Source organism: Aythya ferina, assembly GCF_964211825.1.
Source record: "Aythya ferina genome assembly, chromosome: 1".
NCBI classification, from domain to species: Eukaryota; Metazoa; Chordata; class Aves; order Anseriformes; family Anatidae; genus Aythya; species Aythya ferina.
The window spans coordinates 157,289,890-157,361,978 of NC_140296.1; the positions used below are offsets into that span (position 1 = coordinate 157,289,890).

The 72,089-nt window shown below is 36.3% G+C and overlaps 1 long non-coding RNA gene across 1 annotated transcript; it reads right to left on the reverse strand.

Moving 5' to 3' along the window:
• Window positions 1-8,909: 8,909 nt before the first annotated feature.
• On the reverse strand, window positions 8,910-22,652 carry LOC311420530. Its single transcript, XR_014684354.1, has 5 exons — window positions 22,332-22,652; window positions 20,741-20,878; window positions 14,956-15,020; window positions 11,071-11,173; window positions 8,910-10,124 (listed from the first exon to the last, which is right to left on the reverse strand). It is a non-coding gene; the product is annotated as an uncharacterized lncRNA (long non-coding RNA).
• Window positions 22,653-72,089: the final 49,437 nt, after the last annotated feature.

Genomic DNA, 72,089 nt, shown 5'->3' on the forward strand with positions numbered 1-72,089 from the left:
ATTTCATTTAGGTGTTGCTACTAGAGGTTAAACAGAAGAACAGATGGATGAAGCCACCCAGACAATGCTGAGAGTCAAAGGCAGATTTGACAGGGCAAACCCTGTCTTTTTCTTTGCTAATGAATACTTTATTTTTTAAACCCCCCAAAATATATATATATATATTTTAATAACCATTACTTAAGCATTTCAATTTGAACTTCTTCTTAGAAACCCTGTTATAATTGGCCTTTGATTTTGAAATGTAATCAATTTAATTTAATTAAACTGATATTTAATTAAATATCAAATGGTTTAATATTTTTATTAAACTGTAGTTAGTTGTTATACTGGTTTATAAATTCGTTATTGGGTCTGACTGAAGATGAAACTAAAGCTCTGTTTCACTCAGAAAAAAAAAAAAAACATAAAATTAACAGCACAGACATTTTTGATTATAATAATATTAGTAGGTAGTAGTAGTACTTATATTTCAACTATAACTGTATTTTTTTATTATTTTTTTTTTCAGGAAGTTGTCTTGAAGTTGCTAGCATGGTCCCATTACTGTCAATGGGAGAGAAAAAATATTTTTAGAGAATAAAGGATAGAGTCTTTGCAGAAATTGAAGATCATATAATGGTTAAAAGAACAAACATGGAGAACATAATGGGAGTACATGGAGAACTGAAATGAAAGTCTAGCTTTCATGTGGAAATTAATCCAAATCATTTGGACAGTATGACTTATATTTTGAAAATACATACAGACATGGCACAGCTATAACACTCATGCACAAAGCAGATTACATATGCAAGTGTATGTATGTGAATATATTTGTTAAGTGTAATAGCATGGCAACATGCAAATTATAAACACCTAAATGAAATACATTTCATTATTTTCAGATGTTAATTAAAATCTTGGCAAGATTTTCTTCTTTGATGTTACATACATAATTGTTTTTTAAAATGGATACTTTTGATAAACTTCCTAGAATTGTGTCTGGCATTTTCAAAGATGCTTTTAGTTTAGTCGGTACCTTGTTCTCTGTTCTAAAAGTTAACATTGCCTTTGTTGTTTAAACACAAAGCATGTTCTGAATACATTGAAAGTGACCATCTTTAGCTTGTATTTTATCCACCTATAAGCAACTCTATTCATATATCATTATTAGTTGCATAGGGATACTCTTAAAATTTAGGAAATAATCAGAAATGAAACTCCCTTGCAATGTTACATCAGTCCCTTTGTGTCCTTTTCAGTTTTAATTATATCTTTAAACCTTTAATCCAAAAATGTGCTTGCAATAATCTTTATAAATATTTACTCACACTTCTCATAATTATTCACTCAGGCATTAAAAGATGGAGCTAAACTGTGTAAGAAGGTGTAACGGAAGGTGTAATTGTCTGGGCTATAGCTTGTCTGGGATATTCAGGTTAATTCACCCACTTATTTTATACTTTAAGCAGGGGAAAATGTATTCCTCTAAAACAATATTCCATTTCTAAAGAGCTTGAGGCTAAACAAGGGCTAATTCAAGAAAGAAATCCTTAGCATATATATAATACCCTTGAATAGAAACTTTTTTCCTAATGAAGCTTAATCCAGTTATATATAAAATATATGTATGTGTGTGTGTATTTATGTGTGCATTTATGTGAACTGCAAAAATAGCCATAGAAACTTCTTAGGAGCAAATGAAGAGAGAATTAGTTTATATGAATCATGGCACTCTATGGCCTAAATTAAACGTTGGCACTGATTTTGCTGTAAGTTGTATGAACTGGCCAACAGATCACAGATGGCTAATTGAAAGGAAAGCCTTATTTTTGACTGTCATATATCTTGAAACACTTACAGAGTTCACAAGCTTTCAGTTAACTCAGGCAGAAGAGACACCACTATACTAACATTTTGAAGGGGTACTACAGCCTGCATACAAGCAAAATGTGAAAAAGATGTTCTTAACAGAAGGATAGTAAAAGAATGTGATAGAATGGCAAACACAATGTGTTAGAATGGGACAGATTTGGCAAACATGATGGGTACTAACCAAGGCTTGCAGGAGACAAAATTATGACTTGCATATGACCAAGTACACACTTTTCCAAGGTAGAACCCTCTATTTGTGAATTAAGGGCATACAGTAGCTGAAGTGACATGTAGGCACGGAATTGTGCCCAAGTCTATAGACACAGTCTTTCTCTGAGAGTCCTCCTTTTCTTTGAATTTGTTACTCTTGACACCTGGCACTGTAGACAAGTTTATGGAAGGAGTACAAAAAGATTTGGAATTAATCTCTAAACAGAAGCAAAAAAAAATTAAAAGTTGTCAAACCACAGAAATCATACTGAATGAATATAAGAGAGATAGCATCTTATCTATTGATAAATTCACAAATTAAAACAAAATAAGCTCAAAGATGAAGGATAGAGATCTTTTCTAAAGAAATCTGATCAAATGTAGAGATTTAGGTATTTTGAACATTAATGAAAATTGAAAGTATAGTTCATCCCAATATATTTATTATTGTACTGAGACACTTGCACTGAAGATGCTTGTTTCTATGTTAGCCAACCTTCACTAAGACAAAATGGAGAATAACAAGCCTGATTCACTTGCCTTGCTTTTATTTTTTGTTAAGATGTGTCTATATGAATCAGTCATATTACTCTTTTTTAGTATGTCAAAATACATCAAGATATATATAATCGGTTTGAACAGATAATTTGATGCATAGAAGAAAGTTTCATGTCTTTAATTAAGATTGGATGAAACTGATCATAAATCACTTGCTTCTGTTGTTTAATGTGGGCTAGAAAACCCTTCACTTTGAGAGATCTTTTTCTTCATCAGTTATGGATGTTTCCTTTTTTTGAATTCATTACACTAGGGTAAGATGCATACTTTACAGACAAAATCTTTAGAAGACGTATAAAAGGTGCAGTTAAGCAATGTAGAAAGTTAATTTTTGCAGTGGTATGTTTTAACCCCAGACAAACAAAAAATATAGACAATATCAGATGAAATAGGACAGTAGTCTACTGCTGAAATTAAGATACTCCAGAGAAAGACTGAAACAATCAGAACAGGTTGAGTAGGATAGCATGCTTACAGCCCCTAGCACCAAATAATCACTGAATCACAGAATAACAGAATGGTTGAAGAAATCACAGAATAACAGAATGGAAGGGACCCCTGGAGATCATCTAGTCCACCCACCCAGTTCAAAGCAGGAACAGCAAGAACAGGTTGTTCCTGGCTGTATCCTACTGGTGTTTGAATATCTCCAAGGATGGAGACTCCACATCCTGGCTGGGCAACCTGTGCCAGTGTTTGACTGCCCTCACAGTGGAAAAATTTCTCCTTCTGTTGAAGTGGAAGTTTCTGTATTTCATTTTGTGTGCTTTGATTGAGGACAAGTGAGAAAAGTACAACTTCATCATCTCCTTCCCCCCACCAGCAGATATTTTTATGCATTGGTAAGATTCCTTGAACCTTCTCATCTCCAAGCTGAACAGGTCCAGATCTCTCAGATTGTCCTCTTATGTCATATGCTCCAGTCCCTTAACCATCTCCATGACCCTACACTGGACTCATTCCAGTAAGTCCATATCTGCCTTACACTTGGGAAGCCAGCATTGGAGCCAGAGTCCCACATGTGGCCTTCAGGGAATCACAGAATCACAGATGGTCAAAGTTGGAAGGAACCTCCAGAGGTCATCTGGTCCAACACCCTTCCCAAGCAGGGACACCTAGAACGGGTTGCCCAGGATCACATTGAGGCAGCTTTTGAAGATCTCCAAACTCCAGTTGTAAGAAGAGGAGAAGGATCACCCTCTTCAATCTGCTGGCAACATTATTCCTATTGCAGCCGAGGAAGCCTTTGACATTCTTTCCTACAAGGGCGCATTGCATCCTTAACTTCTTGTCCATCAGGACTCACACGACCTTCTTTGCAGAGCTGTTTTCCAGTTTTTTGCAGAGCTAGTTGGCCCTCAGCTTGTATCAGTGCCTATGATTATTCCTCCTAAGGTACAAGGTTTGGCATTTGTCTTTGTTGAACTCCATGAGGTTCCTATTGACCTATTTCTCCAGACTTTCCAGTCCCCTCTGGATGGCAGCATAACCCTCCGGTGTACTAGCCACTGCTCCCAGTTTTGTGCCATCTGCAAAACTGCTGAGGACACTCTCTGTCCCATTGTCCAGATCATTACTAAAGATGCTAAACAGAGTTTGTCACAGGGTTGGCCCTTGGGATACGCTATTAGTGACTTGCCTCAAATTGGACTTCATGCTGCTGATCCCAAACCTTTGAGCCTAGCAGTTCAGCTGGTTTTCAGTCCAGCACACTGTAAATTAGCTTAGCCCATACTTCATCTGTTTGTCATTGAACAATATTATGGGAGGGTATGGAAAGCCTTACTGAAGTCAAGTTGAACAACATCCACTGCTCTTCTCTCATTCACCAAGTCTGTCATTTCATTGTGGACAACTATCAGGTAAATAAGGCATAGTTTCCCCTTCATAAATCTGTGCTAAGTATGTCCCCATCATCTTCTTGTCCTTCTTGTGCCTAGAAATATTGTCCAGAAGAAATTTGCTTAATCACACACTTAGGCAGGGATTGAGGCAAGGCTGACTAGCCTGAATCCTCCTTCTTTCCCTTCCTAAAGTGACATTTGATTTCTTCCAATCTTTCAGTTCCCAAACCCCTTTCCATGACATTCCGAAGGTAACCAAGAGTGGCATCACGATGAAATTTACCAGCTCCCTCATCGGGACTCATGTAAATCTATCAGGCCCCATGGACTTACCTATGTACAATTTAAGTGCTCCCTAAACTGTTCTTCCTCTACCTTCTTCAGTACAGCTTTGATCCTGATTTTCTCACTTGTCTCAAGGAGCTGGGTTTGCTAAAGGCTGGACTAACAAGTGCAAAACAAGGTGAAGAACATATTGCATACCTAAGCCTTTTCCAAGTCCTTTGTCACTGGGTCTCCCACCCCTTTTGGGAGCTGGCCTATGTTTTCCTTTTTCTGCTTATCTACCTATAGAACCCATTCCTGTTGCTGTTCATATCCCCGTCACATTCAACTCTTGGTGGACAATTGCCACTATCCCTGCATGGTGGGACTGTGTCTTTATATTCCTTCTATGAGGGAATCTTCACCCTATTTCCCCTTCTTGTATGTTTCCGTTTTATATTTAGGTTTTACCAGGAGCTTGTTGCTTTTCCATGCAGGTCTCCTGCCACTTGATTGATTTCCTGCTCATCAAGATACACCATTCTTGAGCTTGTAGGAGGTGCTCCTTGGAAATTACCTGGCTCTACTAAAACAGTCTTCTCTGCAAGACCATATCCCATAGGAATCTTCCAAGAAAATGCTTGGGCAGGTCATAATGATGTAAAATTCTCCACAGTGATTTTCTTGACAGCCTCCGGATATGAATTCCTATGTTATTTCAGAAGAAAATAATCCTTACCTGCACCCCAGTGAATAGCATACAGAAATGAGCATTGTTTGGTGGAGAGAGGTTGAAGTTTTGTATAAACTCTGCATACCATGCTACTATTTCTATCCCACCACACCCAGCACTATATTAATCCCTAAGAACAGCAATGTTGGGGAAACTTCATCCATAATAGTTACACCAAACTGTGATTAAATTAAGCAAATATGTATAAATGTATTTGCATTTACTGGACAAATTATTCATTTATATTAGATTATTTTCCTTCACTAGATAACATATATCATCATTTTTTTTCCAACACAGTATATTCAGTGTCCTGTTTGACAATGATCCATGGATGTGGGCTTGATTTAGGCAGTTTAATGTGTAATATGAATTTAGATATGTAACTGTTACTCCTTATTACCCATTGACATGGGCTAGTGGAAAAAAATAAAATAAAATACATAATGAAAAAGAATGGAGTCAGACACTGTCTATATTTATCACGATTGCTATGCAATAGCACAGATTAACATGATACCAACTGCTGACATGTTATTCAAGAAGAACTGGGAATTCAAAAACTATAAATGGACAGATAAGACTTTTAAAACCCCACATAAACGTTGCTTCATCTTCCAGAAGAATAACACAGATTATACATATGGTAGGAGTCAACGGTTGCCAGACATTGTGGAGGAGAATTGTTACACATCCATCTCATTTGGACACATAATGGAAAGAAATCATTAACACGTTTTATATGTTCATTTGTTAAGGATAATTAACATTTATTCTTTTTTTTTTTTTTTTTTTTTTTTTTTTTTTTTTCCTGTGGAAGAAACAGATTTAAAATATGTGAGCACTAGGACATGACATTGTCAGAATAAATGACCCCACCAAGGGAGTTTTTCAAGCCCAAATGTATCAAGCCCAATAAGGTATCTCAGAGGCTAATTGAACAATTATAGAAGTACTTAAATCTCTGTATCAAGCCTGTCGAGCAAAGATATGTTATTGGAAATTATCTTCAAACGGCTTAGCTTTGGAGACGAGATGTCTGGGACAGGGTTGCAGACAGGCGTTTTCTTAAGAAGTTGCAATTGTCAGAGAGGGGGTAAATGAAGCAGAACTTTGCCAAATTCAGCTAAGCAAGGCAGCTCCTCCTTCCCATGCAATCAATATTTGAGTTTGATTGCAGGTGTTTTACAGTGTGCCAGCCCTCCCATTCACACAACAGTTGGTCCAAGTGCTGTGTGAGCTTCCCAGAAATGTGTTTTTGTGGATAAATATGTACTTACATATTGTCTTTGCTAAAAGTGAATTCCTGCTATAAAAAATTAATGGCATATGTTGTATTATTCATTAAGAAAATTTATTTTTGCCTGGCAATTGTTTCTTTTTAAGTAGGTGATCCATAATGTAAAGAAAACATCATAAGAATATAATGGCTGCACAGTCTGATCAAACATTGTTTGGTTTCATAGTTGTATGTTGATTTTTGGTCATGTATTGCCTATTACTTGCATTTTGCATGATTACTTGAGGGAAGAGGCCAACATTTATACTGTGTTAGATCTTTATACAATATTATTTTCTCCTTTGGCTTAAATTATATATGTATATCATGCATTATCATGCACAAGCTGGAAACATTTTAAATTCTTGAACATCTCGGACACATCTCTAGAGTTTACACATTAGAAATGACATGCTCCCACAGAAAAATGCTTACATAGTCACCTGAATTTGTCTGTTATTAATATGTAAGAAAAAAACACAAACAAACAAAATAAACATGATCAACCAACCAAAAACACTGTATAGGTGAAAGACTGAAAGACTGTAGTTATGTAATTTTGGAAAGGAGAACAAGGAAGAATGATTTTATAAATGTTTATTGCAACCTGTTTTAGTATGATGCTGTCCTTCTCTCTTCTCTTACACCGAACAAGGAAAATGTTTATTTCCTAGTGTATTCTCATCAGCAAATAATGGAAAAAAAGAAATGTTCATTAACAGAGTTTTATTTAACATATTCATGTTTATATGTTTATATATTTATAAATAAACATGTTTATTTATATATATTATATATATTATATTCATATATATACTTATACATATATAAAATATATATTTATCATATTCATGTATATGACACCCCAGGAAATATTTCTAACTGAATAGTATTTTTCTTTCAATGTATGTCCTCAGGGATCATCTGTCAGATTGACTACTCACTTTGGCCTACTTTTAATGCAGAACTATCTAATTTCATTTCCTGTAATAGTATTTTCTGTTTACATGAACTCTTCTCTTGCTGTTAGAGATCATATAGGTAATTTTTAGATTGGGAATCTGAAATGTGAAAACAATCAAAAGTCCAAAGTAGATACTTTGAAGCAATGGATGCTGAAATTTAGTAAGTAAAACTTGGAGAAATGTTTTTAAGTAGTTAATTGGAAAAAAATTATTCCAAAGATAGAGGACATATTACTTCAGGTAGTTGAAACAATATTTCATTGCTTCTACCTTAAATTTGTATTTTTGGTATTTCCTGTGAATTCATTTGAATTTCTTTGATGTATTTGCAAATCTTGTTTGATAAAACACTCATGTTAAGGTTTGTAAGTGTACATGTTACAATGACAACATTGTTTTCAGTCAACCTAGATGATCTGCACTGTACCTAGGTACCATCTTGTGAAGTTTTAGATCTCTCAGTAGCTTCAGAAAATCTTAGCAATAATGAACTTTTCCAAATTAATTCTAGCATATGAAATGGCTTTACTGCCCTTCTGCCTCCATTAGAGTTGTCTTAAAATAATTAAAATAATTATAAAAAAAATAATTAAAATAATACATCTGAAAGCTACGATCATTTTATGCTTGTGTTTTTCATTTTATTTTATTTTATTTAACTTGAAAGTCTGCAGACTAGCTAGTCCTTCTGCTTGAAATTCTAGTAATTTTTCCTAAATTAAGGAAAATCCATTGCAGAAAGTTTTGATTATTTTAATTGCAAGATTCCCATGTAAGTGCAAAAGGAAAAATTCAATGCACTAGGGACTCTACATAGAAAAAAATAAAACATAAAATTTATGTAAGTGCATATGTCATGCATATTTGTAACTAGATAGTATTCCCACTCCCTCTCCCCCCCAAATATATATATTCAACGTCCATAATGTATGGGATTGTATAAATAAATATATATGCATATACATACATGCATATGCACATACATTATACATGCATTCAATAGATTCTTTTAAAATTGATGAATAGAAAACATGAGATGCAAGCTTGCTTTAATTAAACTTGCTGTTTTCTGCTTTTGGCTAAAAATGAAGATGTTATATTGAAAACAGCTAGGTGTGTGCAGAGCCACAGAAATTCAGTAAGTCGTAGTTCACTTGGGAGGTGTGGAAGGCAGGGAAAATGAAAACCATGGCATCCTTTCCTAGTTCCAACAGCAATGCTGGGTTAAGGAGCTCCTTCTGTCTCAGGACATTTATTTCTTCTCCTGTGTCACAGTTCAGTTCCTATACCACCTACTTTTTACTTAACTGAGGCAAAGCCATTGTCCAAGAAATGAGGCAAATCATGAGTACCACTGTGCAACTTACACCTGACTGGTTTTCTGTAAGCGTCAGGGAGATGTGCTGTCTCCAGAAATTTCAGGATTTCGAATCACCATAAATGTCTGACCAACAAGCAAGAATAAAAACTAAGGAAAATACAGCTATTGACCATGTTTTGGACTCATGGAAAAGTCCATGTATATTCAAAGGAATATCAGTTACAGTCTGCACTTTAATATCTTGCATTTTAGCATATCTCCCCAAATATGAATAATTAGAGCACAGTGGCTTTTGAAGCCTGTGGTACTGTGACTGGCTCTGCTTGGCATCAGAACTTCACCTGTACTCTGCCTTTTTTTTTTTTCTTAATTATATTAAATTATTTATTTTCTGAAAATCTTTCATCCCCTGTCAATATTTGGTGCTTTTATCTTGAGAAAGTGGTAATCTAGGCATGTCCAACTATGCCCAACATACTGAATGCTTCTTTAGTCTAGAGAACACATATAATAGAAAGGAAGGAGAACATATTTAGAGTGTTTTCTCTTAGCTTAGCTAGTAGACTTGAATGCACAGTTGATAAAACAGGTTAACAAACTGTGTTTACTACAGTGTTTACACAACCAATGTGAGCTGTTGGTGTTTAACTACATGGGCATTTAAACTTTGCCTAAAAAAATGGACAACTCACAGACTACATTTACAACAACTGTTTTTGACTGAGAGCTGTTGTAGTTAATATGAAATGACTATAGCAATTCTATTCAGTTCTGGATTCTGAATCAAAAGTAATTCTTATTCTCCATGGTTACTTTACACTAGGAAAAAAATATTTCTCTGTTTGCATAGAAAAAAAAAAAGTTGGAAAAAAGAAAGGAGATGGAAAGCATTCAAAAATAAGTGTTGTAATTTTCCTCCAGTTTGTTGCACCTTTACAGCCTAAGGGGGCAGGCTTGAGGAACTGAGCATCTCAACCCCTTTAGCATGCTTGCGATTTGCACTTCTCAGCTGTCATTCTTCAACTCATGTTAGACCCATACAGACAGTTGCTGTTCTTCTCAGCCACCTGAGAATAACACCTTGATGATAAACCTGCAATTTAAAAGAGATCTCTCTATATTTTTTTTTCATCAGCGTATAAGTCTATGTGTTTGTACTGCATGTTGTCCTTTGGTTTAGTCCACAATTTGCTGGGAGTTGGTCAAATCCATTGATGTGAAACCTCAAAATATACTCACAAGTCCTAACTGCATAACGAGAAACAGTTTTTCTACCAATACTTCCTTCCTGTCTTTGACATAATTCTTTAAGTAGTAATATTCCTGAGATTTTTTTCCTAACATGACAGACATTCAAATTAAAAAGTAGAGCTTGTTCTGGTGGTGGATCAACATATGGACTATATGTCATTGCAACTCCCATTATCTTAAACATCTTCACTATGGAGAGCTGCTAAATTTTTCAGAGCTACTTTTTATTTCACTGTTCTCCTCAAACTAGCATCATATCCTTAAATGATCTTTCCTGGATCATTTGTTCTACTTTTAGAAAAATGCTGCCACAAAGAGAATGCTTTCTAAAAAGGTACTGATGGAAGTTTCCATTTTGTTTTTCCTCAAATATCTTTTCTGGCAAATATGGGAAAAAAAAAAAAAAAAAAAGAGTTCATATTCTATTTTTACGGATATTATTGTGTCTGTTCAATTTACAAAGCACAAAGGGCTGGCATCAAAGGCTACACCCAATACAGAAGAAAAACACTAATCAGAACAGGTTTTGTTTCATTCTCATATAGTTTTCTCTATTTACATATTGGTAAGAGGCCTCTGCTTGAGTGTATCTTTCTGATTTGATCTTAAAATCCGTTTCTCTAAAAATAAAATAAGACTCTTATTTGGTTTACTTTTTAAATTTTTCTCTTATTTACTCTTCTCTAAAATGCTATCAATAGTGTAATAGAGTGATAAAACTGTGTTGTTTTAAATGTATATGCTTACATGACAAGCTTCTTGTGAAATATCCAGTCAATATATCTTACCTTGTTAGACTTCTACACAGCTGATTTCTGCAACTATTACACAGTTCCTTCTTATAGCCAATGGAGTGAAGCAAACTTTTGTGCAATTATAATTGTTCTGTCTCTGTTAGGATGGAATAAATTGACAGAAGAATAAGATCAATTTTACTTCAATATGTATTTTCTCTGATACAGTCTTGCTTCTTACTGCTTTACCTCCTTGATTATTACATTTTCCAGAAAACTTTGATTTTGTTAAAAATGTTACAATGTTTTTCAATCATAGCTCAGGTGCCAATTAAATCTGACACAAAGTAGGTGATTATCATCACCTCTATTGTCCACCAAGAGCCAGTACAGAGGTGCATGTCTTTATGCTAATCATATATTTATGTGAAGAGTATTCCTTGTTTTCGATGTTGAAATAAATAATATGTTTCAATGGATGGGGACATTTTATACTGAATTATAGATGGCTGTAAACTAGAGAGAGAAGTTTTACTTCTGACTCTAGGAACTGTCAATAGGCAAGTACAGTGAAGACACTGGAGTATTCACACAGGTGATATTGTTCCTCATTTAGTGGAAAGACAGGCACCAGCTGACCTCCAGGAAAAAAAAAATGTTTAAGAGTTTAAGTTGATTAGCTTTTGAGAGAATGAATTGAATGCAAATGGGATCACTAGGGGGAAATAAGATTATTCTGAGAAAGCTATCATGGTTTACTAGAGAAAAAAAAAACGTTGCTGGATAGTGTCTGAGAGATGATTCAGTTAAATACATAGCCAGCTGTGTTTAAAAGAAGGAAAATAAACTACAAAATGATGTTTTTATGTGAGCAGGTTGAATATGATGTTACTTCTCGTATTCATATGTGTCTTATATAAACATCTGTAACTGCCATTATTCTTTGTTTATTACCAAAACAAAACAAATTCCCAAAGTTATCTTCTAATGCAAAGGGATAAATAACTAATCTCTCTTTTGAGGCAAAAGCGTGTCTGAGTAGCTAAGAGACTATAGGGCTTGTTCTCACAGTTAAAGACATGTTAATGTTACTGCTTCCTTAACAACGCCAGGTTAAGCTTTAAATACTGTTTTAGATAAGTCATACCATACAACTGTGACAGAACCAGAAAGGAAGAAGTCAGGCCCCCTGGGGACTCCAAAACAATAAACAAAAGTGAGGAACTGGCTCATAAAGTTTAATTATTTTTAAGTGTGTATGTAATTAGTTAGAATAATTGAATTCTAACTAATTGGAGAATTGAATAATCAATTCAATTACAGAATTTTGCTGTTTCATTTCATCAAAGCCCTAAAGTTAGCCAGAATGGTGAAATCCTCATTGGGCAGGTACAACAGCCGTGATCCCACTAAATGTCACAGATGCTGTGCTGGCAATTTGATCAATAAGGCAATTTGATCAATAAGGAGGAACGCACTTGAGGTGTGAGGGTGGGTGGAGCTTTACAGCAGACCATGGAGAGATGTGCTTGAAGCTAAACATTAGTAGCTTTGGAGCCACTAATAGGTGTTAGGGGAGAGGAACTGAGAGACAGAACTCGCAGTTCATCTTCTTGACACTTTGATGCTGTTATCTGAGAAACAAAATTTGCCTTCTGATGATGTGATACATTGCATTCAGGTTCAAGACATAGACATATCAAGCTACATTCCAGTGAGCATAAAAAAGGACTGATTCCAACAGTACACATGGCAACTAATCATTATAGTTTTATGATCTGTTTGATATTAGGCCAAGTCAGGCTTTCAATGAATTTTTGTATTTTTCTCTGTTGTCTATCTAATGAATCAGGCAGGAGATATGAATTTTAAATATAATAATCACAAGCCTACAATATTTGTTAAATGATACAAAATATATGCATGGCAGATGTAAATGTTCAGAATTGCATACAATGACTTGAATGCGTACATTTGTACAAAACTTTAAGAAAGGAAAATTTCAGTGAGGGAATACAATGATAAAATACTGGAAAATAACAAAGGTTTCTAAGAATGCTATTGTTGATGCTTCTGGTAGCCATGCTGCAGAAAATTGATCAAAAGGATAAAGGACAAAGTCTCTGCACTACATAAATTATGCAAAAAATGTGAATGAATAATTTGCTTCATTAGAGACAAATTAAAATCAAGATCCTCATGAAAATATGATCCAATATTACAAGTGATATTACCATAATATTACCAATAATTCATATTTTGAATGTGGATGTTAACAGTCATTTTGTTCTGTCCTTTTACAACTCAGCATAAGCCAATCCAGCTGTGGCCAAACAACCCTCTCTCTGCCCCTGGCTGCATGTTCCCTGTTCTCTCCTTGTGTTGGCTAAGGCTGCTGTAGAGCCACTTGGCTTTCCTCTTTCTTGGTGACTGGCAGTGGGGTTTGCTGGTGTGAAGGTTTTTTAAACTCTGAGTGAACAGAAATGGTATAGCTATTAATAATCCTTGAACCTGGAAAGAAACTGTATGCACAGTGTTATAATCCAAAACTTATTATTGCACTATAAACTAAAGCTAACCTAAGCCAAACCTAGGTAATTGCTATCATAGCAAAAAAAAAAAAAAAAGCTAAAATGAGCTTAGGACATAGGCAAACCCATATAAATCTGGATCTCCTACAATGTCAGGTTAGCACAAAGCCTGTGACCTTCTACTTGTAATAGAAAAATACCATGCTTATTGGACTAAAACAGCTCTACCTCTTTCATTGTTCCTCCCACCAAGTCTGTCCAGCTCAGGAAGCTCCTGTCCAGTCTGAGCTCTGCATGGCATGCAATGCATTTCTGCAGCTCTTTAGCTCCAAGAAAACATTGTTCATGACCTCAGAGAGACTGGAAGATTGGCTACTACTCTGGGGTATACTGCCTGAAGTGCCAATAGGTCCTGGAGCTCAGAGAGTACCTAAAGGAGTTGTGTCAGAACTCAGATGAGCTCGTGAACAAATGTCATGCATACAATTTACTGTCTGTCTGAATTCTGCTGAACTTTATTTCTGCTGGTGCAATTCTACCAGTCAGGGACTTTTGCAATTGGAGATGGCCAAGTCCTGCCAGAGCAATGGATGTTATGGATCCTAATAAGCAGATGTTGGAACACTATATAAAGTTTTTGGTTTATGGGGAAAAGTAGAGCTATGAAATCTACTGTGAATGCAGGAAACAGTTACATTCTAATTCATGATTTTTCTTTGCCAACCTGTTTTGTTTGTTTGTTTGTTTGTTTGTTTGCTTTTTGAAAAAGCTGAAGTATCTCAGGCCTCTTGACCCAGTGGCTTTTTTTTTTTTTTTCCCTGATAAGGTCATATCCAGCAATGCCTTATGTTCATAGCAGTAACCTTCCTTTGATTCTGTGTTTCCTTTTTTGAAAGAACATGTGGTAGGAATTTCTTCTTAAGTTAAGAATAGTCATCTACATTATATTCAAAGACCACAACAAAATACTTGAATGCTTCTATTTTTCCTGTTGTATTTACACAACATAGGAAGAATTACCTTTTTTAATGTGCTTTAAATCTGAGGTTTGGGGCTCACATTTGTAGTTAGGTCTCTTAGGGACTGTAACCCATATAAAAACACATTGATTTCAAGAGATTTACATCTGGCACCTGCAAGTCATAGAGTAAGCCTGTTGTTAATGATTATCTAATGTTATAACTGTTTTCATTTTGGTTTAGGAAGATTAAGAACAGAAGGAAGATATTCTACTGGGTTTTGAGGACACAAAATTCACATAAAGATTAGAACTTGTAACAGCCTCTGCATGTCATTGTGAGCAATTAATTAAATATTCATTTTATGAAGGAAATAAATGACTAATAGAGGAAGCATCACTCTGAGTGAAGTGAAAATTGTTTGTTTACCATGCAGTAATCTGACATACCTTGTTCAAGTGGTAGGTGAAAGGTATTTTGCCAGTAGTTACTCATATGACTGCTTCTCCCTTTGCTGAAAAAAAGAAACAAAAAGTGCAAGTTATAATGAATCTTCTATATTTCCCTTCATGGTGAATCTTAAAAAAAATAAAAATAATAAAAAAAAAATAGTATGATGCATAACTTGTAGACAACTATGACATTTAAAGTAGTGATTTAAATTTGAGAAAGATGGGAAAAAAATTGGCTTTGTTGTCTGTAATGTCATCAGTATCGAGCTCTGCTGGATTTCTGAGAGAAATCAGATGGTGAGATAGTAAAAAACATACTATTGTTTGTACTAGGGTGTTATCCTGGGGACATCCAAGAACAGAGCTCCACTCTGCTAAGCGGTATAAAATGGAGTAACTGACATCATCTGCCCCAACAGGGACACCAGCAGTTCCTCAACAATGGGAATTCAGTGGGGACAGCTAAAGCTGTGCAGGGCAAGGGCACTAGATCAGACCTTAGAGCTTGCTCCAGGCTGGAGAATATGTCCTCCTGATAAAGGGAGGCACTAGGCAAAACTACTAGCTCAAGATCAAGAGCTGCATCTATGGACAACATGGATACCTAGGGGAAAAATCTGAATCTTGATCTATAGCTGTAAATGTTACATCACATTTTTGAAGCAAGATTCAGGGTCAAAACTGATACCAAGTTGTATGGCTGTGACAGCAGAACATGAAGTAGAGATTCTTGGTTTATGAAATAATATTATGATTAAATATTTAAAAGATGATGGAGGAAAAAAAATACTTATAATCCCACTAAAATTATTTTTAATATGGGAATAAGAGAACAAAGTCCGTCCATAACAATATACTTCCCTGGGCTAAGGAGAGAATGCCATTTCCTCAGGAGTGTTTTGAAGAAGCCCAATTTTTATGAATCACAATAACATTGCCTTGCCAAGTTCTGTCCTTGTGCACTTCAGTTATAAGACACAGTTAACAGCCCTTTCAGCTATCTGAAAGTTAGGAACATCTGCTGTAGCACTGTGCCAGTGTTGCCAGGGATTGGCTCTCAAACCGAATTTGTATTTGTCACTACCTTACCAAACCCATTTCACTCAGCAGCATTATGTGGAAAAAGGGAATTGCATTAGGTCTTTCTGTAATAGATAAATCTTCTATTTTTTTTATTTTTTATTTTTTGGGGTGGGGGGAGAGAGAGGAGAAAAAAAATCCCCTAAGTTAATATTATTATAAAAACAGTTATATGCTTTTTTACAAACAGTTCCAATAGTACGTTGTAGTAGGTTGTAAATAGTAAAAAGGTGTGCTGCCTGTTACTTATTCTGTGGTAGAAATGTTTCCTGGTTTCCCGGTTTCATGGTACAAATATTTACAAGCTGAAAAATGACTAATTACAAATTTCCCCCTCCACACACAGCCTATTTTCCCAAATACATTCAAGTTAGGCCAATATATTTTTAATTAATATTTGTAAAATTAAAGAAATTTAAAGGAGCCAAAAAGTGCCCTCAGAACATTTGGCTAAAAATGATAGGGCTGGCATGCTCTTACTAATACTTTCTCAGTAGTTCTTGAGCTTAGTGTCTAATTGCAACCAAATTTACCAAAGGACAGAGGTATCAAAAGGATCCTATAAGCTTTGTAAAAAAAAAAAAAAAAAAAGTTAGGGAGATGAAAGATTTCTTTTTCCTTCCTTTTTAGTAATTTTTTTTAAGGAAACCCAAGGAAGATTTTACTGAGCTTTGCACAGCAGACAGTAGAGATAATTGTAACACACTAGCATTCATAGAGCAACCAGCCTAACTGCATGTGTTTCACCAGTGATAGTATGTGGTAATTCAAAACATAAGGAAACACAGAGAAGGATTTGGGAGTCCTGCAGAAGGGCTCATGTGCAGAGCTGGTTACATATTGTGGTGGTGAGAACAATGATGCATACATATTAAATCAGATAGGAATAAGGCTTTCTAGGCCATTAATTTACCCACTGGAGCAGAGGTCAGTTTATGAATTCTTGTTTCCAACTTCAGTGCCTTATTTCTACAATAATGAGAGAATTTACTACTACTACTATTGCTGCCATGACTACTAAATAAATAGAAATTAAAGGCTCCCAACAAGAAATAAGTGGACCTTACTCTTTTAATTACTTGTATTCTCTATGTTGTCAGTTATTTAAATCTATACTGGAATTAACTATTAATTATTGTCTATAACTGTCAAATACTTATATTTAAAGCAGAAGCCTACATTTCAAAGATATCTTCTTCATGTTTTATATTTAAGACAGTAACTTTTAACAAAGATAACAAGAGAAAAAATTCTACCTCCCCCCCCCCCCCCTCAAGTCCAGGATAAACATTGACCCATAACTTATTTATTTTAAATGGCTTTGTGTTTTTTTTTTGGCTGAATAACACTAAACTCAAAATGTATGATCTCAGTTGTTTGTATCCAAAAGGCTTTATGCAGAAGTTGATTTCCTTTATTTATTTATTTTTATGAGCAAACAGCTTAGAGTAAATTTCCTCTAAGCCTTCTCTTCTAGAATTTCTCATTGCATAGCATATCTGTCTTTCATACTACTTCTATTTGTTCTTCTAACTTGGAATTCTTTTGAGTAAATAGTTCGTATAGAGATGTGTCACTTAGAGGTTTGGATGCATTATTTTCTGTAAATGTTCTGCATATTGTTCCTACATGTCTTTTTCTTGTGCAGTAGAAAAACATTCAGCTTGCGTTTCAGAAATATTTGCTGTAAATTAGATTCAGAGCTTTCTCAGATGATTGTGTTACTGTTTTTTTTTTTGTTTTGTTTTGTTTTTTCACCTGTTTGCTTGTTTTTAAGTACACAGCCTGGCAAAGGCCAAAGAGTTAGAAGCGAAAAAGTAAACACTTTTTTTTTTTTTCTTCAGATAAGTAAGATACAAATACTCTTGAATATCCTGGAAAAGAAACTGAGGGGTCAGAAGTCAGTACTTCAATATTATATTTTTAGGATAAGATAGGAGGAATACTATTCTTTAATATTAAGACCTTCATTCTTAACAATGTTTTCAAAGATCTGTTATTTGAAGGGTGTGTTCTGAAAAATCTCTGCTGGTTTCAGCCACAATAGGATTGCACAGAGAAAAAACAAAACAAAACAAAACAACAATAACAAAAAAAACACTTTATCCCAGACTCTCCTCTCCTCCCTTCCCCTCTTTACATTTTCAGTCACTAGTTTATATCCTTTATTTGTTATGATATGGTAGGTTTTGCATTATTAGTTAGAGTCTGTATTTCTTAACCATAACTTTTTACAAACAGGCTTATACATATCACAGGCAGTTCTTGCTCATAGAGAATCTTCTATTTCTTCAAACTCAAAGTTAACATTTAGATTTAATTGCTATTATATAATGATCTATTGTATCCACCTAGATGATAATGAAGAAGTGATGGCTTTCATAAATGTTGTATTTGAGACAGAACAATTTAATTACGTGGAGTCTCCTTTCATGACATTTGCATAAAATGATGGCATTAAGCTCCCAGTGGTGCTCTTCCCATCATACACGAGATCAAAGAGCTATTATGCTCTGAGCCTGTCTGCAGCTGTTAAATGCTTTCCTTTCAAGGGCTGTTTTTATTCTCTCCATTTTTCAAGAGTATGTGCCATAAGTATCAGAGTTTCCACTGCACTTGAGCTGCAATTTTGCCAAAACAATGTTGTGGTCAGGCAACTGCTATGTTGTTTAATTTCTTAGGATTCAGCAGCTGAGATATAAAACACACAGCATACCATGGTCATGAAAAACATCATATTTTGTTCGCAGGCACTCTTCAGGGAGCTGCTGACTGTGTCCGGCTGACTCACTGGGAGAGTGCCTTTCTCAGCAGGCTACATATAGGAATAACGACCTGGGAAACTGGAACAGGGAGGAAACTAGACACAAAGGAGTGGGTGGGTGTGAATTTAAGGATGACAGCAAGGGTGAGGGAAAGGCATAGGAATGAGACTTAAATTTAAGATTTCTTCAGCCTCAACATTACTTTATCAGAAACTGAACTCTTGATGGAAGATAGTTATGCACTGAAACACTGCATGCACTTAAAGAGTTCTAGAGTATGCATGGTGAGGACTTTGGTGGTTTACAGCAGACCTTGTTGGAAATGTGAGATCCTGGTAGGATATTTTTTCGATATTTGCCATTGCTGATCCTCACATGTCATTTAGCTTTGGAAATCACAGAATTGTTGAAGATTGCTCAGGGCTGTGTCACATTGGGTTTTCACTACATCCAAAGCAGAAAAGTATTAGATTGTGCTCAGGTGGAATTTCAGGTTTCAGTTTGTGCCCAATGATGCTTGTCCCACCAGTGGGCACTACTGAAAAAAAGTCTGTCATCCTCTTCTTTTCCTCCCATCACATGTTTCTCCTCATGGATAAGATTCCCCTGAGCACTTCTCTTCTCTAAGCTGAACAGCCACAGGTCTCTCAGCCTTTCCTCATATGTCAGATGCTGCAGTTCCATAATCATTTTTTTGTTGCCCTGCACTTGACACACTCCGGTAAGTCCATATCTGCCTTGCACTGGGAAGCCCAGGAATGGATCCAGTACTTATCTTAGTACGTATGTCTCACTAACACATTCTAATAAGGTTTTGTGACAGAATTTAAGACTGCAAGCACAATAAGGGCTAAATCCATGGACAAATATGGTCAAGAAGGGATTGGATGCTGACATTACATCTGATAATGTTGCAATAAACAGTATTTTTTATATTTCTTGGTATTTATAATATTGGAATTTGTACAAGGTGTCCCTCTCTCCATTTTCAAAAATCACATCTCATCACATGAAGAAGTATGCCTTTTATTTCCTAGAAGACAAACTATTTTTTTTTTTTTTTTACACCACAAGTACCAAGACAGAAGAAAATGAAAATGTTTTTTTTTTTTTTGTTAACAGATTTACTAGAAATTAAGCTAGCACCATCCACATAAACAGATGAAGTTAAATCACTTTATCATTACTTAGATATGAAACAATAGCAAATAGCTTTTTTCTTTTTTTTTTTTTCTTTAATTGTTGCTCTCTGCACATCTCTGTCATCAGTAGTTTATATCTTTTTCAAAACATCTTACTATTCAGATGCATTATTGGGCTGTAGGAGGTAAATAAACAAAGTAATCTGGTAATCCTCACTGTGAAGAATTTGCAGCCTAAGGCTGTCTAAAATATCTCTTTAATATTTTCCAAGAAAAAGAATTATTTGTATGTGGGGGTCATTTTCTTGTATTTTTATGACCAAAGCTCAAAACAGACATTTATATATCCATTCAGTGATCACTGTAAGTACAAATTGACAAGAATACAACATGATATACTGCTTAGTGTTAAGTACTAAAACTCAATAATAAAACTCAATAAAACTAAAACTCTTGGCAAAAAGTGGTCCTAACAGTCTGACTTCCAAAAGAGGTAAAATGAAGGACACAGCTTCAGGCATTGCAATTTACTATCTGCAGCAAGAGGTAGAGGTTTACTACTTGAATCTTATTAAGTTAACATCTTTGACCAATACCAGTTGGCTTCTTAACATACTACTAAAGCACTTAGAACTTTTGCATATTTACTATTAGTTTCAGTAAGAATCTCAAACTGAGCAAAAAGCTAATGATTTGGGAGACATTTTTTTCTGAAATCACTGCTGCTCAAACAATACTATCACAAGAGTGTCTTGCTTTTATAAATCTCTATAAGATTTTAAACACATTTCTTACCCTAAAGGTGTGAGTGCTGGGGAATTAAATCCATTTTCAAACTGGGAAGTAAGTAGTAAGGACTACCCCTCTCTGCATTCTCAATTCAGAGAGTAATATTAAAAGTATCAATGGCCCAAAAGGCAGAGGTGTTCAGGCCTGCCAAAAACAAAACAAAACAAACAGACACGTTAGTGACAAAAGTCAATTCATTTTTAAACATGTGACTATTTTGAAGATAAGGATTTTCCATATATTAATACTCCTCTGTCTTTAGTTTTACCATAGAAGACCTGTTGATAGGTTTTGTTTCCTAGGAACAAGAGGTGAGTTCAAATTTTAGGGTCACCAATAAACACTGTCTCAAGCACTATCTAGTCATCAGGGGAAAAGTCAGAGGTGGCCTAGTACCCACTGAATTAATATGCCCTGCTCAAGAGTAGAAATCAGTTAGCTTAATAGACGGTACTTTAAGGAGAAAACACAACAGAACATAAGTAGATTAATTTATACTTTCTCCCCAGAGCAAGATGTTTTTCAGTCCTCTGATTTCCTGGTGAGATAATTGTTCATCTTACAGGCCACTAGACACTTAAGTTTGCAATTTTCATAATTCACAACACAATGTTAGGCTGCTTAAATCCACAAATTACAATCTCCAGTAACCCCATCACTTTGCAGTTATACAGTTACAGTGCAGGTTTACAGATGAATTATCATAGAAGTTATTTGTTTATGAATTGCAAATGTAGTTACTAGAAACAAATACCTAAAATCACACAAAATATTGCTTGGTATTTTAGGATGTGTTTAATGATGCCTCTAGAATAATTACCAAGCAATCCCAGAGGGCTTGTTATGGACAACTCTTAATTGCTATTATACAAAGAAAAACTTTGTCTGAGCAGATTTGCAAGAGATACATAAAGCAACATCACAGAGAAATTAGCGCCGCATGTTAGTGCCAACACTTACATTTGTAAGCTTATTTTTTAATACAATTGTCAGGCAAACAAACTTGTGTTGTCTTGTAGTAGAAACACTCAGCAGGACAATCACCTGTTAAAGTTTTAGTCAAATGTAGTGTTACTAGCTAAGGGTGTATGCATGTATGCACTGCAAGCTCCAACTGATGCCTCTATGTTGTCATGCACCTTTTTTTCAAATTTCTGCTTATGCCAGAGAAATATTTTCTTAAATATGACTACCAGAATATCAGCAGTTGTACCAAACCATTGTAACGCTGAGTCAAAAACAGACCGCTGAAAGGAAGTCTGCATGTATTGGCCAGATCTGCCAGAAAAGACTTTTTTTTTTTTTAACAGTTTTAATCTAGAACAAGTTGATAAAAGCCCTCACAAATGTTCAGCATCAAAAAAATCAGTAAAACTGTTGTTGAAAACACTTCTTGCAAATTGTTGATGTCCCAGAATTGGCAACACTGATGTCCCCATCTGGTTTACCAACACAGCTGAAGTTCTCAGTAAGGATCCCTCCTTGGGGAGTATTTCCTTGATAAACCACAGCTCCAGAGCTGAGATTCTGACTTCTGAAAGCAATGACACCTTAGAATTAAATTTATGCAAGTAAATAAAACATTCATAGTACTTGCCATCTTCTCCCTCCATTATGAGAGCTGGGAGCAGCATGAGCTCCCCTGGGTAGGCAGGACCATTCCAGCAACCCCAGTCAAGGAGCTGAGCAAACTCACAGGTGGTAGATACATCCAACCAACAGCCTAGATTATTATAGTGATAAAGCAGGCTCATAATCAAGCCTATATAAAAACCTACAGATCAGGATTAGGACCTAGTCCAGCTGTTGCCTGCAGGTCCCTTGTGATGATGCAGGCCACACCAGGAAGTCAGCCTGCTGGCTGGGGCCTGGATCAAGAAGGTACATCACCAGGCAGATCTGTAGCTGAACTAGAAACCAGGACTTCAACACAGATTAGGGAGAGAAGTAAAAGCCCAGAGAAGAGTTTAAATAGAGTGTCTGGGCCCATAGGTGTGGTTGGAGGCCCCAGATGAAGTTGGTCAGGGTCATTAAAACCAATTGTTGCACTCAGGCGCCTGATGGGGGCTTGCTTTATTTGTTTATTTATTTATTTTTCTTCTGAAGGATAAATATCACAAAGGGGTTCATATATTTTCTGAAAAATAGCTTGTCCTCATCTATACTGCCAATTTAAAACAGTCCCTTAACCATGTAATGCTAGTTAGCATGGGACAAAGTATTCCAGGAGATGTGGTGTATGGAGGCAATAAGCACAAACTGGAACACAAGAGGTTCTCTCTAAACGTTAGGAAGAACTTTACTTTGTGGATGACTGAACGGGCTGCTCAGAGAGGTTGTGGAGTTTTCCCATTGGAGATCTTCAAAAGCTGCCTGGACATGGTCCTGGGCAACCTGCTCTAGGTGTGTCTGCTTGAGCAGGAGGTTGGGCCAGATGGCCTCCAGAGGTCCCCTCCACCCTCAACCATTCTGTGAGTTCTGCCTGAGCTGGAGACCCATGGCTTGAAGCTGTTTAATATTGTGACATAGCTGTAGCCTAAGAGCCTCTGTTGAAAGTCAGGAGTCAACAACTCCATTAGAGCTGACATACAGATTCTTGGCTCATTGACAGGAGCTTTGAAACAGATTATCTTGGAGTAGCAGCAGCAAGCTAGTCTCAAGTTTTTTCTCTCCTGATGACAGCTATTTTTATTACAAGCATACTAGGATTGTTTGTCTTGATAGGCATGGGTTCAAACTTGTTACTTTTGGTAGGATCATGGGTGATACGGAGTGCCAGAGTATGTAGATATCCCCACTAAGATCTTCCTCAAGCTCCTTAGGCACAGGAACAGGCTCCACTTCCCCAGGGAAGTGGTCATGGCACTGAGCCTGCTGGAGCTCAAGAAGCATTTGGACTGTACTCTCAGACTTATGGTTTGATTTTTGTGTGGTCTTGTGCAGAGTCAGGAGTTGGACTCGATAGTCCTTGTGGATCCTTTCCAACTTGGGATATTCTGATTCTGTGATGACACTCTTACATGATTCTGAGATTTCTACACTGGTGTAGTTATTCTTGTAGTGGGAGCATCCCAACTATGATAGAGAGATCTCTAAACTACCAAGTCATTCTGAGATTTCTTCTTCTTCTTTCTAAAAAAAAAATTATGCTTCCTGTCTACCTTATTTTAGATCTCGAGAAAAATTTTGAAAGCTTCTATTTATTAAACCTGGCCATGGTTCTATGACCTTTACTATTAAAACAAAACATAATTTAAATACAATAGACACAATGAATAGGAAATGACTTATTGTTTACCTACCCTCCTAGCCTTTCCTGGTTGGCTACCATTCCACTAAATTTTAGTCCTTTCCCTTAGAGATGTTATAACTTATGTCACACGAACAAACATGTCTCATTTTGCCATTCAGAGAAACTGCAACTTTAGCAGAAATGGAATATAACAGTAACTTTTGTGTACAGAAAGTATACAGTTAAAAATACCAGCGGAAGTACAGCACTTCTGATTTCTGTCCCATGTATAAATCTTCATAGTAGATGAATCTGTTTTATCGTTGCCTTCTAGTGAACACAGAAACATACCAGGCCATCTTGTAGAATGGTTTGCTGGATAGTTTAATAGGTTGGTGGGCTTGCGTGACTTCTTTAGAAAAATATGTCTACCAGATTTGAAAGGAAAGCTCTTGTGATACATCTACAAGAACCAGCTGTGGGACTCTGTCCATATTTAAGATACCTTTACTTATATATCCAGATATGTATTACCCTTCTAAATTCTGATTACAGTTCCTGAAGACCTTGGTGTAGAGCTGATGGAGTTTATACAGAGAAAGAGTTGATAGTTGCTTGGTGTTTACTTCAGGGTGAGTTACCCTCCAGTGGTAAGAAGAGTTCAGATCAGTAGAATACTAACAGTTGTATACATGTACATATAAATTTAGATGTCTTAACCTCTATGCTGAATCCTACCTTTCACATCTACCTCCAGTAAATGAGAGTGTGGAGTGTGACCTCTGAATTCAGAGGATGTGGTAATGTTTGCAGTCTGGGTTCTGAACTGAAGCCTTCACTCCACCTGAGTATTTCCAGCAGTAGAGCACTAGACCAGGCACGGATCCAGCAGCTCCAGAAGTAGCAGTAGTGAAGTCCAGCCTAACCCAGTTCAAGTACGATACATCTAGTCACTTAGGGAAACTCATGCCATTCTCTTGTTGAGGTGCTGTCATTGGGAATGTTTTTAAGGCAGTCTTGGCACTCTGGCTTGTCTGAGCAGAGCAGGGGTCAGCGGTGCACCAGAAAGAGAAAGACAACTCACTGGGGGACAGAGACAGGAAAAACTAGGAGACAGACGACACCTTCTCTAAATCCTTGTAAATTCAGGCCCATCCTACTGAGCAGCTGATTTGTTTTCTAACCAGTCATACACTCACAGGGTATTTTATTCTGTCATTCTCTCTGCAGTTTGGCATGCTTCTTTCGACTTAGGCATGGACTGAACTCATGGCAAGTCTATAGAGAAATGGAGGTGAAAGTTGGGGTATATGCTGGCAGTTCTGATCCCTCTGTCTCTGGAAGAGTGGGAGCCATAATATGTTCCAAGAGGAGCTCCTTGTATCAACACTGAGGGTGCACCATGAGGCACAGCAGTCTCACAGCACAGGCAGTTTCCTTAAACTCACAGGTTGATATCCCTTTGAATTCTGGAAATAATCTACTTCCATGAAACAATCATTGCCCTGCTGATGTGTAGCGCTCTCTTTAAATAGAATAGTTTAAAATGTATGGTTGTACCTAGTGGTCTTGAAGGTCTTTTTGAACCTAGATTGTGCTGATTCTATGAAAATATCACCTGCCCTTCATGGATATACAGGTAATCAAATGCAAACGGACAAGTTTCCCTGGAGACTGCAGTCAATGTTTTTACCCCATCTTATGTTATCATTTCTCTTGGAGAAATTGTAGGCAATTATGTTTGTGACATCCATTACCTTACCAGCTATTGCCCTCCAAGGGTTAATATGGGCTTTAAGAGAAGCAGGACTTCTGATTTGAATCACTCTAGTAGGCGATGTTTACATTAATATGTCTGATTTCTTTTAAAGTATACCATAAGTGCACTTTTCAAACCTTCACTTTTAGAATACATCTGTTGCATGAAGCAGTTTGTAAGGACTTTGGCTGTTGAAAACATTAGTCCTTGTTTCCAGCTCTACTCTAACTTTACTGCTAACCTCCCTTCAGTAGAAGAATTAGTATTTCTATTTAGACTACTTGTGAGCACTGCCCAGAGAAATGATTACATCTAGCATTCACAGACTGAGGATATTAATTTGGTATATTTGGTATAAACTGGACAATTTTTTATTTTATTTTTTTATTTTTTTCCCCTGTTTTGTTAATGTTTTGGATAGTATTGAATATTCAGCGTAGCACAAAAGTTTTTAGTCTTCTATTCTACCATGTCATCTTTTAAAGGTGTTTATATACTTAACTTATACTTTAAGTATATAAGTATATACTTATATACTTAATAAACAGGCACTTACTGGAATTACAAATTCCCAAGCATCTGATATTCACTGAAATCATGTGGATATTCTGAAAGTTAGTTAGATGCTGTTCTGCTTCTGCTGGCAGCGAAATACAAGGTACAGGTACTCACAGATGAAGTTTTCAGTGAACATTAGGTGCCTGAGGACTTGTGTAAAACCTACTAGAAATTTATCTTCATTGGACACATAACAAAACCTCCATAAATTAGATTCTAAATTACTACTGCCTTTGAGAGTATCAATTTTCAACTCAACAGAACAAGTTTAGCTGTATGCGAAGTACTCAGAAGTTACCCAATTTTAGAATTAAAAAGAGAATTTGCCTCAAGCTATCCAGAGATTGTGATCCTTTCCTTATTCCTCTTTATTTCATAGTTAAACAAATGAAAAATGAAACAGATTAACATTGTGAATTCTTGGTATATATTTCCCTTGTGTTCAGTCTTAATTAGAAACAAAAATCCTGAATTAAGTCCAATTTACTTTTCATATGAATTGAAGTAATTTCCTCCTGAAGTCCTGGTATAATCTTTTCATATTCCAGTAAGTTTAAACAGAATCTATCATTATTTGAGAAATTCAGTCTCTGGAGAGAACTTTTGGTCACACAACATATGCAGAACTAGTGTTTCCCTGATTGTACAAAATTGTTTGAACTCAGACAATCCAGCTTAAATGCTACCCCTTTGATGCCTGTTCTATCAAGTACTCACATTTTCAAATAAATGACAGCTTTGGGAAATTTACAGGTAGAGCTCATACACAAAAGCAGAATTGTTACAAATCATGAGATACGTAGTGGTCTGCAGTTTCTCTCTCTAAACAACTGCTAAGAATGTATTTTTATTCCCTTCCCTTTAGCGTATACAGTCATGCAGCACAGTTTGAAAGTTCAGTACTACATTTCTATCCTTGCTGCTACTAACATATCCTCTCCCTTCTCTGTTATTCCCCTTTATCTGTGTCTGAATCTTGTTTACTGAGTCATGTGGGTGTTTTGTAGTCATGGATTCATACACTTTGATCTTGTTTTTCTAGGATTAATTTAGCATCTTACTGCACTGAAGTATTACCTATAGTAAAAAGAATAATAATTGTTCCTTTGGATTAATGTTGGAAAGTCCATAAGATTGTAGACTGAAACTAAGTTATCGATAAACCTTTTCTGGTACTTCTTCATCATATCTTAAGCAATTTAAGATTTATTGGTACAACTGTTCTCAAAGTTTAGGAATTATAGATTAGGGGGAAAGTAATCTTGACTTTTCATTTAAATTTTAAAATTTCTTCTGATATTAAATTAACAAATAAGACTTGGGCAATTAGAATTGTAATGTTCTTTAGATATACTTTATTAACTAATGCCTGATCAAGATGGCATGCAGTTAACTTTGAATTTACATGGAGCAGAAAAACAATATACTAATTATTCTGATTCAAGAACAAAAAGTGCTTATATAATCATAGGAAAAATCAGGTTGGAAGGAATCTTAGGAGGCTGTCTCAAAACAGTGTCAAACCACATTGTTCAAGACTTTATCCAGCCTAGGTTGAAAATTTCTTATAATGAAACTGCACAAATCTCTCTGGGAAACCTCTTCCACTGCCTGCCTATCTTCATGGTGAAAAAGTTTGTCTTTATATCCAGTTGAAGTCTTTTTTAATTCAACATTTGATAGTAAACTGATTTTAGTCTTTGATAGATGGTAGCATTACATATAAACTATCACACTGGTATTTGTTCATACTAAGGGACTTAAGGTACTACCTCAGCATAAGTAATTAAGCTGTGACAGATGTCATCAAGTTTTATTACAAAATATGGGTTTCCAGCTCTAAATTGAATAACTTAGCAGAAACAGCAGCATCCAAAAATCTGTAAGTAGCTATAAGCATAGCCTACAGTACTGCTGAGCACATCTGCCATAACAAACCTGCCAAAAAATCAGGAAATCAATGGATCTGTCAAGAATGGAGAACTGCTTTTTGAATCCTTTATTTAAAACAAAATTAGACACTTGACTTGATCCTGCTGGGATCTTCTGTCAGTTGAAAAAGACATGCAGCAGACCTTTAATAAGCCTCTGTTTGATAACAAAAGTGTATCACAGTTCAATGATGTGCTAACAGAACTGGTCAATGGAAAGTGTTAGAACTGAAAGAAGTTTGAGTTTCTTAAGAGGTATCATAAAAAAAAAAAAAAAAAAAAAAAAGGATTTTCCATCTGATATATTGAATTGTTATGCTATTCAATCAAACATTTCTTTCCTACATAACAATATGGATAGATACTATCAGAGTATTTTGCAGAACTATTGAACATTCCTTCTCTAAATCATTATGCTGCTAGACTGACAGACAAAAATGGAAACTTGAACATTTATAAGCTTTCCTGTATTCTGAAGTGCAGATTGTTGGCATTAATACAAGTGAAGAACAAAATTTTCTATTTGTTCTCAGTACAAATATTACTTGCAGCTGATTCCTATTTATATTTGTCAATTAAGTTAGCCTGAGAGAAACTTTGGTTAGGTCTGTGAAAACACGATTTTTTTTTATTCTGAATATATTTTAAATTTAAAACATTATTCAACTGTCCATAAAGAAAGGTGAAATCTGTTTGTGTTCTAATAATTCCTCTCCTCCCCTCCCTGGAAGTGCTCCAGGCACTGGAGCAGCAGTTCCCCTGCAGCCTGTGGAGAGGCCCCTGGTGGAGCAGGCTGTCCCCCTGCAACCCATGGGTTCCACATGAAGCAGATCTCCACACTGCAGCCCGTGGAGGAGCCCCCAGTGGAGCAGGTGGATGTGGCCTGGAGGAGGCTGCTGCCCATGGAGAGCCCCCACAGGAGCAGGCCTCAGGCCGGAGCTGCAGCCCCTGGAGAGGATCCCACGCAGGAGCAGGGAGATTGGGGGGAGCTGCTGCCCATGGGGGACCCGTGCTGGAGCAGTTTGCTCCTGACAGATGGACCCTGTGGTACGTATACTCATGTGGAAGCAGTTCTTGAAGAGCTGCTGCCTGTGGAAAGCCCCTGCAGGATCAGTTCAGGAAGGATGACATCCCGTGAGAGGGACCCCATGTGGAGCAGGGGTAGAGAGTGACCATGGAGGAGCGGCAGAGACAAAGTATTAGGGACTGACTGTAACCCCCATTCCCCTGTGCCATTCAGGGGGAGGAGGTGGATGAGGATGGATGGGAGGAAGGTATTTTTAGTTTTTCTTTGTTTCTCACTTCTCTATCTTGTTAGAAATAGGTAATAAATTTCACTAATCTCCCTATGTTGATTCTGCTTTGCTCATGGCGATAATTCATAAGTGATTTTCCTGTCCTTATCTGAACACCCGAGCCTTTTCCGTTGTATTTTCTCCCCATTTTCCTCTTAGGAAGAGGAGTGAGAGAGCAGCTCTGGTGGAGTTCAGCTGTCCAGCTGAGTAAAACCACCACACCAGCAAGAAAAGATGTAAGTATTTTATCCACAGTCCTTTTAAGAATAATGGAAGAGATTAAGCCACTGTTCTCCTCTAGTCCTCTATGTGGATGATGATTTATGGAAATGTTTTGTATCTGATGGAATTTTGATGACTCTTAGCCTTTAAATAAAGAAATAAAAAGTGAACAGATGAAACAGTAGCTGAAATGAAGAATTTACATGTTTTGTTGAAGAAGGAACTGGTATTTTGTTTGAGGTGAAATTATATCACAGAATCACAGAATTTCTAGGTTGGAAGAGACCTCAAGATCATCAAGTCCAACCTCTGACCTAACACTAACAGTCCTCCACTAAACCATATCCCTAAGCTCTACATCTAAATGTCTTTTAAAGACCTCCACGGATGGTGACTCCACCACTTCCCTGGGCAGCCCGTTCCAATGTCTAACAACCCTTTCAGTGAAGAAGTTCTTCCTAACATCCAACCTAAAACTCCCCTGGTGCAACTTTAGCCCATTCCCCCTCGTCCTGTCACCAGGCACATGGGAGAACAGACCAACCTCCACCTCACAACAGCCTCCTTTAAGGTAGCTATAGAGAGCAATAAGGTCGTCCCTGAGCCTACTTTTCTCCAGGCTGAACAAGCCCAGCTCTGTGCACTTATTTAGGTGCTTAAAAATGGTTGCAGGTATATGTGTCAGTTCTCATATGTGTAAATTAGCTTTTACAACCTTTTAAATAAATCAGAGATTTGCTCCAAAACAAAGTGAATTTGAACCACATCAGACTTGGTTTTAAATTCAGACAAGCAACCCTCAAATAAATATTTCTCAGAGCTAGACGGACATCTTCCTACTAATAAAAGTCAGCAATACATCTATGGCTTTAATTACAATGGTGTTTTCCCTAGCTCTTATAGTTAAGTTAGTCCTTTATAAGTAAATTGTGAATGCTCTTCAAATTATGCGGGGGTAAATGAGAATCTAGAAGGCTGAAAAGGTAGAAACTGATGCCCTTAATTTCTTATCACAAAGAAAGATATTAGAGAAAGTGAGCTGAAGAGAGGACACTTTTCCTTTCTTGGCTGCTCAAAACTTCTTTATTTTACCTTCTGGGAATCATAGACACAGAACCTTACATTTGTCAAGTTACGTACTAGCCAAAACTATTTCCTAAAACATAACTTCTTCTCCTCCCCACCCCCAAGGCAGGATTCCAGGCCAAAACATCTTTTCTCATTTAGCTCCTTGGTTAGATAGGATGAATGAACTTCTCCCTAGCCCTAGATTTTGTTGTGTGACCCTCTTTACCCACACCTCAGTCATTGCAATTTTTTAGGGCTAGTATATATTATGTGTGTTTTTTAAGTCCTTTACATGACTGTTAAGAAGAAATGTGACTAAGCCATATCGCTATGCAAATTTGGGGTTTAAAAGCTGTTGTAAATTATCTGGCTTTGCATTCATGTACTCTTAGTTAAGAAAGAAAACTGCAGTGATTCCAAAATCATACCACAAGCCTCATGTAAAAATTCATTATTGAAGTCAGTCCAGGCCAGGTTTACCCTCCCTAGATATCTGAATAGCTCAGTAAAAAACCTTTAGAGGAAGTCTCTTATTTGAACTATCTCCATGATAGACCAACCATTTGCAAAGGATTAGTATTTGTCATCCAATCTGAGATGTCTAACAACTGATTCTTCCTCCAGTCAAATGCAGCTAGATCAATTAAAGGAGATAATCTTTTCACTTAGCTTTTCAGCTTGCCATATTAATCATATCTTATTTCCCTGATAGAAGCTCTCAAATTAATCTGCAGAGTTCTAAGTTTCTCAAAAATATATGACTTTAGTGTTCATCATATACTCAGGGCAGTTCAGAAATGATTCCAGAAACTTTGTCACAGAAGACCTCTGGCATCCTCATTCTCTCTGTGAAATAAGGGCTATCAAATTCTTAATTTCAGGGTTGCATAATTACAGTTTGTGCTTTGAGATGTGAATTGTCATAGACCATGAAAAGTCAATCAGTGGACCAAACCCACAAATTTCGGCCTATGTGCCAGTGTACTCAGCAAATTGGACATCACAGAGATATCCAGCTAGTGCTGATCAGTCTCATTCGGGCAGTGCTAGAGAGATGCACACATCTCCAGGAATTTCATTCAAGGAAATTATCTTGTCTGAGAAATGACACATTACATCAAAGACAGATCACCACATTAGTACGACTATTCATTTCCTCTTTGTGACAATGTGTTTTTATTTAGCTTAAATTTCTTCATATAGTCCTGTCTTGCAGTACTTAAGCATATCCTCTAACAAGCAACTTTACAAATAATATTTTTGCTTTGTGGAATTATTTTCAGGTGCTAACGTGTCATCTTTATATATCCTACATCTTAGGACTAGCAAGTCCAAAACCCTGAAGGCAAATGAGATTGTGAATGTAAATATTAACACTTGCAATGATTCAAATAGATTTCTTAGAGGTTTCATGCAAGTGGAAGCCTGCATAGAGCTACTTTGTGCAGTGAGACACAGCTGCTGGATTGGCTAAAAATATCTGCATATTATAAAACATAGACATCCGTGGGGTTTGCATAAGTATAAAGAGAGCATACTGTAAGTTTTTTGTTTTTATTTTTCTTCCCTGAGGAGACAAAATCTGCAAGAACTTTAATGATATTGTTGTGATTTTCAGTTATTCTTTTGAGAATATAGCTATAGATTTTTTAGAAAATGCCATCAAAATTAGTCCTCTAGGCAGTAGTGACAGGGAGACTTCAGTGGTTTGTGTCTTCCTTAAATATCTGTATGCAAACTTTAGTATATACTGCAGCATCTACAGTCCCCAAGTCTCTTTATATAACATGGTCAGAGAACTTCAGTTGCAGCAAGTAGCACCAGCAATTGGCTGAGATAATAAACGTAATATAGTGGGATTCTTAAATTTGAATCTCACCTCTAACATCAAGGGCCTGATCCCATAAGCCTCTTGCTTCACAATTATACCCATACCTCAGTAGTAAGCTCCCAGATCAAATGAAACAAACAGAAACATATTTTGTTTCAATGATAATTAGGCAATTCTTGCATACTTGCTGCTCCTGTGCAGGAAATCACTGTGATTTGAAGCACCTGAAGAAATGCACTTAGGTGGTGTTTATTACAATTTCGCAAACACTGACTGGAGCTGCCTGTGCACTACAGAGGCAGCTCTGGTCTTCCTATTAGCTATGTTCAGCTTTTAAAATTTGCATTGCACCGTGTGATCACCGTTCGAGGTTAATTGCTTTCCCCATAGAAGACAAAATGACTGGCCTGGTAGATGGGAGGAGAGCAGTGGATATAGTCTAACTGGACTTCAGTAAGGCCTTTAACATTGTCTCCAATAGAATCCTCACAGAGAAGTTGTTCAAATATGGGCTGGATGAGCAGACAGATTGAAAACTGGATGAACGGACAGGCCTAGAGAGTGGCGATCAGTGGCACAAAGTCTAGCCAGAGACCAGTAATGAGCAGAGTACCCCAGGGGTCAGTACTGGGTCCAGTCCTGGTTAACATCTTTGTTAATGATCTGGTTGATGGGGTAGGGTGTATCCTCACCAAGTTTGCAGATGGCTCAAAACTGTGAGGAGAAGCTGATAGACCAGAGAGTCCTTTTGCTATCCAGAAGGACCTAGACAGACTGGACAAATGGGCTGACAGGAACCTCATGAAGTTCTATAAGAATTACAAAACCTGAGGAGGAACAATCCCAGGTACTAGTAAGAGTGTCAGATGAATAGTAAAAGAATATATAGATACTGTAATCTAATTATACAAAAATCTGTGCATGTGACTTTGTATCTGCATTTGTATAACTTCTAACTTGTTCACATTTATGAAATTACAATATGTTATTGGTAGTCAGTTGTGTGATTCTGTTGAGGCTACAGCCTCTGTTGAGGCTGGGTCATGTACAGGAAGAGAGTTTACTCCATATGTTTTGTTTGGGTATTACTTAGTAATTAAAGATATAATTTTAAATCTGTATTCTGCCTAACTTCCATATTACACGAAAGTAAACTTTGGTACAATGGATTGAATTTCTCCCATTGAGGCTTGTTCTATTTTGTATAAGAAACTGGATAACAGTAAGAAGAGAGAGAAATGAGCCCTTACTGCTGTGCTTATAGTATCTGCCAGGAATGTGATAGCATCAAGAGCAACAGTGAAATAACTTGTAAATCAGGGAGAGTGAGAATTTAAAAGTAGGTCTCATCTCTTCATTGATGAAGCACTTTTCACTGAGCTATTGGATGAAACAGAGTGGATTTTCCTCTCTTTCCCACATGGTAAAGAGTAAGATGTTTGAATCCAAACAGAATTATTGTCATGGAGTTCAGAGTGGAAGTGGGTGTGGCTTTCCAGGCTGGTTTTAGGGTCATCAGCAACCTTTGAGAGAGAGAGAGAACTTTGTTTTTGCCCAGTTTGCTCACTTACGTGAATTCTTTTTGTTGGCCAGCAATTTCCTTTGCATGGAGGAAATCAGAATTACTAAAAGTAAACACTTTTTAAGAATCTAGCCTGTGATGAAATATCTAGGAAAATAAGCAGGGAATTTTTCTTTTTTTTTTTTTTTTTTTTAATTTTTCTTTTTTACTTCTCAAGGAATAGGTGAAAAAGTAAGCAATAATATTGTAAGACACCATGTTTTCCCTGATTTCTATACATGAAAAAAAGCTAATAAATAGTATGACTTCAGCCAGTAGCAACAGGAGGCCTGAGTTCTATTTTTGACACTAACTCAAATAATGTTATGATTGCACAGAACTGTACTTTCTAGGACAGATATACCTCAGATCATATCAGGCAGCTCTGCTTATTCAGTTCATGTGTATCAGGGAAGAAGTGCACCCTAGGTTTCTTTTCTGGGAAAATGGGGGGAATAGTGAATATTCGGATTCTTTCCCATAAGAAGGGGGAAGGATATAGGTGGGACATGCAGCCATGAGCTTGGAGCTGCGAACCTTTACAACATCCATCATACATGGCACAACCCAACTGTATTATGGTTTGCATTACACAACTAGTCTTTTAGAAGTGTGTATTTACCTGTTTGCACAACACCTGCATATCTGTGGTATATTAAAGAGTCCACTGGTTACTTTGTATTGAAATATACTGCATACAAAAAATCAGAAATAGATATTAAACCATTTCACTGAGGTCCAGATAAAAATCCTGTTGAAATAAATGAAACTTCAATACTTGCTGTATATATTACTTTAGTATATTCATACATGTCTCTTACTTGAGCAAAACCTAATGCAGAAATATCTCATCTTTAGTTTATTTTGGATATCAAGGATCTGTTGGCAACATGGACAGTATATTCAGGAAACAGGAAAACAAGTACAGCTATCAGCATGAAAATGCTACAAAGTAAAACAGCAAGAATTTCTCCTACTTTAATATAGTCTATACTGAAAAAGTTAAAACAGCTTATCAGTTTTTATTTCTGCCATATCCTTTTTTTCATCACCTCTGAATACTACTCCAATTTTAAATCTCTACAGGGCTTATTTACTCTGAAGACACACTTTTGTCACTGGGAGTGCTCTTTGCACACTTCCTACTAACAAAGAAATGCTTTGATCCACACTGATGACAACAGTCTTTATTCTTCTCTTTCTTAAATCCAGTAAATTCCAAGTCTGCAAGCAGTCATAAATTATATGTACAGTTTAGTGTTTATATAGAGAAGCTGTTGTGTTTAGAGAATGAGAATAACCAGAGTGGTCAAAGAAAACTCTGAATAACAAATGACACGCTTACAGTAAAGGTCTAAATCTTTTTGACAAAAAAAAAGAAAAACAAAAAACAGTGGTCTGCCCGAAGCAGAGATGTATGTGTATTTTTCAAAAAGTAAGGTATAATATTGTTGCTGGGTTTTGTTTCTTTGTTTGTTTTTAAACATCAGACATATATCAGCTGCAAATTATCCTACTGAGCTAATTCTCGCAGTAAATTCTCCCTCTAAAAGTCCACATTTTCCTTTGTACAAAGTACTCAAAATTTATAACTTCAAAAAGAATTCTCAAATATTTTACTATGGAAATAACATGGCAATGCAGGCCATGTTATTACTACTAAGTGGACTTATTTAGTAAAGTAGATCTGTATTTATGCACAACAGTAACATTTAGAAATATGAAGCTTCACTGTAAAAGTCAGAATACAGATCTTAGGGTGTATAAAGCCTGGATGGTATTCTTAAGAGCTACATATGAACTAAGATTTACTGAACCCCTGCTCTACTGAAAGAAAGATAACTTATTCTCACACTATTTATATAACAGCTTTCAGGAGCACAGAAGATCTAAAAGTAAATCTTTTGGGACATAAAATCACAGAATCACAGAATCACAGAATTTTCTAGGTTGGAAGAGACCTCAAGATCATCAAGTCCAACCTCTGACCTAACGCTAACAGTCCCCACTAAACCATTTCCCTAAGCTCTACAAAAAAAGCTATTATTAAAAATAAAATTAAAAAAAAGCTATTATTAAATATCCTATCTCTGGAAGCATAAGATACAGAATGTTGATGTGAAAAGAGAAAAGTTTTACTTGTATTGCAAATTCTTTTTCCTTTTCCTTTTTCTGCCCTCCCCTTCCTCCCTCTCCCTCCCCCCCCCCCCATTTTTTTTCTGTTTTTTTTTTTTTTGTGGTCTTAATGTTCATATTTCCTCTCTTTTTCTTTCTCTCTCCTGAACTCCTGAAAACTTTTCCAGGTTGGCCCTTTGCTATGGCTCAAGTTACCAGAAATGGCTGCCATCCTTGTTACTGTTAAAGATGAGCCTTAGCCATCCTGCCACATCAATATGGCCTCAGTTTCAATGAACTTACAGATTTCTATTAAACCTTGCCTTTCAGGTTTTTGTCCTGCCTGCCACAAAAACAAAAGAAGCTCTTGGCAGAATTTACTTCTCCATAGAACATTATTTCTTTATTTATTTACTTCTCACCAAATGTTTTCCCTATACTTTCACTTTTACAGGTTGGAGACCTTCGCCTCTTCTTTTCTCCTTTTGGCTGCCCTGTTAAATTTTCACTGAGCTTCTGTCTTTATAATGTACAGAATTTAAGGAAATGACCCTTGGGGAGGCAGTACCACTCTTTTCCTGAAGAAAGCCAAACCCCCAATTCAGTCAGAAAATGGTACCAAGTATTCCAAAACAGGAGATTTTTTTCTATAAAGGCTTCAGCACTCCATGCTGCAGATAAATCTGATCAAAATGATGTAAAAACTCTCCTGTGTATTTCAGCTTAAGAAAGTTCAGAAAGCAGTAAAATCCTTTAAATACTTGCATTTATGATATTATCAAAGTCTTTATGAGGGTAAAATAGATGAATCTGAATAACCATTTCTCAGTTTATTATTATTATTTTTAGATAAATCTGCATAACTATCAGTTTTATTTGTGGTAGAAAATAAATAAATATTAGTGTGAACAGAAGATACCTGTGAACCTGATCTTGGGCAAATAACAGTTGGAAGATGTGTAAAACTGAATAGTGCTGAGCCTTAGGAGATGGCAAGCAAAGGGAGAATTATTATTTTATTATTATTATTAATTGCCTCTCCCCAAATATATTTTTGGGGTATTACTAGAATGTGTATTTTGCATTTCTTAGCAATTAGGAAAAATCAGCTGCTTACAACATCTTAAGGGGTCTGACATTGATTTCTAGTGCTACGATTAGTTTGATTGCACTTCTGGCAACCTGACACAGTCAAGTGCAAACAGGTGTTCCATGGCAGTGGGATTTAATTCAAAACTGCTTGGACACATCAGCATCAGTCTCTGCCCAACCTAATTCACTTTCATGGCAAAACTTCAGTATTTTATGAAAGTCACATGGCACTAATATATCAAAACTGTCTTTTTGAAGGAATAAATTGATTGACATCATAAGCAAACAAAGTAAGAAAAAAAAAACCAAAAACACACACTTTATGAGTATCTAATCCATAAAATTTCAGTACCTGGAAAGGCAAATGCCATGGGTCAGATACACAGACACAACTAAATACTGTTAAATGTTAAGTGTACTTTCCTTGTTTAACTTCTGAGTCCTCACTCGTGACAAAATCCATCTGGAGCAAAACATGACCATAAATGTAACCACAAGACTATAAATTACCCTGTGAATAAGTTGCTGTCACTTCTTTCTGTTACTTTTATTTTCTAATAATTATCAAATCAAAACTATTCAAAGGAATTCTAAGGAAATGGACATTTTGATTGCATGAACATAATTGTTTTCCTTGCAATTGTTTTTAATTTTGAAATATTTTAACTAAAATTAACTAATGTATTTGATATTGATAGGTGTGGTTGTATGCAGCTCTACTGCTGGGTATAAATCATGACACTCACTGTCTTAGATAATAGCACACAAATAATGGAAATAATAGGCCAAAAGGAAATCTCTCTGTTGGACTAATCTTTATTCATCACTAACCTCTCCAGCCATATTTGCTGTTTTGTCTGTTGGATATTGTAATACATCAATCTTAGGTGGTCTTCTCTCAGCCACACACGATCATCCTGCTCAGATCCTCAAATCCTTTCAAATTCTGACATTTCTCCAGACTTCTGCAAGTAGACCTGGAAAGTTTTCTGATGATTTTCATAATGTATGGCTGATAAACTCGGAAAGATCAATACTGACATTTTAAATACTCTATAAATCCTAGAATCATAGAATGGCTCCGATTGGAGGAGACCTTCAAGATCATCTAGTTCCAAGCCCCTCACCATGGGCAGTGATGCCACCCACTATATCTGGTTGTCCAGAGACCATCCAACCTGGTCTTGAACACATTCAGGAATGGGGCATCCACAGCTTCTCCGGGCAACCTGTTCCAGTGTCTCGCCACCCTCTGAGTGAAGAATTTCCCCCTAACCTCTAATTTAAATCTCCCCTCTTTTAGTTTAAAACCATCCCCACTTGTTCTGTCATTATCTGACTGAGCAAAAAGTTGCTCTCCATCTTTTTTTGTAAGCCCACTTTAGGTATTGAAAAGCTGCAGTGAGGTCACCCCAGAGCCTTCTCCTTCAGGCTGAACATCCCCATCTCTCTCAGCCTCTCCTCATAGAAGGGTTCCAGTCCTCTGACCACTTTTGTGGCTCTCCTCTGGACTCGCTTCGACTGGTCCACATCCTTCTTGTGCTGGGGGCCCCAGACCTGGACACAGTACTTCAAGTGGGGCCTCACAAGGGCAGAGCAGAGTGGACACAGTACTTCAAGTGGGGCCTCACAGGGGCAGAGCAGAGTGGGACAATCACCTCTTTTGGCCTTCTGGCCATTCCTCTGCTAATGCAGTCCAGGAGGCAGTAGGTCTTCCAGGCTGCAAGCACACACTGCCAGATCACATCAAGCTTTTCATCCACCAGTACCCCAAGCCCTTCTCTGCAGGGCTGCCCTCAATGACTTCTTCTCCCAGTCTGTACTCATGTCTGGGATTGCCCCAGCCCAGGTGTAGCACCTTGCACTTAGACTTGAACCTCATTAGGTTCATGTGGGCCCACTTCTCAAGGTTGTCTAGGTCTCTTTAGATAGCATCCCTTCCTTCTGTTGTATCAATTGCACCGCTCAGCTTACTACTACCTGCAAACTTGCTGTGGGTGTACTTGATCCCACTGTCTATGTCATTGATAAACATATTAAGCAGTACCAGTCCCAGGACAAATCCCTGAGGGGCACCACTTGTCACCGGCCTCAACCTGGACATAGAGCCATTGACCACCACTCTCTGGGTGTGACCTTCAAGCCAATTCCTTATCCACTGAATGGTCCACCCTTCAAATCCATCTCTCTCCAATTTGGAGATCAGGATGTTGTGTAGGAACATGTCAAAAGCCTTACAGAAGTCCAAGTAGAGGACATCAATCATTTTTCAACTGATGCAGTCAAAATACAGAAAAAAATAATTGGCAACTTCTGAAGGTAGTGCTTGTAAACACGGGAGCACAGATGTTTGACAGTGACAAATCAGTGGTGATGTGGGCATCAATGCGAAGGAGAATTTTGAAGAGGAATTTAAAGGGGACTGAGAAAGCAGTTTTGCACATGTGATCCCAGGCTGGCCTCACTGTGCTGAATGAAGATAATTGACCTTTTAATGTTAAAAGAGACAAGAAAAACGTATGTGTATAGGTAGTCATGGTCTTAAAGTAAGCTGTTGTATTTTTATTTAAATAGCCACCTTTTGTGAGAAAAAGGACAATGTAAAAGGATACAAACAAAGTTTCAACAAGAACAGAGAAACAGACTAGGGGAAATATCTTTGAATTAGCATGTTTTTTTATTTCATTTTGAGCAACACAAGACTGTGTGATGGTCAAAAACAGGTCATTGAGATGGCTAAAAATGGTATTTTTCACTCAAGTATATTTTCTGGGTTTATGCCCTTTATCCTTAGGGTCATTAGCTAGGTTCCCATCATTATCTCCAGTATATATCTCCAGAAATACTCTGTTTGATACTCCTCTAAATAGGGTCTATGTAGAACAGTGTTAGCTCGATCACTTGTAGACCTCCTCTTAAGTAAACCTCATCTTAAAATTACAGGATTAATCTTACAAAGACATATGAGTGTTAAAGGAGATTGTCAGAATCTGTAAAATATTTTAAATAAAATATTACTCTTTAAGTAGCATAAATCTCTCTGTTTTTGTAGATATAAAATATAGGAAAGATAAATGCTTTCTTACCTCAGTTTTCTCAACAATACTGAGCATGCTTTAGTCAGGCTATCATGAAAACAATGTTAATTCCTACTAAATATATGACTTCTGAAGTAGAAACTTTAACTTGTACCTACATGCTTACAATTCAGTGGGTTTAACAAAGGATCTTTGTCGTAGTTTTCTTAGCTTTCCCATCCCCTTTGACATATGCAATATATATTTTTATAGGAAATATTTTATTTTGCTATCAGATATTACAAAGGTATCTCCTCAAATTAGTCACTAATTTCACCTTTTGCATAACTCAGTTATCTAGTTTTCCTGCCTTCCTAACAAAGCTTCATTCTATTGGTGAGAGAAGTTAGTGTTTTGGGAGTTTTATTGGTTCTATGTGGAAGACTTCCTAAGAAAACAGGATGTTATGTGTGACATCTTCTGCAAATATTTTTCTTAACCATAATTTTTTAATATGAATGTGATAAACATTACACCTTTCAGGTATAGAAAAAGTCAAATAATCTAGCTACAAGGAGTAATAAAATTCACAACAGTTTGTATCTCACTGGGTAATTTCGCAGCCAGCAGCAAGATCTTACAGGTTAAGCAGGATTTTACATTTACTCTAGAGATGTACTATGTGGGAGCTGACGTAATCCATTGAGTTTACTCAAACAGTAGGCAGATATTTCAAAAGCTTGAGATTGGGAAAGAGAAACTTCAGTTTCTGTTTGATTAGTGCTTCTGTAAAGCTACCTTTCCATAGCCACTGAATAAGAAAGAACAGTTACTTTTCCATACCTAACTGAATGGATCAAAATGCATCCTTTAGTTTACTTTCAGCTCTACTTTGGAAAAAGTCTAAGAGAAAGCACAGCATCACCCTATAGTTTTTACTTTAGCATGGGAATGTGTAATGGCATAAATACAGTCATGATGAACATTGCTGATAAAAAACAAAACAAAACAAATCAATCAATCAAACAAAAAAATAAAAAACTTATTGTGTGCAGCAGCTCATATGAAGAGTGGTTTGTATTGACATATGCTAACTCCTGATGATACCAGTATTGACGATTACTTCAAGTAATAAACCTCACAGTAAATCAAATCAGTTCTTGATGCTGGAAAACCCACACTTTAATCTCATCAACAGTTGTCTAGATTTTGCCAGGTCTTGGTTCAAATGCTGCTAAATACCTTCAGCCTCTCCTGGCATCAATGGAGTTACGCATAATAACCTAGCTTTAATATGCTTTCCAATCATTTTCTTTTTATTTATTTCTTTAATGAAAGGGACGGGTTTCTGGCACAACTTATATGGATCTAAGAGTATACATATGATGAGTTCATGATCAAAGGCATTTTATTAACAGATGTCACCTTGGCGATAATGTGAGAGATATCCATCAAAGTCAGGCCCACATGAAAAAAAATCTATCAATCAGATGATTTATATGACATATTAGGATCTGCTGCAGAGAAAGATAACTAGATGCTAGAAAATAGTAGCATATTAGCATGAACATTAGCATGTACAAAATTAACACGTTAATTTTGCATTTCCACTATTTACTTGTTGATCTTTTATTCTATACTGTGCTCTTTTTCTATTATTTTTACCTTGTTGGAAATAAATATGGAGATAAAAGTGATATGCAAAAACACATATAATATCAATTTGAATACACTGAGCTTTTTAAAGTTCTTAGATGCTATAATGTCTGGTTCTTAAGCAATTACTATGATGAGAGAGTGTTAAGCAGATTCTTTTGATGGATTAATTAAAAAATATATTTCTTTATTACATGATCCCCATATCATCATAGTTTCAAAGCTGATATATTTAACACTACAAAGTACTATTAAGAATGAACGTGAAGAATTATTGGTAAATCTTAAATTGTGTTACGGGTAATAAATTGGCTGAAATGCGTATGCAAATTTAAGTTATAGATTCTTTTCTTGCATAGTCTAATAAAATTGACAACCTTCTTGCAGATTTTTCCATGCATCCTTAAACCATAAATAATTAAATAAATAAATAAATCCCAGAAGATAGTAGAATTCCACTTTGAACATTATTTAGCACTGTTTGCTGCTACAGTGGCCAAAATTAACTACTTCTTACCTGATACTTATTTTTTTCCTAGTGATGTTTTACAGCAAAAATCAATATATAGATTTCTTTAAAAATCACTTAATCAACAGTCAGTCAATGTTTGCATGTTTTATATAGACTTTGTCCTTTCAACTTTTGGCTAAATTAAACAGAATGAAAACACAATTTTCTAGATTTCAGGATAAAAATACCCAATTAAATCAAAATCTAAGGGTTTGAGACCCTCAATATTAGTATAATGAGTCATATTTAATTTTTCTAAATAAATAATAGCTTTAGTCTCTTCATTAATGTACTGTTTTCAGATGGGATAAAATTAATTTTCTTCCTAGTAGTTGGTATAGTGCTGTATTTTGGATTTAGAATAACAATCATGCTGATAACACACCAATGTTTTAGTTGTTGCAGAGCAGTGCTTACACTAAGCCAAGATCTTTTCAGCTTCTCATACCACCCTGCCAGCAAGGAGGCTGTGGGTGCAGAAGGAGCTGGTAGTGGACAGAACCTGTGGACAGTTGACAGCTGGACAGAGTGGACAGCTGACCCATGTTGGCCAAAGGGGTATTCCATACCATATTTTGTCATGTTGAACAATAAAATTGGGGTGTTGCTGCTCATATAGGGGCTGGGGATCGTTTGGTGAGTTGTGAGAAATTGCATTTTTCATCACTTGCTTTATGGGTATATATATATATATATTATTATCATTTTTATTATTTTTCTTTCATTTTCTGTCCTATTAAACTGTCTTTGTCTCCTTTGTTTCAATCCACAATTTTTTTTGGTTGTTGTTGTTTTGTTTTTTTAAATTATTCTCTTCCCCATCTCACTGGGATGAGCAGAGTGAAGAAACAGCTTTGTGGTGCTTAGCTGCCTGCCAGGTTAAACCACAACAGTCCTTTTGGAGTCCAACATGGGGTTTGAAGGATTGAGATAATAACAGATCTGACCAGAATGTGTTAAAACAGGATTTGTAATAAACATTATATTAGTTTAATAGTTGCTGTTTGCAATGTTGATTTTTTTTTTTTCACGTAAAATGTTGTTTTATTTGCTTTCAAGACTGTTTTTCTAAATTACTTTGTTGTAGTAGTTGTTGTTGTTATCACCTCTGGTGGCTAGCCGAAGTCTGTTTATGGTTTTGACAATTTGTATATAGCGTGTACTCATACCAAACATGAACATAATCCAGTATTTGTACTTAGTATGGCCATCATTTTTGCACTTCAGGAACCTTGGTATGAAAACTGTTATAACAAGTACACAATTTACACCATGTGAGTTAAAATATTTTTTGAAATTTTTTAGTATTCTTGGGATGTTCAAACTGACATGATCCTATTGTTATGTCTCTTGCATGTGTTTCCAGTTTGTCTATGTTTAGACAAATATTTAAAAATACTACCCAGAGATTCACCCTGAGGCAGAGTGGCTATGAAAGTAGGAAGAAGAATGAATGGCTAAGGAGTGTGGGAGGATATGGGCAGGTATTTACAGTGGTTGTCACCTCTGATGGTTTTGGAATTTGCCCCTGCACAGATGCAGAATCCTAAAAAGCTGATAGAATGTTTTAAAAAGGTGTGTCTTGATCCTGGCACTGCCTTAGTTTTACTGCTCACTGCACTGTGCCGGTCTGTGCCTACCAAATTCTATCCAATACTATTCAGCACCTTCAAGAGGAAGAAAATGCCACTGAATCTAACCTTCATTTCAGGTCCTGCTGCTACTCCAACTCCTGCAACAGGCCTTGCAGCTGGGCCAGAGAACCAAGATATACCGGTATCAGTTGCCTCTATATGCAAGGTGAAACAGTGGATGCAAAAGTCAGCTTGTTTAGTAAGGAAATAAACTTACTAAGAAGGAAAAGGAAGAAGAAGAGGATGAAGCATGCTACTCTAAAGCAGGGCTATCATAGGAACTGGAGTTCCTATGATAGTTCCACACAGTTCCTTCTGGGTCTTCTCTTTCCTTTTGCTTCAGTTTTAACTTTGGACCTACTTCTTGCTTCACACAGGCCCCCTGCTCCCATTCTGCTCTCTGTCCTTGTCTGATTGCCCCACAGTGCTGTACAAAGGTTTCTATGCACATGAATATGATCAGCTGCTCTTAGGGAAAGAACTTTTCTTCCCTCTTCCTTTCTGAAAGAAGTGGCACAAACAGTACGGTAGCCAGCTCAGGGAGCTTCTCTCTCTCTCTGTTGCCCAGACAGCCCAGACAAAACACAAAATTTACATTTATATGCTATGAGGATGAAGCAGTTGTCACACATACACTGAAAGGCTATCTTGGAAGGGAAAGCAGAGAAAGCGTATGCTAACTGATATTACTAAAGATGAATATAAAAAGATATCTCAAACAAAAAAGGAGTGAGTCAGAAAGTTCAAGGCTGAAAATGAAATAAAACTAACAAGAGCATTAAAGGATAAAATTGACTCAGAGAAAAAACATGGTTCCTGAGGCAGGACAGAAACTTATCTTGATTTTGCCATGTTCTTAATGTCCTTTTTGCTCCTGCCTCTCCACCCAAAAAAAAAATAAATAAATAAATACACAGATAAATAAATAAATAAATAAATAAAATCACTTTTAGTCAGACAATTATTATAGATGCAGCAGAGAAAAAAAAAAATTGCTTACACTGTTTCAATAAAGAAAGAATGGATTATAGAATAGCTGGATAAATTGCAAATGCTTTGAAGGCCAAGCAGGGTCATCAAAGTGTATCTAATAAGAACAAGGAACTAGTGGTCTCCAGTTTACTCCATTTAATTTCAGTTCCAAAGAAAACAGCCAAACCTGTTGAAATGAAGAAAAAATCACCTAATAATTTCTAATTGGTAGATCTTATCTGTCTTGTTCAGCACTGCTTAGAAGGTGCTGTCATGAGGAAGCCAAGGAAATCATGACTGGTTGAAGCAGTTGCACAACTGACTGGAAGCATACATCCAGAGGAATAGTCATTCTTGTTTCACTGTCAGACTAGGAGCTAAATAAAGTAGGTTTCTATGTGAATCTCTCTTGTACCTATGAGTGTTTGATGCGTCTGATAGTGACTTCATATGATGTGAATGCATATGATCCTTTAAGACAATTTTAGATTTTTTTAAAAGTTTGAAAAATAAAAGAAATGGTCTGAGAAAAACACTGCAATTCAATAGGATGAATGCAAAAATCTATCTTCATATAGAAGTTTTGGGCTGTACAAATATAGCTTGAGGGAGAATGCATGAATACTACTGAGCAGAATACACAGTTATAGTAAATAATGAGATGAAGTAAATTTGGTGCATTGATATATATATTTATATATATATATAAAGCTACACAGTAACAAATAAATAGAAGTCTCTTCCACAAACTGCACAAGGTAGGTCTGTTCTATCTGGTGCTCTATGATGGGAGGTCTAGAAAAATGGTCTACACAGAATTGTTGAAAGAAATTTGTGTATTTAATTCAGGGGAAAGAAGGCTAAAAGAAGATATAATGTTCTTCAAATACATAGAAGGAAGCAGTAAAAAAAAAAAATAAATAAAATAAATGTAAACTCCAGTAAGACTAAGCACTAAGAAAAACTAAATTAAAAAAATAGGGGTGAAAGAAAGTTCATCTGAGCTTGTTAATTTTGCATAGCTGGAAGATATTAAGCAAAGGTTTGAAAAATGTTTGGCATAGCCAATTTTATCTTTGGCTGAGGAAGAAGACTTACATAAAGGTGAGGAATAAGCAAAGAGAACTACACTGTAAATATTTTATAATTCTCTTTCCCACTACTCTATTGAGAAAAAGTTGTGTTGGAAAAAAATGGTTGTAAATATTGTGCATTCTCACTCACTGATTGAATCTGTGTTGTGCAATAATATTGCAGGTCTTTTTTTTTTTTTTTTTTTTTTCTCCTCTCCTGAGAGCTTATTGTGAAGTACTCAGCACACGCTTATTTTGAAGATTGAAAGAGGAAATAGTTCTCTAAGTATAAAGTATAATCTACTATCTGGAAGGGTTTATATACACAGTAGGCTGTAATGTCTAATGACAGATTTGTGATACTTGATCTCAGAGCTCTGATTCAGTTACTTAAAATATGTTTCTAGGTAAACAAGGACAACCTTCATGTGAAACTTTCTCAACTGACTGGGCTCCAGCTAACAAATAGTAATGCTGAACAAGCACATAATTTTATAATATTTTTAACTTCAAGGTAGTTTATCAAATACCTGACTTTTGACTTTATAATACCGGTTGCTTTTAACACAATTTAGGAACAGTTAATTATTCACTCGATAAGGACTTAGATTTCCGAATAGGTCAGCTGGGACTGCTCAACCAAAAAATTGCAAATTAAGTTCATATTTTTGACTTGATTCAAACCCCATGTGCTGTAAAACATCTAAAACTGAACAAAACCAAACAAAAATCTAGTAATGAAAAAGATATAATAATTTTATTGGTGGAAAATGATGAACATGTATGAACAAGACTGGGTTTTAGAAATTTATTTTTTTAGCATAAAAAAGGGAATTAAAGATGTATTTTTAGTGGCCATAAGTTCAAACCTGGTTCTCCTGTCTTGAAGAACCTTCTTTTATGAGTTTTTGCCATTCTAATAAATCTCTCAGTAATAAAAAAAAAAAAAAAATGTTGTCTGTTAAACAGAGGACCCATATTCCATCAAGATTTTGATTTTATAATTTCACACTGAAACCCTTCACAGCCTATTAATTTTTTATTAATATTTATTTTTGTAAAAAAAAAAAAATACTGGCGAAATATTTAATTAAGCCAATATGACATAAGCTTCATTGTCTTATTGCTAATTATATCATATAGGTCTCTAGTGAATATCTTTTAATTAAATCTTTTTCCTAAAAAAAAAAAAGGTATTAATGATTGAACTTTAACTTCTTTAGTGTGTAATAAGAACTGACAAAATAATATTTAACATAAATTTCATAGAACAACTTCACCGAAGCAATAAAAGAACACTGCTTACAAAGCAGTCTATGTACCACTCTTCTACTTAAAAACCCACATGGGAATAATTAAACAATAATGTGTTTACTACGTATTCATTATACTTGGAGTCCCAATAGAGATGATTACCTTTCTGTTTCCATCAGAAAGCAAAATTACTTGTTGTGGAGATAAGTCTTATGCCTTAGTTATAATCCAATACAATTGGATTATAACCCAATATATAAATAACCCAATACCCAAATCCAATACAATTTTGCAATAATTCAATTTGCAGCAAAAGTTAGGAATAGTGTTAGTGGCTTTGCCATGACACTGCAGTCACAGGGTCAGAAGCACAGCCTTCTAGACCTCCTTCAACTTGTGAGTAACCATGAACACTAACGTAAACAGCTCCATAACATATCATTCCTTATTTTTCTGTTCTTTTACATCTTTCTTTCTCTCTCTCTTTTTTTTTTTTTTTTTTTTTTTTTTTTAAATCATTTTTAAGTGATATTTTTGATCAATCCCTATATTCTGTTTCTTGAAAATAGAAATAGGTAGGAATTTTATTTGACAGTATCTGTGATAACCAGGATACCTTGCAATCAGGATTCTTAGCCAAAAAATCACATAACAGTAAAAGAGACTGCACAAAGCTCCAGGTAGTAAGGGCATGAACCATTGGTCAGAAGAATTTGTCTCTTGCCTGTGGTGTCTATGTGGCATGTGCGCTCATAGTCACAGAACACAAGAGGGGTAGAGTAACAGAAACAACTGTCCCATTACTACATAAGAAGTGGCAGCATGCCTTGGTTTCTCACCATTGTTAGGAAGTAATCTTGGCTGTGATTTTCTCAAATATATATGAGGAAGATTTTCAACTTTGCAGGGTAATATTCATTTAACTAGAGAATAAGTAAGAAAATATATATATATTAGGTAAAGTGGAACAGTTTAAATGGAGGAGAATGAGAAACCTAAGTCCTGAACATGTAATAAACACAGTATAATAAACACCCAAGATGGCAGACACAATCTAAGCAAATGAGTTCTCTCAGAGATGAATGTTCTGAAAGTTCTGGGGAACGAAATGTAAATCTTCATTTACATTAAATTAATGGAGCTGTGAGGAAGAGGAGTAGGAAGCAGCCCTGGGCAAGGCAGAGGAAAGCAGAGGGAGCCACTTTGGCATGATAGCAGATGGAGTGCAGAATAACACCTGATTTCTCATGTGATGCTCGGCTAAAAAGGGCTTGAGAGTTGCTTGCCTGGGATCTTTCTGGAAAATAATGAATGACATGTAACAGAAAGCTGCAGACTTCTAATCTCTTGCATCCTGAAAAACAGTGAAGTTACCCTGTGTACTTTCTTCCCTTTCATCTATTAGGGTGCAGTGCCCCTGCCTACAGGACACACAAGGGAGAAGACAAATAGCTGGTCTCTGATTTTTGACTGGGCTTATATGTTGGGCAGATGTCCAACAGAAGGTGAAACGCATAATTTCTGGTCATATCCAGAAGGTGCACTTAAGGTTTCTTGTGAAGCTTCCCCCTATTTTTTTGGGGGGGGAATTGGGCACCAACTGAAAAGAAAATTGGAGGTTTTTGAATTGTGTGTTTACTTCCAACTTTCATCATGTACATCTTTTATGAATATAATCCTGGGGTTGCACTGTAAATGTATTTTCCTTTGCACCAGTTCATAAGAACCAACAGTTCTCTATGCCTGTAATATATTTTCAAGAGTAGCACCAAATGTGAACTTCTCTGAAACACTCTACTCCTGAGGGTTTTTGATAAATATCATTTAATTAAATATTTGTAAGATAAAAGTACAATAAAAGTGATAAACATATCCAGCTTGCTATATATATTTTGTTGTTATTGTTATAAGGTAGAAATTTCAGAAACTTGAAAATCTTTAAAGAAACATTATTGTTATATCATAAAGGGACATACCACTTGCTTTAACACAGTTGTTCTGAGATATGCTGATTGTACTGATTACTAGCCATAGCATTTTGCATAGCTTTTATAAGGTGAACACCATTACTCCATAATGATAATTTTTTTTTTTTTGTTTATTTCCCCAAATGATTTTGTTATAAAGTGAAAATACAAGAAAAAAATATAAAGATGTAAAAGTTGTTTATTAACTCAGGGTCTAGTTGGCAGCAATTTTCTATTGTAACAATTTAGAAATGTGAGTAATGTTAAACAATTTACCCAATCTTCTCTTTCCTTCCAGACTCACCTACTTTGGAGGTAGAAGTAAAGACTGGAAGACAGTCCTGAATCCCAAGGACAGAAGGACATATGATCCTGGTTTGCATAAAAGAAAGTGCAGTAGAGATTTTGGAACACCAGAGCCTACAATTTTAAGTTGCTTGGTGGAAGTCTGGCTATGTCATGTGTAAATGTGTCTTGATGGAATTTGGTTGTATTCTGTATAGTTGAAACTGATGTTTCTGAAATTTCTCAGACCTCTGCAAGAATGGAAACCACTGAATATCTAAACCATTCATATGAACTGTGTCATGGCCAAGTTTAATTCCCTGCTCAGTCTAATTTAGAGGTGGAGCTTGAAGCTGGGTTTCCTTCAGACTGATGGACTGGCCTTGTCACTAGTTAATGAAGCTTTTTTATTTTGTGTATGTGAAAGTTAGTCATGAAAGTGGAGCAGATCCAATTATCACTTTTGATTTCTTGAAAAAGCAGAGAGAGCACATGACCTAATGCAGGAGCTGATAGAATCCATACAGTTTCATAGTTATATGCTGAGCTGCTATAGTCCTTATAGGGCAGTTACAAGCCTGATACATTATAGCTGGACTAGTCATCAGCTCTCTTCCAGAACTGAGTAATATAAATATTTTGGCTCCAGTCAATCAGCATCTTTCAACAAAAATTATTTCACTATAAAATCGATTTTAATTATGACAGTTATGGGCTGCGAAGTTGTGATACTTGTTTGGTTGACTATGTGTCAGTAAAAGTAAGTCGGTATATTTGGTAGAGTTTCAAATTCTGCCCCTGATTATCTGCAGGATAATAAGCTACAGGATGTTTATGCAAGTTTGGGCAAAGTTTCATAAAGATACAAGAAAAGGTAGGGAGGGTGGAGGGAAGATGGAAAGTTGGAAAGAGGGAAGGATGGAAGAAAGGAAAGAGGGAAGGAAGGAAACAGAAGGAAAGAGGGAGGAAGGAAGGAAGGAAGGAAGGAAGGAAGGACGGACGGACGGAAGGAAGGAAGGAAGGAAGGAAGGAAGGAAGGAAGGAAGGAAGGAAGGAAGGAAGGAAGGAAGGAAGGAAGGAAGGAGGGAAGGAAAGAAGGAGGGAAGGAAGGAGAGAAGGAAGGAGGGAAAGAAGGAAGGAAGGAAGAAAAGAAGGAAGGGAGGAAGGAAGACTATATCACTGGCATCAATTCTAGAAGAATAGATTAGTAGGCTGAACTTTCATTTCCTAAAAGAGCTGACTAGGGTCACATCTACTTTCACAATGGATGGAATTTTTCAAGGAAGAAGGTGATCAGACCTAAAGACTATTTATTTATTTATTGTGGAATTTGCCTGTAGTAAATAGGGAGGTTCTTAGAAAGAATAGGAAGTTAATAGAATGAAGTTCTTTGAGATGACAATTCAGAAACTCTAAGATGTTGTTCTGAATTGCCTTCTGGAGTAGTTAATCTCATTCCATTAACTAGAGAAAGAATGTAGAGAGACTTGTATGAAACTAACTTCTATGTACAGTCCTTCAGTGCTGCTGTTCAGTGCAGTAATATATACATTTATATACTGTCGCTCTGACTTCTGGAACCCATCATACATTAAAAATGTTCCAAGGTTTTATAGGAAAAAGATGGGATTTACTTTATATTCACTTTCAGGGCCAGAAAGAACAGAAAAAATGCATTCTTCAGAAATGCTCACAATGTCCTTCAAACAATACTGCCCTTCCAAAATATAATCAGAATTGCTTACAGATTGCCAAGACTGCAAGTGCAGTCTCAGCCTGCTATGACATCCCATACACTGTTTTCCAGCCTTTCTGTTGGAAGGATTACTGACCAGAAGCTAGTGGGCCAATGGAGAATCTGGCAGGTAAATGTCTCCCTCTGATATTCTTTTTCATTGTCTCATGGCTGCTGAAAGTGAGGAGATGGATTTCTTAATTTAATATTTTCACCTAGATAGCCAGCAAAAGCAAACATAGATTTGTCAAAATACTGCTATTGGAAATATGGCCTCCTTGACAGCATAGTATAACACAAGATCTATGCTTTATCATGTGATGAGAATGAGAAAGGTTATCATCGCTGCACTAGTATAACTCAGGACTAATACTCTTTTGGAAGCATGGCATGCCTATGTACCAGTCTCTGAGAAAACAAAGTTATATTCCTACAGAATACAACCCAGTAGCCAAATCTCATCCAGCTCTTTAAAGCTGAAGCCTAGCAGCATATCCCTTCTGTAGGTATAAGGTCTAGATAGTCTCAGCCAGAAGTAAGATGTTGTGACTTAGGTCTTCTGGTCTGTTGGATAGCTGACACAACCTCCACTCATCTGTGCTAGTTCCTAGCGCTGGGTTGAGCCTAAAATACAGGCATTCCTCATTTCAATTCCCAGCTTCTCTGTTCCTTGTGAGCTTAACTATGTGAACTATTCCTCTCAGGAAATATCAGGAAGGCCTTAGGCATACTGTAGGCTTTCAAAATATTATGGAAGTCCTGAGTGCAGGAGTTTCAAAGAAATAATAGGGATAATGGCTTTTCTAGTTGTGGACTCAAGACTGTTTTGTTTAAGATAGTCTCATATTTGTAGCATTGTTTATTGGTCCACAGTCCCACCTGGTGTAAATCAGCTATATCCTTTTGAAATCAGTGGAGCTGTGCCAAATTATATCAACAAAAATTCAGGTCCTTCACTTCATAAATACATTCATTAAACTCATTTATTACAAAACAAGGCACCTTAAGATTCTGAGAATTCCCCACAGGATCTGGCAAAAATATAGCTTAGCCTGTCTGGTATTAATCTGATTCACAGTCCCGTTAAGAAAGTGTGCCAAAGGAATCCCCAAACATAGACTGTTTGGCTTTTCTCTCACAGCTAGAGATGGGTTCTTCCCTCCTGGTTCTTCTCAAATGGATGATACATTCATCCCTGTCCCATCAAGTTTATTATCCATGTTGTAAAATGTGAAGCTTGGCTAGTATGTTTTAAAATTACCCAGTGTATTGACACACTATTTCAGGAATTTAGCATTTCAGGAAGTAGCAAAATCATGGGGTAGCTTACCTAAAGGTCATAGGTGCCCAGATCACAAAATACCATCTGAAATGCTCAGCAGCAACCCAGCCATGAAAGCAGCTAAATAGGTGCACTCTCTAAGTTTGAACTGAGAATTCCCAAGACATATTTAAGAATATTATGTTGTGAATATACTGTATGGTCTTGATGAAGGCAGCTGACCAAATGTCTTCTGAAATGGGTTTCCAAAAACTGATCAGAAGGAACACAGTTATGGGTCAACCTATTAGGTGCACAAAATTAATGTGCTTTGTTAATCCGAGATTCTTCTCAAAATGAGTATAGCAATTTCCTTCCTTCCTTCCTTCCTACCTTCCTTCCTTCCTTCCTTCCTTCCTTCCTTCCTTCCTTCCTTCCTTCCTTCCTTCCTTCCTTCCTTCCTTCCTTTCTCTCTCTCTCTCTCTCTCTCTCTTTCTCTCTTTCTCTCTTTCTCTCTTTCTCTCTTAAATTTATTTTTACCATCTTATTTTCTCCAGAACTAAAATATCAGGAAATAATTTATTTTTATGCGATTAAAATGCTCACAAGAGAAGTAAGAAATCAAGGTTTAATTCTGTCTTCCACTTCAGGCAGCTCACTGCTCTCAGTTTCAAGGAGAAGCATTTTCTTCCACTCTCTGAGCCTAATTTCATTGACAGATCTAGTCAATATGCTTAGAGAAAAAGATAATGTATTTGCAAGGGAGGTAAGATAAACGTTTAATTTTAATATATATTAAATTAAGTAATAAATATTTAATAACAATATATTATTATTGTTATCATTTTAATATTTTAAATAAATTTGAATATTAAATACATTTAATGATTAATATTAGTATTAGTTAATATTAATATATATATAGTTCTGAAAGAAATTTCTTTCTAAATGAATCACATGAACTTTAAGGAAATAATCCCAGAATCACAGAATCATCTAGGTTGGAAGAGACCTCCAAGATTACCTAGTCCAACCTTTGACCTAACACTAACAAGTCTTCCACTAAACCATATCACTAAGCTCTACATTTTATCAATATTTCCAGCCAATGTTTTAACTCTTATGTTTCTAACTTCAGAGTAATCAGACAAGATTCTTAACAAGATTCTTTCTCTAATCAGATTAAAAGTCCTGCTGTTATCTTCTTTACTTTAATAAGCCTTTTAAATAAAATGAATTATCAACATTATCAATCTCAGTTAAACACCTTTGACCCCAAATTCCCCTTAGTTTTATCTTCATTTTGGGGAATTTTTTTCTAAATTTTTTGACCTTCAAGTAGGTCACGTGTTCAGCTATTAGTCTTAACAACTGTGAATTTAACATATAAAATGATATCTTCTTCATAACTTTCATTGAAAACTCTGATTTTTTGAGGCAACATTTTACCATTAACTATAAGTGAGTATTTCATTTTGGATAGCTTTTGTAAATATTAGTCACATAGATATTACTCACCATTGCAAACAGCCTTTCTCAACAGGACACCAAATAGTTGTATTATGTATTGTTTTGGGTAGGACTTCATGTGCTCAAGCTGATAGCTATCCATAAGATTATCTGCATAACCAGCCTACCAGGGACTAAAATGCTATATGATATTTTCATGACTTGGCTGGTCTATACAGAAGCAAATTAGATGATTTTTTGAAAACACATTTTGGAAAGCAATATTCTTTAGTGGGGTTTTAGAAGATTAGTCACATTCGTTTAGAGCTCAGATTATTACTCCTATTACTTAAGTCAATCTCTTAAATCCTGCCCTCCATGCATCTAATAACAGCATAGATGTAACCATTCCATATAAATAATACCCCTTTTTAAACATAGTGATGCACTGAAAGACACAAAGGACTTTTAACTTTTCTTCACCGTATCTTACCCTATTAAAGGTACGTGGATTGAATTTATCTATAAATAATTTCTTTAATCTTCAAATTAAAACAACACAGTCATCTTATTTATCCCCCTTTGATTTCAACAGTTAGACAGAAAGCATTGGATAGCACACAGAATCTATATGCAGCATTCTGTAATGTATTATTCAAGAAGTCTGCCATTAACTACAATATATATTGCAGTACCAGATGCTGTTGCAACATAAATAAGGAACTGCCACTTCTCCACTATGTGATCAGGAAAATGTGCTGGATCAGCTTATGCACTGAAGAAAGAATCCAGCACTGAGCTTTCCTTGTTTCCTTCTTGCAGGACTGTTATGAGCTCAGAAATTCACTATGTGATACACTTAGCTGAAGTGCAAGGCCTTGATTTCTCCTGTGTTTCATTGTCATGCAAATCAAAGTGGCTCATGGAAGTGACATGAAAAAAACAAACAAACAAACAAACAAAAAATCGTTGAGAGAGATGGCAGATGCTGCCAGTGTGAGAATCATGCTACTATTGTCAGGTGAATAGTTAGGATGAATAGGAAGGCTGCAGACTTCTAAATCCTTGACAGTAGCATCATATTTGTCTACTATGTTTTACAAAATAAACCAGCCACAAGTGGCTTGTGCTGCCCTGTTTGTACAGTGTCAATGCGGTCACCCTAAAGACTATACTCCTTGTCCATTCCTACTTCCTGTCTCTTTGAATGACTTTAAAAACATGTTGAGGACTAAAATATCACTCGGTAAAATATTGAGATTACTTTTTCTATTGCGCCATCCATGGTATGGTTAGAATCAGTTTGGATGACGGATACATAGTTTTGAATGAACTATTAGCAGTCATCTCAAATGGCCACATGGCATACTCTAAATATTCAATGAGGCATATATGTTCCTTCACATGCAAGGGAAAGATATAAATAGCTGTTTTTTTTTACAGCTATTTACACCTCTGATTTTTAAATGTATTATAGATATTTAATATCTAGATATTTAAATGTATTATATAAGAATAGGAGGAGATCACTGGTGGATGAAGGTGAAAACACTTTTGCAGCAAGACCAAAGATGAGGACAGCTACTTGGAGGTCAAGAGAGAGCAGAGACAGGGAAAGAACAGAGAAGAGGAAACTCTTATGTCTCAAACAGGATATGGTCCAGTAGACCTATAGCAGGACTCCTGAGAGCAAAAGGCCCATAGAACAGAGGTTTGTGACAATGCATGTATGCTCCTAAGGAGTTTGGGAAGATGAAAGAAATCTAGTTTCATTGCAAAGAGGAAAGGATGAGGCTAAAGGTTATCATTTAAATTTCTGAATCTTATGTGGAAAAGGACAGTATCCTTAGGCCAAATATTTTCATCACAGCAAACCAAATGGAATGTCCTCCAGCCTGAGTAGAATCACCCAGCAAGATGCCACTTCCCAAAAGTGTAAAACTTGGAATCCTCCCAGCAGCATTTTTTTTTTTTTTATCACTGGGACATGACAAAATCATACCACAGAATGTAGTGAATGAATGACAACCTTGTCTCATATTGCCTCCAAAGAGCTCTAGGGATGGAATTCAGAAAGTTCAGGACTCCACAGGTTGCCAGTATCTGGTAATATAGCCAGAGCACAACAGTTCTGCCTATTCTAAACAAGCAGGAGACATCTTCACAGATCTGCTCATTGGGTAACTCCATAGATGCTCTTGTCAGCATGGGCTTTGGCCTGCAGTCACAATGGCAATAATGCTGGCAGAGGCATCCTGACCTAAAGCAATGGCTATTGCAAGAGACAGGAAGAGACAAGGGAGTGTCTGGGAATTGATCCTGGCAGTATAGTTCTACAGGACAATAGGGGCTCTCCAGGTTTTTCCATTCTTTCCCAATTGACAATTTTTCTTGACTTGTTTTCATAGAAGACCCCACTGGCCACTATTATAACTCAAAATTATAATTCATGATTTTGAAGGCAGAGGGGAAACAACATTTATTTTTATTAACTGCTCTTTGGTCAAAGGTTATTGCTATAGGTGAAACTTTATTCCTCAGCTGCCTTGAAAGGCCAAGCAGGAACCTTGCCTCTGTGTGTATGCCGTGATTTCCTCTAAGCAATCTGCCCCGACCATAGCCTGAAGAGGGCCTCAAGGCACATAAATCTCAAAAGCTTTGAGAAAGTCCAGATGGCCTCAGTAGGAAAAGGTGTCTTTTCTCGATATATTCTCATTGCATTTTGACTAATGTGTCCTGGCCAATAAGAAGGCCTGGCCTAGATGTAAATATTCTCTCTCTTTTCTTTTTTTTTCTGTTATTTTTCCAAGAGGGCAGGCAGTCCTTGAAGTGCTGTTAAGTATGGAGTGGTTTTCAGGCTCAAAACCATTTGCACTTGCCAAAGGAAAAATATTTTCATATTTGACAATAAGAAAATATATCTGCAGTGTAACACATTTTGTCTGTTCTCTTGACTTCAGAGAGTCCTTTAGCTTCCTACCTTCCTCCTCTCTCCCCACTGTTGGTGGAGTGCATGAACCACTGTCTTGTGCCTTGATCTGGGCAAGGAGGAGCTCTGCTCCATCTGGGAACATTTCATATGACCCTCAAGTCATGTACTTAGGAGAACAAGGACAGGGCACAGATACATGAGTCTCTGGACAGTTAGAGCTGAGGGACAGAAGGCTAGCCAGCCCCCACAAGTTTTCAGTACCATGGCAACCAAATAGTAAAAAATACAGAAGAAAGTGGGTGGGAAGTTATATTTTAGTCACTTACAAACAAGAGATGCTTTTTGATAAAAAAAGAACAGGGAAGACCTGTGTGGGTTAGGCAGCCTTAAGAAATTGTGATGGCAACAGAGGGAAAGCCTCCGTAGGCAAATGAGGCAGAGAAGGGAAAGGAAAATCTGTGTCAGAGTGAGAAAGTGGAGCTGTCTGGGAGGCATGTGGAGGATTATGGTCCCTGTACACCCAGGAAGGGCTGGGATGAGTGCTGTTTGGTGTCATACAAGTGGTAGTCCCATGAAGGGCACAGGGTGGGTCATGGAGCTGGCTGAAGGGAGCTTGCAGGTCTGCTGGTCTTCAGGAAGGGAACAGCAGCTCATGGGAGTGATCAAAGAGAGCAGCTCAGGTGCGGGCACACTAAGGGAGGGACACTTGTAATTCTGTGCATTGGATAAAATGCAAAGCTTTATTTCATATTTATTTGTTTATTTTTGATCACCCATCTGAGAAAGTAACTAAATACGTCACATGAAAGCTATGCTATTTCATGATTAAAAAGCCTGTCTTAAGCTAGCACTAGAAGTGTTTTAATGTGGAGCAAGTCAGATGTTTGCTTCAGAGCTATCTAGTTATCTGTACCTAGGATCTTTTTACATTTTCAGGATGTACATTTACATATTCATCTTTTATAGCAAGGATGATACACAAATTTTATGTCAAATTAATTAACCAGGTTTTAATTTTAAAGATGCCAGTTTGCATAGATTTATTTTAATTTATATATTGGATTAACTATTAAAGTATGTATTTCATTTTTGTGACACTGATGTGCCTTTTTTTTTTTCAGCCATAATATTTTGTAAATCTTTTTAAAAAGTTATGGGACAATCATCTTCAGTTAAGGATAGAGATCTTTGGCATGTGATTATTTCCCTTCTGGCCAGGTGCTCTGTGCCAGTCTGTGCCTGTTTTTTCCTGTGTGATCAAAACCAAAATTATTAAAAAAATAAACACACACACAGCAACAAAAACACACACAACAGATTTCATGTGTGTCCTGTTCTTACAAGCTCTTTAAACATATTTCTAAAGTACTGTTTTTATCTCAGTATTTATGAGCCTGCAGTGATGATAACAAGAATCTCTTCCATTGCACCATTGTCACTGAAGAGCATTCCCACAGTAGTTTTGAAATAAAGTATATTAATTCAGAAAGCAACCTCCTAAACTTACAACATTATATTAACCATTTCTCTGTAAAATGAGAATTAATAGGTTGTTTCTGGTGATTAAAATTGCATTAACATCAGTTATGGTTTTCTTAACCCATCTATAATGGAAGTAAAAATATGGGTATTATATTAATTCTATTTATAGTAATAAAAATAAGGGATAGTGAAGGATGCAAGCAATCAAGGGAAAATGAAAATAAATATAGCATAAATACCACTGATGGCACTTGTTGCATTGACAGACTAATTGCATTGATAAACTAAAACTGCAATCAATAATATTTCTGTTCATCACAATGAAACTGAGATGAATTCAGAGAAGAAATTCCACAGATACCAAATTATATTACAACCTCACCAGAAGATTTTTATTTTTTTTTGATCTGTTTTCTCAGACATTATGGGCTTTAAAATCAGCTTCTTCAGCAATAAATATAAGCTAGCTTTAAGCACATTTGTGTCTTTTAATGAAATGTATGGGGGAACTGAAAGTTGTCAGCATGGACCAGGATCTGCTTTTAAGCTCTCCATACCAGTAAGCATGAAATGCTTTCAGGTCAGACAACACACGTAAATCACCTTTTATGTCAAACCAGGCTACACATAAACAAACAGAAGTACTATTTATTTACCAAAAATAAATAAATGTACTGCACTATTTGCAAAAGTTGTTCAAGAATAAAAAGAAGGAACATATATATGTCTGGTATTTTTGCTTCCAAGGTCCATTCCACCCTCCTGAAGTCAGCTAGGAAGCTTCAGCCTTCCTGTCTAAAGCCTGTTTTGCATGCAACCTGATTTTGTTCAATTTCATTCATGGAAATAGATCCTGGATTTGCTGTTTCTGCTTCAAAAATATCATAATTCTCCTGCTGAGATTTAACAGATTGAAAATTCCCTCTGCAAGACTCATGATTTTGGGCAAAATTTCAACATTCCTGCCACCAGAAAAGTGTCTGTTTTATCTAATCTGGAAAAGTTAATGTCTCTTGGGTATGTTCCAGGGCTAATCTTATTTTTTCATGCAGCTAATGAAGGATTATTTTCATGGTGAGCTGAGCCAGTAGCAAAGTCATTCACTGTAGGGCAAAAACATTTCCTACTTGTCAAGTAAATGAATTATATCTCTTCTCATTGACCCTGATTTTTCCTAGAAACATAGGACTGGACAACCATATGTTATACTAACATTTAATGTATTAACACTACAACTTTTTTTTTTTTTCCTGGCTTTTGATAGAAAGATATTTTCAACAGATGTGACATTAATGGATCACTTTCAGAAACTGTAGATTCAGAAAGGATATCTTTGAGCAATAGTGTGATATCAGAATACACTATACACAGTGACAAGTTATGTTAATAAAATGAGTTTCACTGAAATTTAATTTGTGCCTCATTATTCTCTTGTGGTTATCTATATGGAACTTTCTAAAATAATTCCATATGGCTTAATTGTCTTTGCAGGCTATGGGAGACACTTTTCAAACATTATCAGTATATTTTTAAACGAGGTGTCAATAAAGTATTGTGATTACAGCCCTGTAGTTTAGTAGCAAATAAAAAACAGCAAACAACATAGCTTATGCTACGCCTGTCTGAATAAGAAAAGACTGTAACATATAGGTAATGTTTATAAACATTTTGGTTATGCAAAAAAAAAAAAAAAAAAAAAAAAAAGTGTCATAATCTGTTTAACTGAAAAGTATCAGCTTGGGTTAGAACCCTTTCTGCCTTCGCAAACAATTGATCTCCACATCCATCACAGTGTGTCTGAATACTTGGCTACAACCCTGGGCTTAGCAGCTTATGCATAAATATGTTCCACAGAAATGAGAAGTGGCACCCTATGCAAAACTTGCATCTACTTTTCCATCTGCTTTTCTTCTATTTTGTGCTTTTTCCCTCCCTTACAAGGTCCTAGCAGATTCTGCAGAACTTCAGGCAGAAAGCAATTTGCATATGCAAGTGCAAACAGAATGACACTGGAGAGGGAGAGCTGCAATTCGATTATCTCTTAGTTAAATGCTGAGAAAATCTGTGTTCTGTGGGGATTACTCAGAATGTCTTAGGAGACTGTAAAAACCTTACACTGATGAAAGTCACTTTGAATATATCATCTAATCTTCCTGTGTGAAAAGAGTTTTTCTCTCCCATCCCCCCGTTGAATTCTGGCAAGCTCTTTGCATTATCTAAAGCCGCTAGCATTTCTGCAGCTTCAGGAGACGATCTACAGAATCCTAAGGAATCTACATTAGCATCTCTGGGGTTTGGCTAGGTTTTGTGTTCCTTGCAGGCTGCTCTGAGGATTGTATACACTTCATGCCAGTGTGTTGATGGATGTTTTGTGATGCTATATAAATTTATTTATTTATTTATTTATTTTTAATACATTAAACTTTACAGGTGGAGAATGGGTATTCTATACCTCAGAAAGGGTGACTGTGAGAGACCTTAGCAGAATGAACAAGTTAAAATAACTGCTTATATTTTAAAATTCATTTCCATTTAAGACACTTAAAAATGCTGAGAACACCACATCTACTTGTTTATCCATTTTGTGGCTTTGCCACTTTCCCTCAATATTCCTTTATAAAAGCAAACGTATCTACTCAGAGAAACTGCTATCACACTGCGGGACACAGCTTTCTTCTAAGTCATTTGCAGTAAGGTTCCTGGTGTAATAAATTTCAAGTTAAAAAAGGCACTATGTTCTATTTCTGTAGGGCGACAAGAATAGGATTTCATAGAAGGCTATTCCCAAGGGCAGGTCTGTGGGAAAAGCTGCAATAAACTGGCTCCCACCATTGTATTGTCCAGCAAACCAAAAAAAGCAAACAAATAAGTCTCTTCCTTTCTGTTTAAAGAAACACATATAATTATAATTCTGTTGTATGTATTATTATAATACTGTTGTTTAATTTCTGTGAACTATGAGTAATATCCATGAATAAAAGCATCCAAACCTGGTAGCTGGCAGTTATAGCATGAGATTGATTTCTCCAAAGACAAATTCTGAAATGATAAAACACTGCCCCAATTCATTGTGAAGAGGCCAACAACCTCTGTCCCTTTAAAAATCTTGTTAAGTGGCCTTCCTTTTTTTTTTTTTTTTTTTTTTTTTAACTTCCAGCCTTGTTTAATAAAACAGTTCTAATGCAAGATGCCCACTTAATAACACGTTGTTCAAAGCTAGCAATATTTTGGCTTGTAGAATTTTTCATGTCAGGATCATGAATTAGCTTACTAGTACTTGCTTAAGCCAACTGAAAAATTGTATATTTAACAGATGTGGATGGAAGTACAGAAAAAGGGATGTTAAAAGATGTTCTCCAGCTCATTGGTTTTCCTACATTCTACTTATGATTAATATGGCTGGTGAGAAGAAAATTGTTTTTTAAAGGTTTTAGATTATTTCAGAATATATATCAAAGCTCTTCCAGAAATGCAGATTGCCTCATTTACTAAATTGTCGTTCACAAAAATAAAAAAATGCTGTTTTTTTTTTTCACAGACTACATTTTTGTTACTTTTTTTTTTTTTTTTTTCCTAATAAATGGTATAAAAACACAACCAGAGTCCATGCAGCTGCCAAACCTAAAGAGACCTAATGCTTCCTCTTGAGAACTGCTCTCACTGGGAAAAATGCTCACTTACCACCATCAAAAACATCAAAAGTGCAGTCTGTGCTGGGGAAAACAGAAAACTTGGCTCAGACAGAGGCAAGGTTGATCCCCAAGCAGAAACAACAGTTCATCCCCATGGAGCAGGCACAGAACTTCACAGAGGTGGGGTGCAGATCAGGGGGACATGAATTATGGAGCAAAGAGCTCTGGAGACTGAGCAGGAGCCAGTGTTGTATCCATTTTACCACTATCTAAGAGCTGGTGCAAATAGGAAAGATCCTGCCTAGCCTCAAACACTGACAATCTGAGCATTTACAAGAAGGACTGATCTGAGATCAAAGGAAATTTGGAGTATTTCAGGGGCCTGGGCCCAACATTGCCCCTGCTTTATGCAAGGATTGAGATAAGAAATCTAACTCCAGAAATATGATTTAGGGACCCAAGCTATAAACAATGCCAGCACTCTCCTGACAGCCAGCTGGCTCAGGAGCATTTGGCTCACTGACAGAAGCCTTCAGAAGGCTCCAAGCCAGATTGTCGTATGGATGATGGTGGCTTTTCACATCCCCTTTTTTTTTGCCCAAATCTTCTTGGATAGTTTTACTCCCTTGCTTTGTCAGACCTCTAGAAGTAAAACATGCCATAGCTAAATAAGACTAAACTGAGTTGACAAAACCTTTCTTTTTCATTATCTAGGTATTCCCAGTAATTATCAATTAAAATCTGTTTTCCCATTTAAAGGGAAGAGTGGTTTTATATTATCTATAGGAAATTTCAGAACACTATTCTTTGTGAAAGATTCTGGGATGTGGGCAGGCCTCAGGGTGTCAGTCAGGGCAGGGCTGTCCCGAGGGGGAGTGGATCTGGGTAGCAGTGTCGAGCTTGTTATGATGCCTCCTCACTTCCCAATGTGTGGTTCTGCAGGCTCTGGTTAGCATGTTGGCTTGATACATACTTGTGCTTTCCTGCTGCTGGTTTCCCATATAAATATATGGTTTTGGATGGGAGGTGAAAATGCAATTGATCATGGCCTGGAGCATGCCGTGATCATTGCTTGAAGCAATACCCACATCTTCTCCCATGCAGCTCATCTCTCCCAAAACACCTTTTCCTTCGTCCATAAGTTTACAAGAGTTAGGCACAAAGATCATAACTCCTTTGATTTCATTCTGCAATTCTCTAACCATATTGTTTTCCTGTGATTTCTAAGCCAAAAAACATCCTTGATCTGAAAACCCCTATCTCCTAAATTTAACTAGTGCTGCCACAGCTGCTTGAGCTGTTCTCTCTCCCATTCCTTCAAAATTCAAATACATATTTTCATACATCCTGGAGTGCAAGTGTTTACACATTCATACCCATCCTGAGGATCAGCCCGCTTGAAGACCTTGGCATGGAATCATCTTCTCACCCCAACTGTCATGCTTTATCTTCTAAATGGTTATTAGATCTGCGTACTTGATTAACAGCACTCACCCAGAAGCTGCTACATGACAGTCCAGTTCCTCTGAGGTTCTTACCACTTGTACTTTGCCCTCTGCTTTCAACATTGATCTCAGCTCTGACACTGCAGTCCCTTTCTATTGATATTCCTACCATTGCCATCTTTACTGCCTGTCCTGCTGCTTCCCACCTCTCTCCCTTCAGAGCACATCTGCCTGTGCACTGTGTCATTGTCCTCCCCTCCCAGCTTCCAGAAGTCACTTGAAATATCCCACCTGTTGTTTCATTTGATGCTGTCCAAACAGTTGCAATTTGCTGTAACTGGTTCCAATAGTGTACAATCTCCAGATACAATTTATTAACATCCCCCAAAGCATTGGGCTTGCTGTTTGACCAAAAGTTGAGGGAAATCACCAGTTTCAGTTGCGCAATCAACTGAAAGCCAAGCCACAGCTCAAGGACTCCCTTTTGATGCAGTCCTACACAGCAGGTCAGGGTTTCAGTTTGATGGAGTGAAAGCTGTCATGGATGGCCAACAAAATCTATTAAACTCCTCCATGTATTTAACAGATATTCAACTACACATTTTTTGTTGTTGTGTATTTGAGTGGGATAGTGCTTTCAATTTATTTTTCCTTGCATTGAATGGATTCCTCTTCATGTGTTCTTCTACACTTTAGAAACCCAACATTATTTTTCTCAAAAATTTTAGACAGTGGTAAATGTGAATAAATATTTAAATTTTCTGAAAACAAGTAAAATAAAATTTAAAAGGTTATCGACTCCAAAAATGAAATTATGGTTACAGTTCTGATTACTTATGTAAATAAATCTGTCATCAGCAAATACAAAACAAATGATTATAGTGAATTTAGTTTAAACATAACCTGTCATAGCAAAATTTAATTAAAAACTGGTGTATATTTACTTTAGTTTCTACCTTTACCAGAATGTGTCAGAACGAAAAGAAAATCAACCCTGCAGACCAGGAAATTGTGGAAAGACCATCAACTCCATTTAATGCTGTGTTCAAATATGATGGTTGGACCAGATGATCTTGAAGGTCTTTTTCAACCTTAATGATTCTATGATTTCCTCAAACAATGGAAAACTGTGGTCAACAGAAGCCCTTCTGCAAAGCTTTAAACTTGTTTATAGATCAAGTGTGAAAAGTGGAAACATTAAAAGGGATTGTGGCAGATGATGCAGATTGTGTTACACAATGCCAATGTTTTGGCAAAGTGAGAAAGATGTTCACAAATCCTCTTTGGACCTTAGGCATGCTGTCTCCATCTCAGAAGAAGCAGACAGTAATCAGTTAAGGTGAACTGACAGTAACTTCATTCTTTGTTTTCTTCTCAGGTTCCATCCTCTGTAATACATAATAAATATGTTAGTTTATGTAATGTATATGTATATGCAATTCTTGACTGGAAAAAATTAGTTAATTCTCCTTCAGCTAAGTAGCTAAAGAAGTGCTTTGCTCCAGCAATGATTTCTCAAAGCTGCTGTGGACAAGATCTGAGTCTCTATGCTCTATGCTGCTTTTAACAATATCCCAACAGTCTCTGGGTCATCATCTACTTCTCCTCAACTTTACTTCCTATCTCAATATATGCAATGCCTGTCATTAACATTCTCCTATAGAAACACCACACTTTTGGGCTCTCTGTATTATTTTATGCACTTTCAACCAAAAACTCACAGCAAAATCTTTCATGGTACAGATGGGTACTACATGAGATTCAGAGGATATTCAGAGAAGGGTTTCAGGCCAAATGTTATTTAGTGTGCACACAGCTTATGTACGTAAAGAATGATCACCATCTACAGTAAGAACATGACCCAGGCTGTGCAACTTGGCCTGGACTTCAGGGAATGCTTCTTGTGGGCAGTGTCACTGGTGGTGCAGAAGTAATTAAAATCTAGTAGAGTAATGCATGCTTTCAGTGAAAATTGCTGCTTAACAAGTTGGGTGCCCTTCCGTGGACAACTTCAGGATCTAGGTTGCCAAGGGTTAGGACTAAATGTACATTATAGCATAGCTCAAAATGTCAAAATCACAGGTTACAGAAGCCAGCTGCTACAATGGAGAACAACCCCTCTGCCTCAAATGTGAGCCCAGATCTTCGAAGGCTAATTTTTATGACCACCTAATCTCTCATCAGCACAAAGCCTGTAGTAATTGTAGCTGGATTCATTGAGTCACAGCAGAAATTTCTCAAAAAAAACACCCTATTTTCCTACAAAATTGACGAATTGAAGTAAATTAAGTCATGAGATATATATCTCATGATATATATATGTAATATATAATTATATATATATATATATTATTTTTTTTTCTTCTGTGAAACACATCCCATAAAATAAGGTGAAAAACTGCATTTAATACTCCCTTCTCCAGGTACTAAGGGAATGCACTTGGGCCAGCCTATTCTCTCTCTCCTTCTTTTTCATTTTTGATACCACTGATGTGAAATTTTATGTTATAAAACTTTGCATGTCTATTCCTTCGATTTAACTCAGTGTTAAATGTATGCAAATATACAGTGGGGCTTATGAGTTTTCCTAAGGTTATGAGGGAATTATATCCATTTGGCATCTTCAAAATGATTGCCAACATACTTTATCAGGAAGCACATTTTACATTTCATATTTAGAATTACTGAAGTGATAAGTGAAGTGCTGCTATCTTTATAGGCTGAGTTTATATCTAATGCTGCTTCTGCATGCTTCAATGCCAGGTTGAATTAAGTGAAAGAAGGTGGCATCTGTAGTTAGTACTACATAGAAAAAAAATTTTAATCACATAAGACCCTGTGAAAATGAAGAGCTTCAATACAACCCTTGTATTCCTTCTGGTGAAAAGGAGATAATCTAGGTTCTTAATATGTAATGATGGAATAATAATAATAATAATAATAATAATAATAATAATAATAATAATAATAATAAAAGTTCCTTATGTTTGAGAACTATCTGTTTACTATCTGTTTAATCTAGTCTGTTTACACTATAGCCTAAATTTATTCATTCACTGAAGAGAAGTTTTTACAGGTTTTTCTGAAGGAGATAGGAACGGGAGGGTGGGAATAGCGTAGTAGTATTTCCTTAGTCATTTGTGGATTGCCTTTCCTACTGAATAAGATATTTAAGCATTCTATCTATAGTTGTCAGTTTAATGCATTATGGATTCATAAAACAAATTTGTTCATTTGAGGAGGATCAGATTATGAAAACAGGAAAAAATCATAGTCCTTTCTATAAATAAAATACTTTTACTTTTTTGACATACTTAATTCTTGAGATGAGTAAGGGTAAAAAGAGTTAACAAACTAAATATATCTGAAGTGACTACTGTTAGCAGTTCCTCACAATATTCCAGAAATGTTCCATATGGAAGGAAGCAGAACTGATACGTTTTTCAAGAGGGAACTAAAAATAAGAGGATGAAAATAGACAAAGACTCTTCTGTCTTAACTAGAAGAAATTGGTCCCTTGGGTCTGAGAACTAAAGTTTGCCAGGAGAAAAGGAGTATGTTTCCTAGGGACAACAGCAGAGAGGAAATAGAAATCACAATAATACCGTCAGACTCAGTTATGAGAAAAGATAACTGGCAGAATGCTCAAAGTACAAAATCAGTTTCTGAGACTAAGATTTTTGAAGAATAAATACTATTGTATTTATTGTTATTACTTGTTGTTATTATTTGCTTATTTTATTATATTATTTTATATATTATTTTATATATATTATTTTTATATAATAATTATTATTATTATTAATATAATATAATATATTTATATAATAATTATAATATAATTATTATTTTAATTATATAATTATATATTATTTTTATATAATTATATATTATTTTATATATTATTTGCTTATTTTATTATATTATTATATTGCTATTATTTTGTTGTTATTATTATTTTTTTTTTTTTTTTTTTTTTTTCCAGTTTTGTTATATTTCTTCACTAGAAGGATGGAAATGTGATTTTCATATATAAAGTTTGTTAAGAACCAAATAACTCCACACCATATCTTAATCTAGTATAAATTCCATTACAAAAAATATTTACTTTTGATTTTGAAAAGAAAGCTGTGTTTCAGTCAATGGGTTTCGATGTTCCTCTTCCACTTAGCTGGCCATGGCTCTTTTTGTCTACCTTTTTTTTTTTTTTCCTACTTGACTGTTTGACTTGACAGTGATACACCGTTCTTGCAGTATATAGGAAGTCCTGTAAAAACCTGAACTCCTGCATCACCCTAGGCTGCAGCTGTATGCTTGCAGGCAGCCGAGTGGATCTAACAAACTGCCAGAGTGAAAGGAGGTTGGCGCCTGCCCTCTTCCTTCCTTGCTCCTTTCAACCAGACCTACCTGGGAAGAGACCTTGTACTGATGCCTCTGAGGCTTGCTTTTCTCTTGATATTTGTGTGTTACTTCACTAAGTAGATTGCCAGTTTGAAGATTCTCTGCCTTCCAAGCTTTTTCAGATGGAAATATACTTTTTCATATACTTTTTGTTTGTTTGTTTGTTTGTTTTTCACTGCCTTCTGTCCTTCAGTGCTTATGTGGTTTCTAGCAATAGACGATCAACAGATATTTTTTATATCAGTCAAAATACAATGACTTCTTGCATAAAATGTTTCAGACTTTAGGTGACTTAAATGCTTACAAATGCTTACAAATAAATTGCAATATGAATAGAGGGTAAGCAGCTCAAAATCTCTAGTTTCTGCTTTGTTTCAGGATCTGCTTTTCAGAAGTTACAGAGAGGAACTGTGAGTTGAATCTGTGGTATTCTGTGTGTATTTTTGATGCTCAGTAAGTGAGGTTTTAAATACCTTAAGGATGGGTTCTTGTGTTCCAGTCTGGTAATTAGGATGTGGCAAGTTTGTCACCTTTTAAATCAGATATTACCATTTCCTACATCTGTATCTATAGACAAGCTGCATCTATAATTGTTCATCTCAGTACAAAATAAAAAAGCGTAAGTCTTTTGCAAAATAATGTTGCACCTAAAAACTTTACTGAAAGACCAATACTAAAAATGAATTAATATTATTAAAATGTTAAAATTATTAACGTATTAACTTATTTGGGCCTTGTTACTTTGTTTCATTTAAGATGAAGAGTTTATTACATGAACCATCTATGTTTTTTCATATTTTTTCACAATACAAATGCATTGTCTCGCTCACCTAAGAAGAGAAAAACAAACAAGCAAGCAAACAAAACAGCAAGCACTTTTGTTTCTCGGAAATCGTCAGGAATGTTACCTAAGTAAGCTTCTTGCCAAAAAAATCTCTGGCTTATTTTTTTCTTCATGCTTAACTTTATCTTCTGCATTACTCTCTCTGAAACCCACAGCTGGTGCTGATACCATCGCCCCTACAGTAGGTCCTAGATTAGATTTGGAGAAAACTCTTAAGCAGATGCTTGAACAGTAGGCCTCTTTATCTGCAGCTTATTTTATTCTTGGCTTGTGCTGTCATGATGAAATACCAAACTAGATGGAGACTTATGAACATACTCATCTGAGTGTTAGTGCCTAACATCTCAGTGCTCTGGAATTTCCTTCCAAATTAGATGATTTTTAATATCCACAAGAGCTTAGCTGGTCTTCTGTTGGGACTGATGATGTATGCCTGGGAAACTCACTGGCTGTACCACTTGTTCATCTTGGTTCAAGACTAGTGTCATGTTGCGGCTGTTTGCTGCAAAGTAAGCTGTTGTAAATAAATGTAGATTTAGAAATGCCATTCTGTATCTTGTGTAACACAGAAAAAAACTATTAGAATATAAATTTCATGATGAGCATGAACATGACATCTGACCTCAAGCTGTCCTCAAGTGGATTCCTATATAGACACTCTCTTCAGGTATTGGAAATTCCAATAGTTTCCACTGAGGAGACAGGACAACCACTGTTATATGAACTATATAGAATTGCTGGTAAAGAAAAGATCATTGTCCAGTGATTGCTTTACAAAAATATCCAGATTGTATAAAACATACATTTTCTCATGTGTTCTTTGTAACAGATCACTCGGTCTATGCAATTTGAATCCTTCTAGCTACTTGGAATTCAGCAAACTATTTCACTTAGCTTTTCGTTTTTCTTCCACATCATGTTATTGTATTTGTTTGGAATTTCCTCCCTCCCTCCCTCCCTTCCTCCCTTCCTCCCTTCCTCCCTTCCTCCCTTCCTCCCTTCCTCCCTTCCTCCCTTCCTCCCTTCCTCCCTTCCTCCCTTCCTCCCTTCCTCCCTTCCTCCCTTCCTCCCTTCCTCCCTTCCTCCCTTCCTCCCTTCCTCCCTTCCTCCCTTCCTCCCTTCCTCCCTTCCTCCCTTCCTCCCTTCCTCCCTTCCTCCCTTCCTTCCTTCCTTCCTTCCTTCCTTCCTTCCTTCCTTCCTTCCTTCCTTCCTTTTTCCATGGTCTCACTGTCCAGTAGCTAATATATTTTTGTTGCAAGGATATTGTTAAACTTTTCTATGCTTTCCATGGTGTGATAGGTCACAAAGGAACACTTGCTCCTTGGCAAAACTGATGTAGTATCTGGAAAAAATACAAGTTCTCCAGGTTCTTATTTCTGCTTATTTGTCCATTGAGCAGAAGAACACTTTGCCACAATAATGTTTTTATTAACCTTCTCAAAAAATTGAAGGGTCTTTATTTTCTTACTCTCCCCAGTAAATTACAGAAAAAATATTTTATGTCTCAGTGCTTGTGCAAAAGAGAAAACAACACCAAAATCTGACTTCAAAGTAAAGCAGATTGTGCATTGGCTTTGAGCTTTCCAGCCATTCTTCTGAAGAATGAAACAAGGGAATTTATTTAGGGCATCATATTTTGACAAATTCCCTATTAAACTTGAGGAACGTAAGTATTAAGAGTCAACACACTACTCTTATAGAAGAGTACAAGGCCACAGAATATGAGACAAAGAGCAACAGGTCCTAAAGAAAAGACATAAGGTGGGCATTATACCTTTCATAAAGCATTAATATTTTTCTCTTGTATTTTTCCTACATCTCATTCTGTTTCCAGCTTCTTTTCTTGGTGTTGTTTATCATTTATTCTTTTTCCCATCATTTAGGTGTGCCTTGTCCTTATAGTTATCCTGGCTATATAACAAATGTTATACCCCTAAAAGTCCCACTTCCCATACCAAAAATGACTCTAAGCTTCTCTGAAAGATTATGATACCTTCTGTCACTTTGGTGATGGAGCTGTTAAATGCCAGTGAAGGTTGGACTAGACAAACTCTAGGCATCCTTTCCAACATATTTTATGTTTTTGATTTGATTCTGTGGTTTAAGCATGGACAAGGGGGAATATACCTACCAATTCTCTCTCTTTGGGGACTGAAATGCACCTTTTATGGGTCAGCTACAGGCTCTGGTTTTGTATGTGTGGCAACACATGCCTGAGAAAATTGATGTTCACTTGCTTCTCTGCTAATCTTTTGGCTTTTCTAATGTGCTACTGGGAAAAAAATCAAAAACAAAATAATCCACATCCCCCAAACATTCTGCAGTGTCTCTGCCAATAATGGAGAGCTTGTTCTTTCATCCTCCCCTAGAACTCTTTACATGAGACATTCAGCTCTGCTTTTTCTCGCCTTCTGTTGAGACCAGTTCATAGTGTCCAGCCATTGCAAGCTGGCATCTGCACAAGAATGTTTTATGGGTCTGTGCATGTTCAGATGAAATATGCTGCAATGTATTCTGCTGTGCTTGTGTGCTTAGGTGAATGTGTGCCAGGGAAGGAGAGGGGCAGACCACTCAAAAAGGGCAAGCTGGCGCTTACCTAACACTTTCTGAATTTTGAATGCTCGGTGGTATGCATATGTAGCTGTGGGTATAGCTTTAAGATTGAGTTTGGCTTTGGACAGGATGGCAACCCAGAGACTACAAATTAGTGATGGATATTCAACACCGCCCTCATTCCTCTGCGGTCATTTGACCCTACACTTGCTTGCTCTGTATCTCCTCTCTGCATTGAAGCTAATAACAGCTTCCCAAATAATCTCTGGTGCAACAAGAGAAAGCCCTGTGGTATTAGGGATTGTATTCCATGACAAAATAAAAATAAAATAATAAAAATAAATAAAAATAAAAATAAAAATAAAAATAAAAATAAAAATAAAAATAAAAATAAAAATAAAAATAAAAATAAAAATAAAAATAAAAATAAAATAAAAATAAAAATAAAAATAAAAATAAAAATAAAAATAAAAATAAAAATAAAAATAAGGAAGTCAGAAAGACATGCTCTGAATCAGACTACAGTCCTAAGAAAGAGTCTCATTAAAGGTTCTTGCTGCCAAATGCTGTTTCACTTGCCTTCAAAAC